This window comes from Mauremys mutica, chromosome 1 (genome assembly GCF_020497125.1).
Source record: "Mauremys mutica isolate MM-2020 ecotype Southern chromosome 1, ASM2049712v1, whole genome shotgun sequence".
NCBI classification, from domain to species: domain Eukaryota; kingdom Metazoa; phylum Chordata; order Testudines; family Geoemydidae; genus Mauremys; species Mauremys mutica.
In genome coordinates this window covers 50,218,824-50,290,912 of record NC_059072.1, presented here as the reverse complement: position 1 = coordinate 50,290,912, position 72,089 = coordinate 50,218,824, and the positions used below count along the sequence as shown (strand labels likewise).

Genomic DNA, 72,089 nt, shown 5'->3' with positions numbered 1-72,089 from the left:
AGGTCACACTGAAAAAACTAGTCTAATTCATTTTGTTTCAACAACAAAGAGCATTATACACTGGGGATATATCTATTGGCCCAATTCAGACCTGGTGTAAGAGGATGCAACTCCACTGACATGTGTAGACTTCCTCCAGCTCTAATTATGAGTCACTAATTTATACTATTGCTGTTATTTATTTGTAAAATGCTGACAGTTCTGGAGGATCTGTACAAGACACAGATAAAGACAAAATGTCTGCCCTGAAGAGCTCACAATCTAAGGCCTGGTCTACACTGGGGGGTGGGGGGGGTCGAACTAAGGTACGCAAGTTCAGCTACGCGAATAGCATAGCTGAACTCGAACTACCTTAGTTCGAACTACTCATCCGTCCAGACGCCGTGGGATCGAAGTCCGCGGCTCCCCCGTCGACTCCGCCACCGCCATTCGCGGTGGTGGAGTTCCGGAGTCAACGGGAGCACGTTCGGAGTTCAAACTATCACGTCTAGATTAGACGCGATAGGTCGAACTCTATGCGTCGACCCGGCAGGTAAGTATAGACCTACCCTAAAAGAGAGGCAAATATTACCCAAATCTAGAGCTGTTTGTAAACCAGAATTTCCATTCCATGGGAAATTCTGATATGCTGTGGAACACACTACAGTAAAACATAAAGGCTAGATTATCTGAGACCCTTACATGGGAATGTGAGATAAGGTACAAAAAGAGTCCCCCAGCTGATGCATCCCATATAATGGCCTATCATCACTGCAGTTCTGGTGCTTTTTTATATTTTTATGTTTCAATTTTTTTTATATTTATATATATATATTTCAAATATTTTTATATTTATATTTTATATTTATATATATATATTTCAGTCCCAATGCTGTATGTATAGATTCATAGGACTGGAAGGGACTTTGAAGGGTCATCTAGTCCAGTCCCCTGCACTCATGGCAAGACTAAGTATTATCTAGACCAGCAGTTGTTAAACGTTAGCAATCTGAGGACCCTCATTTCCATTTAAAAATGTTCACAGACCTCCAAGCCCTCCATCCCTTCCCCCAAGGCCCCACCCCACCTCTTCCCATCCCCACTCCACCCCGCACGTCCTCTTCCCTACCTCTTTCCCCTCCCCTAAGCATGCCCCATCCCCACTCATCCCCCTCCCTCCCTCCCTCCCTTCCAGCACCTCCTGTACGTTGCTGAGGAGCTGCTCCCTGGCATGTAGAAGGAACTGGGAGGGAGCGGGAGGAGTTGATCAGCAGGGCCCACAGACCCCCTGGAGTACCCTCATGGACCTCCCAGGGGTCTGCAGACCCCAATTTGAGAAACGCTGATCTAGATCATCCCTCACAGATGTTTGTCTAACTTACTCTTAAAAATCTCCAATGATGGAGGTTCCATAACCTCCCTAGCAATTTATTCCAGTGCTTAACCACCCTCACAGTTAGGAAGTTTTTCCTAATGTCTAATCTAAACCTCCCTTGCTGCAATTTAAGCCCATTGCTTCTTGTCCTATTCTCAGAGGTTAAGAAGAACAATTCTTCTTCCTCTTCCTTGTACCTTTTATGTACAATTACCTTTTATGTAATTGAAAACTGTTATCATGTCCTCTCTCAGTCTTCTCTTCTCCAGAATAAACAAACCCAATTTTTTCAATCTTCCTTCATAGGCCATGTGTTCCAGACCTTTAATCATTTTTGTTGCTCTTCTCTGGACTTTCTCCAATTTGTCCACATCCCTCCTGAAATGTGGCACCCAAAACTGGACACAATACTCCAGTTGAGGCCTAATCAGTGTGGAGTAGAGCAGAAGAATTACTTCTCATGTATTGCTTACAACACTCCTGCTAAAACATCCCAGAATGATGTTCACTTTTTTTGCAACAGTCTTACACTGTTTACTCATATTTAGCTTATGGTCCACTATGACCCCCAAATCCCTTTCTGCAGTACTCCTTCCTAGGCAGTCATTTCCCATTTTGTATGAGTGCAACTGATTGTTCCTTCCTAAGTGGAGTACTTTGCTTTTGTTCTTATTAAATTTCATCCTATTTACTTCATACCATTTCTCCAGTTTGTCCAGATCATTTTGAATTTTAATCCTATCCTCCAAAGCACTTGCAACCCCTCCCAGCTTGGTATCATCCAGAAATGTTATAAGTGTACTCTCTATGTCATAATCTAAATCATTGATGAAGATATTGAACAGAACCAGACCCAGAACTGATCCCTGTGGGAGTCCACTCATTATGCCTATCCAGCATGACTGTGAACCACTAATAACTACTCTCTTGGAATGGTTTTCCAACTAGTTTTGCACCCACCTTATAGTAGCTCCATCTAGATTTCATTTCCCTAGTTTGCTTATGAGAAGATCATGGGAGACAGTATCAAAAGGTTTACTAAAGTCAAGATATACCATGTCTACCACTTCCCCCCTATCCTGAGCTTCCCAGAGACATGTCTCTGGAGTGTCCAGCCCTCTCCTGGAACACTTGCAGAAGTTGTTTGTTACTCCTTTAAAGAGTCAATGCACGGCAGCTCATTAGCTCAACTGGGGTTTAACACACTTACTTCAATTACAGCGCTGAATTGGTTTATAGTAAAACAAGTTTCCTTACCAAAGGACATAGGATTAAGTGATATCAAGTATAAGAAATAAAGATAGAAAGGGTTACAAACAAAAGTAAAAATAGACTTCTAAGACTAAACCTTAATTTCAACAAGTTACAATCTTTACCTAAACACATTTCTTACCTAAACTCAGTTCCTGGAAACTTCAACACCCTTGGCTGAAGGATCCAACATTGAGTGATTTCAAGAGCTCTAGCCCCTTGAATCCCTCAAGTGATGGATTCCAAAAACTGGCTGTCTGTTACTGCTTATACCTCCCAAAGTTCATTGACCCCATTAAGAGGCAAGAAGACTTCCTGTGGTTCTTCCCTTCCTGCTGACTTCCCATTCCCCTGCTGATTTTTTTCTAAATGGGGCTTCCATTGTTTTGGTTCCAGAATGCTTAATTTACACTGGGGACAGGTAGATAGTCACTTTCCCTCCTGTCTGGGAGAGTACCTGTTTCTCCCTGTGTTTTGTCAGACTTTAAGCATAATATCAGTGAGTATCCATAATTCCTCATAGTGTTGATACAGACAATTCACAATGATATTAATCACCACTGTGTCACAGCATTTCATAAAAGATTTTACTCAATATGCTTTTATAGAACAGTAATATTATATACAATCAGTTGATTCAACTGCTTATCATTTGAGTTTCAGATTCCCTGTCTTTATAGCCCAGTAAACCATTGAAGTGTATTCTCAGATAAAATTCCTGTTCTCCTGCTGGGAAGAGATGCCATGCTCCATGCTGGCTCCTCTGCTGCTGGTGATAGTTGAGTTATTTCCTCCTGCCTTTGTTAGCTTTGTTTACCTTTTATGCAAATGCACCTTCATTGTCTCTGCCTGACTCAGACAAGCAAGTACATTCCTTTGTTTAAGACAGAATGTGATTCGCATTCCTTGCTAAACAAATTTTCAGAACATAATTTTAGCACATATTTATAATTCTTTGTACACATGCCATATATACATTATGCAACAATATTAATGATCAGTGAGTTATCATTTCTCCAATGATATTATTTCTCCATGCCACATTTTGGGTATCTGTTGTAACTATGTTCAGCACAGTGAGTATGTCATGCCTGACCAGAGTTGCTGATGGAGGGGGATAGCTCAGTGGTTTGTGCATTGGCCTATTAAACCCAGGGTTATGAATTCAATCCTTGAGGGGGACTATTTAGGGATCTGGGGCAAAAATCTGTCTGGGGATTGGTCCTGCTTTGAGCAGGGGGTTGGCCTAGATGACCTCCTGAGGTCCCTTCCACCCTGACATTCTATGATTCTGTGCTGTGCAGGAGGTTGGGCTAGATGATCAGAATGCTCCTTTCTGGCCTTAAAATCTATGGACAATCTCCATGCAAGAGCTGAACACAATAGCAGTCTCTGGCAGCAGGGGCTGCTTGGTTCTATGAAAGAAAAGGGAAAAAAAAAGTTGCTGCCAGTAGTGACCAATGGAACACTTTCACACTGGAGCTGAAGACTTTTTGAGGAGGATGAGATCTTCTGAATTTGTCCCTCCTGTTTCTTATATTAAACATGGCATGAACTGTGATATCTGTCACTTGGTAGAATATATGTATAGAGGACCAATCATAGTATCTTGGTGCTGAATTTACAGGAGCATCTCATTATTATCTGTTGTCATGGACAATGTGCACAATGTTGTACAAGATGTAAAGAAAGCTCTGGCTGCTGCTCAGTAGGGCTTACATTTTAAAAAAGTCTTTCAAAATACATCCAGTTTAAAAATCTGTAGGAACTAATTGGTTTGCTTTAGATTAAGCTATTGACCCTCGCTGCTATGAGCCACACCAGCAACACTTCCATGGAGGCTGCTATTAAGTAACTATTTGGTCTCATCCACAGCTGCATTTCTATGATTGCATTTCTGCATCTGCCCACAATATGAACTCTTTAAACTGTGCCAGAACCAATTTACTGAAATATGCTTGAACCCTACCAAGGCATGAGTCTTAAACAAGATTCTGAAGTTCCTATGCTGTTTAAGTCCCAGTCCTGCTCTAGTCGAAGTCCCAGTGACTTCAGTGGAGCAGGACGAGGCCCTCAGTGTACTACTGCCACCATCAGAGACCAGAATATGCTACTATGCACATGCCAAACTGAATCTGAAAACATTTTCATTAACATTGTTTTGAACTCATTGCCAAAACCATTTGAGTTTCAAACCTATTGTCTGTTGGACTTTTAGTTTTGATAGGTTCTTTCCTCTCCACATTTAGAAATGACCCTATGACTAGTGTAAATCGGAAGGAAAGTAAAACTGGAGTAGAAGATAAGAATATGGAATCCTATAGCTATATGGAGTGTGTTGTGAATGCTAACCAATGGTCTTGATGTGTACCAAAAGGAAATGTTTGGCTTCAAATCCATCTGTTATAAAACGTGTTTATACTTATCTCTTACTTTAAAAAGGGAATTTAAAATATTGTTTTGTAGATGACAACAATATTAGCTAAAGCTACATCTCTCTTAGTTATATTCCTTTTTTCTTCTCTGTCTGGATAAACTTTATACAAATCCCATCCCTTGACCAAAACAACAAACAGGAAGGAAAGAGCCTTAAATCGCCTAGACGGTGGAAAAAATATTGGCATTTTACTGTAACTGATTGTGCTACTGAGATTAGAATGTAGAATTCAGAACTGAAGCCTTCATTTATCAGACAAAAAGCTAGTGGGATGGAAAGGAACTAAGTAATTACCTCAGCAACTCATCTGTCAGCCCTCTCACAATTCTTCAGCTAGGATTTACTGAAAGAAGATTCCATTGCACAGCAAAGAGTAATTGTAACATGGGGAAGTGAAGCTCTTTTTGGTGAACCTGCATTTAACAGAACTACATCTTATTAGGCTGTCATTCCATATTTGGTTTTCTCCTTTATTCTGTATTGTCCTGAAACATCTAATCAAAATAGACTTAAATTCTGCATGAATTAGAAGTCCCTGTAACTCCAGTCAGATTATCATCCACAATCAACACTAATACATAACTAGCAATCACCAAAAATTCTGCATCTCTTTATTATAATCTCTTCTTTTCAGAACTTCATTACCATTCTCTCCCTTAAACGTAAAAGGGGGCTATTGCCTTTTGGATGTTCACATGTAACTTCAATTTGTGTGGGAGTTATTCCCATATCTTGGTGAGAGTGAAGAAACCCACAATCTGTATGTTTAGAAACCCAAATTCAAAGCATAAGTGTAAGGGCATAGCAGTTCTTTTCAGGAAGTGTCTGACCTATGTTATCTAAGATGTTGCTATAAGCCTCTTTGCATCACTAATCTTCAAACAGAGTAGAACAAAAAGGGTTTAAGTCTTGGAGAAGTTAGAGGGTGAAAGTCCTCCCTAATGTAGGTAATGTTTTAATAAGTGCTCTGGAGTCAGGTTTGCCATGAGAAAAGTCATGTTTATTAACTATATATACACATAGGTCATGGCAGGTCAGGTGCCTTGACACATCTAGCTCTCAATAGGGATGCTTTTTATGGACATTTGAACTGTCTCTCCCATACTAACATTACCTCATCTCATTTGCATGGTAACTCCTCTAAATAAAACTTTATTTTATTTATTTAGATTTATAAGTGAAATAAAGGCATTCAGGCTTCGATAGCTGAGTCTTAAATACTATCCTAGACCTTGCAAATAGTGCAGTCGCTGCAACAGTTTCTCTTCCTAATGAAAGTTTCCTTTCCAGTAGCTTTTTATCATCCTAGTTCTAATGAGCTACCGGCTGAGGCCTCATCTCATTTTCTCATGGAGGTCCTTCTGCAGTCTTTGCAGTGAGAACAGACATCTATTTCCTCCATTGCTCAGTAAGACTTTTTTAACCATTTCCCTACCAATATCCATTGTAGTCTGTTCAGCTAATCATAATAACCAAAATTCTTATGTAACACTATTTTGAATATGCCTGTTTCATCAAAACTCCACAAATACAGAGAAGAGAGAATAAATTAGGAAGATTAGAGCTGTGCACATAATTCTTTTCCTCCTCCCTCCCCCAATTCACCGGTGGTTCTGGAAAAATGGGATGGGGACAGAGGAGCAGAATCATTTCTGGGTGACCTAAAACACTTTTTAAAAAATCAGTGAATTGAAGGGTTAAAAATAGTTTTGTATCAAATGGAATATCTCATTTTATTTTTGAGCTTTTTAAAACATAATTTTATTTTAAAATAAAATTGAAGTAATATTTGAAACAAAGGTGTTTTGAATCAAAATGTTTCAGCTTGAAAACATCAATAAAACATTTGATTTTTTGAATTTTTTTTGTATTTACCAAAACAATTTGAAATCAGTACGAATTTATAAATTGTTAGATAACCCAAGTCTGCATTTTTCAGCAAAAAAAAAAGTCTGAGATGAAAAATTCACCTTCTAGTGAGGATTCCCTTTCAGTTAGGGGAGGAGGAAGATAAACTTCAGTAGGCTTTTGGAGCAATAATCTTTCAGGAAGTCGGGGGGGAGGGGTGTCATTGAGTGGAGATGTTCACATATATATTCTAATGTAAGGTACTTACACCTGGAGGGTTTTCTTTGAAAATAGACAAGACTAACCCTCAAGGATATTGAGTTCTGTTAGAGAAAGCATGTTTTCTTTTAGTTCTTAATTTTTGGAGATAATGGCAAGTAACTAATGTAACAATTCCACACAACATAGTCTAAGCAAAATTAAGGTGTTTGTTTTTACAAGTGACTTTTTTTTTCTTTGAGAGGAACAATAAGTGTCCTTGTTTTGTTTTTTTTCCCTTCTGGCACAACAGCCCAACATGCGGTGAATCTGATTGCAAGACCTGAGCACCTTCTGCTAGCAGGATTTAAGAGCGCTACAGAGGCAATTTTCCCCCCTAAATTGCCTATGAAGAGATTAAGATTATTGGTTTTTGAGATGGGTTTAATGGTGCATCTAGCTCTCTTGCACTGAAAAGCGATGACTGATCTAAAGACATGGGAAATAAAGGGGAGAAAATGAAGGGGTGCTCAAGGATCCCACTGAAAAGAGGGATTTGATTAAACAGGTCAGAATTCAGCAAAGTACTCAAACATGTGCCTTTTAATCAGGGCTGGCTCCAGGCACCAGAGAAGGAAGCAGGTGCTTGGGGAGGCCAATGGAAAGGGGCCGCACGTCTGGGTCTTCGGCGGCAATTTGGCAGCAGGTCTCTCAGTCCCTCTCTTCCTCTTTGAGCTGCCGCCAATGTGCCGCTGAAGTGGAAGAGAGGGAGCAAAGGACTCGCATGATTGAGCTGCCGCCGAAGTGCCACCGATTGGCTTTATCTTTTTTTTTCCCCGCTTCGCCGCTTGGGGGGCAAAAAAGCTGGAGCCGGCCCTGTTTTTAATCAATGGGACTATTAATATGCTTAAAGTTAGACACATTCTCGAGTATCTTGCTGCATCAGGGCCTAACTCTTTCAGAGTATTAGTGGCTAATAATGTGTTTCACTATTGCAATAAGTAAAGTTGTTAAATGGCTGAATAACTGAAGGATGATAGTTTAAAACTGTGAACTAAATCCTACCTGCTAGTAGTCCCAACTGACTTGATTGGGACTATAATCGAATGTATTGGCTATACATGCATGAGTAAGACAAGCTTGCTTTGGCACTGTGGCTCTTGTACTGAAGAAAAGGGTCCAGTTTTTGAGTTATTTATTCATCTACTTGTAGTTAGAGCATGATTTAACATTACTTTCTCATTTTAATTATATTATTTATGGTCATGTTGTTTTTTAAAAATGCAGCACTCTTCCATCTTTGTAGTTGTTTCCATCAACCTAGGGCTAAGCATCATCTAGTTATGAGTGCCACTTACAGAGCAGTTTGAAACTACCAAATTGGAATCCTGAAATGATCACTACTACAACACGGGTGTTTCAAAATGTTTGAAAATTTCAGCTTCTATGAAATTCCTATTTGCTGTTTGAAATTCTTGTGAATTTTGAAAAATCTAGCCATTTTTACTATAAATATGCACTGAAATCTACATTTTTCACCTCTCTTTGAACTGGCTAATGGAATGCTAAGTGGAAAACATGTTCAATTGTCTGTACCAATCTACAGAATGATTCTCTAAAATTGGACAAATCATAATAGATGGATTGCATGCCATGAATTAGATGCTTATCTTGGTTCCCACACATTCCGGAATCTATTAGTCTATTTCCTACAATCTTACTGAAATTGTTACTGTCGATCTATGATGCTGAGAAGAGCAAAACTGGTGGTTAAACTGTGTTCTTCCACATGCCCTGATGAGTATCCCCTGGAATGCATTGCGATTAGTATCAATGGCTAGAGTAGTAAGAAAGGCTAGACTTGTTCTAAAGGCTGGAGGCCAGTTATTTCGGAAGTTCCTCCTCCACTGTCTCAATCAGATGTCTCTGAATAATCTCTGTAGTTTTCTCAGTGTTCCAATTCTGGGCGAATATCATCAAAGTTCTTAACTCCGACATCTGGAGTCTTCAGGTCTCTTTGACTCAAGTCAGTATCGGTTATGGGTACAGTGTAAAATCAGATAATTATCTGCTTTTGGCAAGGGATGAAGATCACTTATCATTTGCTTTGATACCTTTGATTACAAAGTGTTGCTGATTATGTCTGAAGGTCCCTGCCAGAGATTGACAGATCATCCGTTTGAATGGCTCCTCTCCTTTCTGCAACACTCTCTGCATGGAGCTACACCTTACACCAGTTGGAAATTAAGACTAGTGTGTATTCAGTGGCCCATTGAATGCCGGGTGTTTCTTACTAGAATCTCCTCACAGACATGCTACACAGTACCACAAATATCCTCCATACACCTCAGTTCAGCCTTCCTTTTGTATTTTGTTCATGCTTCTCCAGATAGACCAACAGGTGTCTTGAGTAACAAAAATGAGAACTACCCTTCTTCATTATGGAGTCTTAGTCCAGGATCTAAACTGGAAACATAAACTATGTTTTCCTAGTACATTTTTTACTTACCTCTCTTTTTCTAAGTCATAAATAATATTAGCCCAGATTTTTGGAAGTCTTAGGGTACATCTACGCTGCAGCTGGTAGCGTACTTCCTTGCTCAGCTAGACAGATGGGCACTAGCTCTGCTCAAGCAAGCATGCTAAAAATAGCAGTTTAGCCAGGGATAGCATGGTTGGCAACTTGAGCTAAGTATAATCCCACCTGGACTTCTTGGGTATGTACATGAACAGCCAACCTGAGCTACTGCCAATGCTACCCCGAGCTGTACTGCTATTTTTAACACGTTTTGTCAAGAAGCATGTTGCTACAGCATGTATCTATCTACCCAAGCTGGGACACATGCTCCCAGCTGTGGTGTAGACACACCCTTAGTGTAAAGACCAATGACTGAGTGGATATCGAAGCTGAATGACTCTCTCCCCCATAGACATGGTCTATCTGCAGCACAGTATAGTGGGGAGAAAGTGAGGACTTAATAGGCAATAGAGAATGAACGCCCATCTCCAACAGAGATGGTCCAGCTTTGCACAGGATAACATATAGCAACAGTTTTTTCTTTCAGAATGTCTGAGAGCCTTAAGGTATTTGTTTAGATCTATTTCATATGTTTAAATAAACAGCAAGAGGGGAAAACATACAAAGCTGCTTCCTGTACTGTGCAGATACTCTCTGAATAACAAGTAGGATGTCAATCTAGAGCTGTGAGTTCAACAACTTTCTTCACTTAACAAAATTTCAACATTTTCTAGTCAAAAAGACTTTTACTCACCCATGCAGGTGGATAGCTTGGAAAAAATGTGAATCTTGATAAATTCCTAAAATTATTCTAAAGATCTAGAGTAAGTAACACATTACTGAAACTGATGGAATGACGCTGGATTTAAAACCAGCATAAGAAAAACTTGGCCCATCAAGTTTAAGAAAGTTCTTTTTTTTTTCCTGAGCCATCTCTGGCTGCAAAACTTACAGCTTTTTTTGCATTGTTGAACAGAATGAGGAATAAGTGGAGCCACTGTAGCAACTTTGTCCATGTCATAGTTCTGTCTTCCTGGATCAGATTTCCTCCAATAGGTTGGATATTCCTTGAAATTATTTACATGACCAATAGCGTGAGATGCTTCTTGCTTATGAGTGGTTCACCTACAGGCATTTTTTGGATGCAGAGAAAGGTTACATGGTCTTTGTTACACTGATTCCCTTTAATGGAAGTCAATGAAGTACCAGGCATATAATATTTAGTATTAGCCAAATAATATTTATACAAATGTCATGATATTTTAAAAATAAATCAGTAAATATTTGGATGATTATTAGATCCAGAACTGAATGCAATTTTTTGAAAGGCTTTCAACTCTTGAACAAGACTCTTTCTGTCAAATCCAAGTTCTCCATCTTTGATCTTTAACACCTCTCCTCCCCCCCCCATTCCTCTTGTACTCTTTTACCAGTTGGGCCCAAAGATTTGATGTCTTCACTAGAGAACTAGGTGGTGCTTTGAAATGCAGTGAGGAGCTAGATGTCTCTTCTAGTTGTGCAGAAGGAGCTCAGTTCTGCCACTGTAGTGCATTTGCTAGGACTAGACTGTGACATAAGAGTAGGAGTACTTTTGGCACCTTAGAGACTAACAAATTTATTTGAGCATAAGCTTTTGTGGGCTACAGCACACTTCTTCAGATGCATAGAATGGAACATATATTGAGGAGATATATATACACATACAGAGAGCATGAAAAGGTGGGAGTTGTCTTACCAACTCTGAGAGGCCAATTAAGTAAGAGAAAAAAACTTCTGAAGTGATAATCAAGATAGCCCGGTACAGACAGTTTGATAAGAAGTGTGAGAATACTTACAAGGGGAGATAGATTCAATGTTTGTAATAAGAGTTAATAAAGAAGATGAGATTGCTAAAGCACAAACAAAGACTTCAAGTTGTATTTAGTACTGGGAAGTATAGTTGAAATCATGGAAAAAACAAGATAGAGCACACTAAGTAAAACAGAATGACTCCCTGGATCATGCATACCTACAGCCTCATGACTGGTGCAGGAGAGAACAGTCATCAGTGTTGACATACCTACAACATTATAGAGACTGGCAACAGGAAAGATGGAAGAAAATGTGGAGCTCATCACAACAGGAAGTCACTATTTGAGCTGCTGCCTACTCTTGTCATTCCCCAAATCCCATTTGTGAACATTCATACATCAGTCTTTATATCCCCTTTTCACACATTTACATTGTGTGACCATAAATACTTAGGGCTTGGCCCTTTTTCCACGTGTGGCTTCCCGGTTACCCGTAATCGGGATTGCTGACATCAGCTATTTGCGTCAATAGTGCACGAATACATTTCCCAATGTTTCCAAAATGTTAATGCGGTTAACCCCACACATGCTAGAAATCTGCTAGTTCAAGTATAAATTGTTCTTTTGTGGTGACCTTGTCTTTCACAAAGCACTTGTTGCGAAATCTTAGACCCTTAGGTTAAGCTACTTATGCAACCCTTTATACCAAACACTTCTAAATATTGAACTACTATAGACTGCACTGGCCCTTAACTTATTGCCAAGCCTACCTAACATCAGTATCCAAATTGTATGTTCTCCTACTTGCATTTCAGCTGTATTGGCTTCACTCATAACTATTACAAAGCAATTTTACATGCACTATGAATTATGCTTGTCTTATGTCCTCGCCAGGACTAGGTCCTGTGTTACAGATCAATGATACGCAGTCCTGCTCTTCTCCAAACTCCACAGAATTGCCCAGTTACCTTAGTTTGAGGCTTGGGGGCAGGGGGATGGAAATGATTTTGCCTTTCCGATAAATGGCTGTCACGAGGAATCTGATCACCTTGCTACCCAGTGCTAAGTGGAGGAATGTGCACACATCCAGCATCAGCCAGGCATGCATCCATTGCCTGGCAACATGCTCTACCTTCACCCAGTTCCCAAGGCCCCCATAGTGTCATTCACTGTATTATATCTTACAACATCTGGTCCATATAGGTCAACATGAGACTTAAATAATTTATATTTTTAGGCACAATATATGTCTTTTCCTGCTGTAAAATACCCAGTCAAACGGAAAACACAACAAATAACCCCCTACAGTGAAATAACTGCAGTAAAGTTAATTTCACCAGTTTTAAAGAAAATAGTGATTGCCACATTTTATAGCTGCTGTAGAGTTGTACTGCATTTCGGTTTTATAATACGGTGCTGCTTTCTGGCTATTGAAAATATATTGTCAATGATAAATGCTGTGATTTCCCACTAGGCTGACCAGATGTCCCAATGTTATGGGCTTTTTCTTATATAGGCACCTATTGCCCCCCACCCCCGTCCTGATTTTTTACACTTGCTATCTGGTCACCCTATTTCCCACCTCCTCTGTGTAGGCCATGTGCTCTTCCTTTCCTGGGTTTTTTCCCCTGCATAGCCAAGAATTGGGGGTGTCAGCTGTGGGATAGCCAGTTTTTAAAGTAGATGAGGGGCAGGAGACTGTGGTCTATCTTCCATTTTATTAGATAATTAAATAATTGCATAACAGCAGGATGGCTGTAGTGGGACTGTCCACTTAACCTACCCATGTTTTGGACTTCCTTCTTTTTCCTGCTACTGTTTTCCTTTCCACCCTTGTCCGTCAGCTTACACTGATGAGGCATTCTGTTGCAAAATTAATGGGAGTTTAGACTACTAGGCTACTTACACTTGATAACTAAACGACATCCCCAAATTGGTCACTCATGAATGTTGATCCCAGCAAATAAAATAATCTGTGATCACGGTATATTAATCCTTGGTCTGAGCTCTTATTTCCAGCTATGCAACATAATAGGGCCCGATTCTGCTCTCAGTGACACTGATATCAATGTGAGCAAAATCTGGCCAAGTGACTCCAAACTACTTCTGATTATCCCGAGGCTATGGTCATGCTAATCCAACGTTGTTAGTGTTAAAGAAGAGTAAAATTCACTCCTGTGCAGAGACGTTAAGTAGGGCATAGGTCTTTTGGCGGATAATTCCCATTTAAATCCTCAAAATAGGGCTTAAGTGGCATATCGGCCTAAGTGCAAATAGAAAATGACCTGATATTAATTCATTCACTCTGTCTCATGCTCACAGAGTTTGTTTAGTCTCTGATACAGTCACTGTTTTCTTCCCTGGGCTAATTCTTTTGAAGCCATAATAACGCTTATCAATTAATGGTAGGGCATTCCAAATTTTTTATAAAGTCTCTCATGTACATTGTCCCTTCCTTGATCTGAAAGAAAAGCTGTGATACAAAATTGTCTCTTGCCTCAAGAGCAGTTTAACAACAATCAGCTTAAGGGAGGGGGGAGGGGGAATCTATTTCCCAAATCTCTTTGTTTGGAACCTGCAGCATTTACACTAGTTAAAAAAAAAAAGTAGTTCTACATGTTCTACATGTTTTCAATTAATTTTCCATGAGTGCCTGAAGGAAGTCTCTTGCAAGATACATATGGATAGCAAAATGGAAAAAATTCTGTTGAAATCCTCAGCATTCAAAATATTTATTTTCTAATTGAGTGTCAACAGATTATTAAGAAAACAATTTTTTAGCACAACTCATTTTTACAATTATTTCTCTTAGGATTGTTTCTTTGACATATGCCGAAAGTAATTCAGGTTCCTATTGTGTGGTACCACACCCCCACTATTCCATTCCTAACAGCATCCAGACAACTACAGAATGTTGACACTTTTTTCATCTTAAAGAGATGTCTTGTTGATGTCCAACAGATGCATTCCATTTTCTCTCAGGATGATTGTGGGACTACTATTATTTATTTAAAAGGATGAACAGCAGGGAGAAGAAACCAATTTGGGGGCCTGATATAACTGTTGATTTCAGTGGAGTTATGCTGGCATAAAACTGGAGCAACACCACAGTGAATCAAGTCACTTAATGCTGAATTCAGTTCTGACTCAGCAAATATTAATAGAAAATATTAATTTATAACAATGTCTGGTTTTCTGCCATGGTAGATGGGATTAGAATGGGCATCTTCCTAGTCTCACTGAAGTAAAGTCCAAAATCTTCATTGGGAGTAGGGCTCAAGGGAGCCCCTGAATTTGAAATATATATGGAGATATACCTATCTCCTAGAACTGGAAGGGACCTTGAAAGGTCATTGAGTCCAGCCCCTGCCTTCACTAGCAGGACCAAGTACTGATTGTGCCCTACATCCCTAAGCAGCCCCCTCAAGGATTGAGTTTACAACTCTGGGTTTAACAAGCCAGTGCTCAAACCACTGAGCTATCCCTCCCGCACTAATTATTTTAGGTCAATGAGGGTTGGGAGTTCTGTGTAGGCTGCATACAGGAAGAAGTGTTCACATCTTGCAACAGCCACTGTCCTCTCCAGTTGACTAGAGGAGATTCTAATGGACCGAAAGGGCCTCATCTGATGCAGATTGATGATAATGGTAATTACTATTTGAAGTTCCTATTGCTGCAGCACATAAGAACCCCATTGAAGGAGCAGAGCCCCACTGTACAAACATCACAAGGATAGTGCCTACCCCAGAGAAATCCTCCTTTGAGTGAGAAGGTGGCTGCACAACCAAGGCTTTGAGGGAGGTCATAAACAGAGCAAAATAGGGATCCTACTGTCGTAGAGAAACATGATACATCTCATTTTTGCTTGTCAGGACAATCCCACCCTCCTGCCTCAGAAAGTGGAAAATTTGATGGGGCCTGCAGTAATTGGAGACAGCCCCAGTTGAATGGGGTATGAGAGCAGTTGATTGATAGGGGGGAATGAAGGGGTGGTTCCTCCCACTCCAGAGTCTCTAGCTACTCCCTTGCCAGATGGGGGAGGAAGGCAGATGATTGGTCCCTTGCCCTCTGTTCTCATTTAAACTTTAGCCCGTGCCCCATGGAGCTTCTTTTTGCTTTGTTTCAGCAAAACTTTAGGTTCCCTGATCCAGGATTCCTTACGTCATTTTGTTTCCCAGGATTAATTTAGGTTCCCTGATCCAGGATGCCAGGACAAGGAAAAATTTAGGTGGCTTTTACATCCAGGAGATGCAGTGCCCAGAAGAAAGGTAGGAGCTCTGGGACACTTTCCCTGCTTGTGGGAGGTGCACTCTGGCAGAGGGATCTTAGTCCTGCTGCAGGGATTGCACAACTGTTTCCCAGTCTAGTGGCACAGCCACTTGAGCTGCAGGAGTCCTGTTGAGGGAGGGTTTGATGCAGTTGGTTTCCAGAACTGCAAAAATTCAAACCTGGGGGATGTTGCAGGGCCTAAGTGAGGTGCTCCTGCCCTCCCTTGTAGGGGTGGGAGTTGAGGGACATGAGGAGCTGCCACTGCAGCTATAGGAGCATCTGGCTTCCTGGTTCCCACTGCCTGGACCAGCTACAGTTCTGCTACCACTCCCTGCATTCCCGCTTCCTGCTCTTGTGAGGGAGGGGGACAAGGGACATGTGGAGCTGCTGTTGGTGTAGCCTCAGGTAACGAGACTAGTGAGGGCTTTTGTATTGCACTGCCTCTCGTTTAACATATGTTTTTGTGCAGTGCATGTCCCAGTAGTAGACAATGGCTCATTGGTGATGCTCTGTTTCAATTTCAGGATGACAGATTCTGGGAGCTCACCCCATTTGCCAAGAGAGGTCTATGATGATGCCCCACCAACTGTGGAGCCTTGGCTCTGGACAGCCATAGGGCTAGTTGAGAATGCAGCTGCCCTGACGATGTTCAAAGCTGATAGGTCCTGCCTTATTGAGCTCACAGAATTTAGAGCTCAGGAAGGGCTCCAGCATCTGTGGCCCATCCCTAAGCACTGGATGGAGAGATATACAGTGTAGTTTATGCATCACGAGTTAGCCAGTGGTGAGCTGGAGCAGGTTCCCACAGGTTCCCAAGAACCGGTTGCTAAAATTAGACCTCCGTGGAGAACCGGTTGTTAAAGGGCCAGGGAGTGGGCAAAGAACTCCAGTCCGCGGGCCGGACCATCCTGTTGCTCCCAGGATTCCCAGCTGGGGAGGCTGAGGCTCCCCCGGCCCTTCCCCCGTTTACCCCCAGCTGCAGCGTGGCCAGCCGCCGGCATCAGCTGGGCAGCTCAGCTGAGCTCTGGAGTCGTCCTCCTGATTTGCTGGCAAGGTAAGGGGGGAGGGGGCTGCAAGCTCTAGGCTTGCCGGGGGGGAAGGCAAGTGGGGCAATTTGCCCCAGGCCCTGCAGGGGCCCCTGGCCCCACAAGTATGTCTCCCCCTGCCCCAGCCCCTCCCCCGCTCCCCTCCTTAAATCAGAACTTTTTATAGGGAACCGGTTGTTAAGATTTTGGCAGCTCATCACTGGAGTTAGCTCCTTCCACTGTAAAAGGTAGACTAGCTGGCCTATCTTTTTGGTGTAAGCTAGCAGGTTTCCCAGACCTTTGCATTGATTTTATAGTGCAGAAGCTCTTGGAGGGATGCTCCAGAGGTGACGAGCACAGGAGCGATGACAGGCAACCCATAACCCATACAGGGTTGTTAAATGCTCTACTCAGGATATGCAGTTGTGGGAGGGAGGCCATTTCATTTAAGGCAAAATTCATTGTGGTCTTCTTTGGCACTTTCAGGGTAAGTGAGCTAGTGCCTCAGGCAACCACAGACAGGTCCCGGCAGGCACTGGAATTACCAGATGTACAGTTGTCACCCAGTGCAATGTTGCTGTCCCTCGGATACCCTAAAACAGACTAGAATGGGGAAGGGGCCTTGTTGGTAGGGTGCTGGAAATCATATTGTTACAGAATGTATGTCTGCCCCAGTGGAAATGTTGCTGGGGCTGGCAAGAAGTGTAACTAACCCTGTCTGTTTCTGATTCCAGCAGACATCCAGGAGATATCTGGATTTGTGGGAACTCGGTAGTGCATTAAGCCAACAAGAAGACAGCCAGATACGCAGGTGGGTCACACCTGGGCTTCATGGCCGAAGCTACACGCATTCAGTGGTTCAACAGGAGACGCATGCTGTGGGATCAGCTTATGTCTCTTCTGCACTCACTGATGAACAAACATAGACCCACCTAAAGCCCTGGTTATTCATCCTGGGGGTGGGGGAAAATGATCTTGGGCCTGCACTGGAGTCAGTTTGAGGGATAGAATTCACAGGGATATTGGATTGATGAAGCAATTGTGGCCTGGCATTTAGGTTGGTCAGTTCAGAAATAAGCACAAGGTGGACTTGACGGGGAGCTGTGAACCCAGCCCATGTGGATAAGGCTCAGAAGAAGGTAAACTATGAGGTTGCCAGGATGTTCTTGGAGACTGGTGTTCTGTGGTCCAGCACAGGGACCTCTGGGATAATCAGTCTGGGTTTTTCATGGATGAGAGAGTACTTTTGTCAGACGGAGGGGCTGACATCTGGCTCTGGAAAGTGAGGGAATAGATCGGGGAGAAGTTCTGATGCCAGGTAGGGCAGGTGAGAGGTGCAACCAAGCTAGTCCCTGGTGCCCCCTCAATGACCAACTTCTAATGCAGTTAACAGGATAAAAGGAACAGTCCCCAGAAGTAAAAGACCTGGGATTTTGCTGATAGGCCTTGTGCTTATGGGAAAGGGGGAGACCTTGTGCCCTTCATGTGCCATGGTGCCCCAATTAGTACCATGTGTTCCCCCAGGGGTGCCAGGAGAGTAGGACTCAAAAGAGCAAGCTGAGTCCTAGGGGTAGGCTGAAGAGCGTTTACTCCAAGTTATGGGTTACATGGTAGGAGTCCTTCAACTCTGTACTGGAATCACTTAAAATGCCTGGGAGGTGAGAGTGTGAGTGATAGAGTGGGTAACCTTTTCCCCCTGTGTTACCTTTAATACGGTTGTGGCCTGACACTAAAAATCCACGCCAGTGTTTGTCCTCATTCAAGGTCAAAACTAAAATGTGGAGATTTGTAGCCATGTCTTTCAAGTTAGATATGGAACTGGTGGAAACTGATAAGAATTGAGATTTTTACACTTTGATCATTTATGTTTAATCTTAGAGTGTAGTTCAGGAATCTTAATTCCATTCTGGTTGAGAAAAATGCTTTGATTTGCATCTGATTTACAGTAGCATATAATACTATCATGAATCCTTTTGTGTCTTATAAAACACTAAAAATAAAATTACAAGCAAACACAACAAAAACAAACCCTGCCATTCAAATTACTGACGACTGTGTTCTGCTCATCATTCTTCAAAACAGAAAAAGACTGACTGATGGAATTAGCAATTTTCTTCCTCAATAGGAAATAATGTCAGGGTAAATCTTATATATGTTTGGTGATACGATTTGACTAGAGTCCTCTTCCGAGGACATTTTTCTCAGTGGCTTTAGTGATAGCAAGAAATATTGAATAACAAGTTGCTGTTTGCAAATGGATGAGCCTTGCTGTTAAGCCTAGTTTAACGGTTCAGGTAGTTTAAACCAGTTCCTGCCCTTAAAAGCCTAGGAAACTAGTAGGAATGCAATCCCTCCCTCCCCCAGCTCCTGTTGACTGCATAATATCCACTGGATTATAGTTCTCCTCCTAAAATCAGCAGGAAGTGGGCAAATGTAGTTAATAGATGTCTTAGGGGTCACAGAACTGGTATGGAAAAACTTTCCTGCTGTCGTTTCTACTGCTCTCTAACCCTCCTGAACAGGATCAAGATACATAAAGAACCCTTTCCTTGCTCTCTCTGCTGCCTCCTGTTGTTCCCCAGGATTTGGAGAGGAATTCCTGGGAACTGAATACTTATTCTCTCTCCCACTCCCCAGGCCCAGCATAGCTCAGGATTAGGGCTATAGTTGGTATGACAGGTTAGAGTTGTGTGCAGAGCTCAAAGGGATGAGCTAAGGAGATATGCCTGCCTGTAGGAGGTGAGGAAGAAGCTGAACGTCGCAGTAGGGCTTGCAGTACAGCAATCACAGGGATACAACCTGACAGAAGTACTGCAACCATCCGATTGTACCATACTGCAATAGGGTTAGAAAATAAAGTGAACTATCCTCCCCCAGAAATAATAACTTTTCCATCTAGAAAGAGCATGGATGATTTCAGAGAACTCCGAATATTCTCCTTGGAAATCTGTGAAAATGTAATACATATTGGTACTCTAAACTAGGTTCCATGGCGGTGACTTACCTTGGATACTTACCATTTTGAGCAATACGACATATGCTGAAAATATCAGTGCTTAAAATATTTCCTATCATTTAGTATTCCTGCTGGGCTAGAAGATGTGTATTTGTGTCACTTTCCTCTTTTTTTCTTTCATCTGTGTAATGTGTGTGTCACACTTCATATTGTAGGATTTTTTTAAACTTTAAGCATATAAAAATGTACAACATCAATTTATATTGTTCTTCATGAAACTCAAACTTCACCTAGTTCTTAAATCTTCTTCCTGGATCATGCAAGAATTTACACCTAACTTCCCTAAGCAATCAGCATTACATCAGCTATGATGCTTTTGTGGGGTGCCCAAGACTGAGAATCCTCGTTACCCTCCTGCCTCCACAGAGAGAAACTTGTTGGGTTTAACTGGGTATTGGCTTCCTGACAACACCAGCATCTTAGTCACCCAAACAATCTCTTTAGGGGAATGCTAGTCCTTGCTTTGCTTTGCAGGTGAACAATCATAGAATCATAGAATCTCAGGGTTGGAAGGGACCTCAGGAGGTCATCTAGTCCAACCCCCTGCTCAAGGCAGGACCAATTCCCAACTAAATCATCCCACCCAGGGCTTTGTCAAGCCTGATCTTAAAAACCTCTAAGGAAGAAGATTCCACCACCTCCCTAGGTAACCCATTCCAGTTCTTCACCACCCTACTAGTGAAAAAGTTTTTCCTAATGTCCAACCTAAACCTCCCCCTCTGCAACTTGAGACCATTACTCCTTGTTCTGTCATCTTCTACCACTGAGAACAGTCTAGATCCATCCTCTTTGGAACCCCTTTTCAGGTAGTTGAAAGCAGCTATCAAATCCCCCCTCATTCTTCTCTTCTGCAGGCTAAACAATCTCAGTTCCCTCAGCTTCTCCTCATAAGTCATGTGCTCCAGCCCCCTAATCATTTTTGTTGCCCTCTGCTGGACTCTCTCCAATTTATCCACATCCTTCTTGTAGTGTGGGGCCCAAAACTGGACACAGTACTCCAGATGAGGCCTCACCAGTGCTGAATAGAGGGGAATGATCACATCCCTCGATCTGCTGGAAATGCCCCTACTTATACAACCCAAAATGCCATTAGCCTTCTTGGCAACAAGGGCACACTGTTGACTCAACAATAGGTGCACCCTAATCCCTGAGCCCCTTTGAAGCATTCCCCTGTGATATCCAAGTCCTGTCACTGGCTATTCACAGAAATACCAGGTTTGCTGTCCCCGTTAGGACAACATACACACTAGCTTGTTTGAGGATCAGCTCCCATATAACCCCACAGCACTGTGATATTTATAGTGAAAAGAATCATAAGTTTATTATCAAAGGCTAAGCTGTAAGAGATAGTGAGTAAGGATAATAATGGAAAAAGAGGTTGCATATAAAACAAAATCATAACATGCTTTCTAGAGATTAAACTTAACTTTAACAGGCTAACTTCCTGTCTAAAGCAGTCTATTCTCATCTAAATGGCCTTGCAGCCTTTCCAACCAGGGCAAGTTGTGATTCCATTTTCATGGATGTAATTGCACTGCCTGATTACTTCCTCCAGTGCAGGATAAAAAGGTATCCTTTCACCTTCTTCTTATATCCCCCAAAATTCATTGCTGTTCCCCAGAGACAGAGTTTTTGGTGTGCTGATTTCATGTTGACTTTGTATGCAAATAGGGCTTCTATTGTGTTGGCTTACAATGCTTAACTTACATGGGAACTGATGCAGATAGGTGAACATTCATCTTTTATCGTAGAGAAATCTGTCAACACTGCATTGGACACCAGCTTTAAAACATATTGTCAGTGTATATATACAACTCCTTAAATATCATCCATCTGTACATCGTGCAATGATTGAGGATCAGAGACCTCACATGACCGTCTTTGGATAAACAGGAAGATAGCAGAGTTTGTCAGGAGTTACTGTTACAGAACCCTTTGTCAGCTGGCATTGAGGAGTTCTTAGGGTGTCACATCCCTTTTAAAACAGATCTATTTATAAGCACCATGGCTATCACTGAACGTTTAGACTTCCAAATGGTGCTCGATATGCCAGCACTGCAGGTACCAGTGCAACCTCTAATGAAGACTTCACTTACAGCTAGACAGAAGTGAATTTTGAAAAAATAGATTAGCCACAATATTAAAAAGATATTGTCCATTTAAGTGTAGCCTTAGAAAAATGATAGCTCTTTGGGGAGTGGGGGACGTGAAGTGCTTTACCTAAAGTAGTGTATACTAGAGAGTGACTTAAATCTGGATTATAAGCATATGACCACTGGCATCCTAACTGCAGATATGACCTTCCTAAATGTTATCCTTCAAAATACCTTGTCTTAAAAGTTACAGTGCACCTCATTACTCTGCAACAAATAAACTGCCTATGGCTTATAATGAGATTACTGTCACCAGTAAAAATTAAGCACAGGGAAAGCCATAAGATGATGCCATACAGTTGATGCTTTGGGACCTCCCATACCTGGCACGCATGGGCTAGAGAAGGGACTAGACCAGTGGTACTCAAACTTGTGTACTGGTGACCCCTTTCACATAGCAAGCCACTGAGTGTGACCCCCCCAAATAAATTAAAAACATGTTTTTAGATATTTAACACTATTATAAATGCTGGAGGCAAAGCAGGGTTTGGGGTGGAGGCTGACAGCTCGCAACCCCCCATGTAATAGCCTTGTGACCCCCTGAGGGGTCATGACCCCCAGTTTGAGAACCCCTGGACTAGATAAAGTTTTACTCCTCTTTAGCAATGGGACTGATAGGGGAAGATCAGGCAGTGATTTCTCTCCAGCCTCATGTCAATCTCACCCACTGGTAATGGAGGCGAATATAGGAAACAACCCTGCACTGGCAGAGATATGGACTAGATGGCCTGCAAACTATTTTCCACCTCTATTTTCTATGCTTCTGTCATTCTATTTAAGTTCCGTAATACTACAGATGTATTTTATAAATAGGAAGAACATCTTCCTAATTGTCAAAGTATCTTTTGGGCACAGATGGAAATACAATTTGTCCCTATTTCTCTTTTTTAAATAAAGATTATTTTGGGCATCCGACAGGTGTGTGGTAGGTACACTTTAGTTTCTAATGAGGTCAATGAAATACCTAAATGCAAAATTGGCAAACAGACTCCCAAGATATTTAGAATTGCCAGTTTCTTCTTCCTGCCATCTGAACATCTGAAACCATGTATCAGCTGCTAAATATTACATACTAGCATCCTCCAGCAATACGAATGTGGCATCTTGGTAGGCGAAGCTGGTAACCTATTAACACCTGTACATTGCATTTCAGTTGAGGGGCTTCTGACTGAAGACAGTGAGACTGTAGCCTTGTCCCTATATAGAAAGTAGGAATCTAATATACAATTTTAAGTGGGCATAATTTTAACACAGCGATGCAGCATCATTCAGCTTGTTGTCATTCTGTGGTCAGTGCCCCAATAAAGCAAAACTGGGAAGGAAAGTTAATTTTGCTGCAATGAGATTTTCACAAAATGATTCATTTTAATATGCATGTCAGCATAGATTTTAGAAGTCTGCTCAAGGCTAAATCCCTTTGATACACTTAATGCTATCTCTTTTGAGACCTGAAGATAATTTTCTAGGGCACCAAGCTTATGTTTCTTCCAGAGGTGATTTCAGTAGTGATGTCATGACAAAAACCACTTAAATCCACAGCATCTGCTTAAAAGTGTCATCAGTGGATGTTCTGAGTCAGATGGTGACCCAAAGCAGCACAGCTCACATATGAATCCTGCAAACATTTGTTATGTTTTAACAGCCAGACAGGAAGAGAGAAAGGGTTCCGATATTTCAGCTTAAAATCAAAAGGATAATTTAATTTTCAGTAAATGTCAGACGTACATCAGAAAATATCCCTCTTACCTCTCAGTTTGTACACATGTTCGTCTCACCAGTGACAAATCTAATTTAATTTATCATTGGTTCTTTTAAACCCACTTACTAACTGGCACTAGAAATGAGTTAAGGAATTAGCAAGTAAGAGAACAAATGCAAGGAATCAAGGAAACTGTATTGCAAATTGTACTTTGTTAATTTATGACATGTATAGCATAATTGTAATCATTTAGGATAATACATCACAGTATGCTAGAAAATGTACTGTACTATGTTTTATAAGCGTAATGAAGTGTTTGGAACGTGAGACCTTGCTACAAAGTAACATGAAACCTCACTTGGCAGAAAGCTGGGGTGCAACTTGTTACTTTGGTGTGAGAATTAGATTTAGGGGCCACATTCTGGTCTCCGTTACACTGCCTTTAATCTGGAGAAGTTTCATGTCAGCCAATTGAATTAGTCTTGACTTACACCAGCGTAAATTACATCATAATTTGGCCCTGGGAGTTTAAAATGCAATCACATTGAAATAGAAAACTATAGAAAGATGAGGGATCCCTTTTGACCTGATGAAATGCATGTTGCTACAGTGCTATTATAATATTTTTTCCTTCCTTTATAAGCCCCATGCTTCCTTGTGCAATTTGCGCTTTACTCTTCTTTTGCTCCTTCTGAAAGCAAGGCTGAGCAGCTGGTGCCTTTTCATACCTGTTGGCAACTCCTCGGTGACATTTAGGAGCAGGTAGTGACATTGAAAACCCGTCAGAGCTTGGCTTGTGTTTAGTTGCAGCTGACTCCAGCTTCCATATCTGAAACCAGTTTTTAAAGTGTCTAGGGACACTTGATGATAATAAGGTCTGATTTCCCATTAATCACTGCTGTTGTTGTAAACACTCGTCAATTATTATTTCTCTATTAGTTAAGAAAACTCGGCAACATTTGCAGTTTTAGTTGTTTATATTTAGGTCCATCTAATTTTAGAAGGTATTTTTCTGGCTGTGCTTATTGACAAATATGTTATGCTGTCAGTTTCTACTCTCTCCTTCACAAATGTCACCTTAGCAAATAAATTGTCAGCTTGTCATATTGAAATAGAAAATTCCTTCAAGTGCCCTCTGCCTTCCATGCAGCACCATCAGAGAAAAGCCATTTTAGTGCTTTATGGCCGTGCTTACTCCAGGGAACTACGCCCAAAAAACAAACTGACTTCAAAACCAGTTGGGCTGGACCTCTTGGAGCTGCAGCATAAGCAAGTTCCAGCCGTCAGAATTGTTTTTGTAATGGCTAAAACTGCTTCAAAGAGGTTTTTCTAAATTAGTTAGAAGAGTGATTCTTGCTGCTAGAGACTTATTCACAGTGTGGTTCTGATAGGTTTTAAAAACTGGTTCAGAGAAACAGGCTTTTAGAAAGAGTCCTAGCACAACAGCCTTGATTGGTGTTTGTAGTCACCACCATAATACTACTGCTAATAGGAACACAGGAATTGCCATACTGGATCAGACCATTGGTTCTTCTAGTCCATTATCCTGTTTCTGACAGTAGCCAGCAAGAGGCACTTCAAGGAAAAGTCCAAGAATTAAAGAGTAAATCGATGTAGGATAATTTAATCCAAACAGCCGTCATCCTAATCCTAATAAGTGGTTTAAGACACTCCTGTGAGGAGTGCACCTTTCCTATTTCCTAAGGCTCTCTTTGAAGCATGGATCCGAGAAACACTGCAGGGTCTGTGGTTACCACTGGTTCACAGTGACCTGTGAAGTTCTGTAGTTCCACTGTTTAAGAAGCTCCCACTAGCTCATGTGTATTGCAAGTTCTGTGTTCCTAGCTTCCTTTTTTTTTAACCTTATGGAGCTTTGGCATTCCACAGCTGACTCCCACCCAAAATAGCAACGCAGCCACCGCTGCATGTTTCTTGGACTCCTAAAGCCAGCCCTTGGCGGCTACTAATCATAAACAACTCATCATGTTTTAAAAATTAGTTTGTTTTTGAAAACGTGGCTCACTGCCAGTTAGTCCCCCAAAACTGGGACCCAGGACCACAGGTTTTGCAGGCTCCAAAGACTGGCCCAGGTGTGGGATAGTTAGGAAAAGAAGGAGGGAAAAGAGGTCAAAGAAAAAGGAAAGTGAAGTAGGAGAAAAAGTTAGAAACAGGTTAGCAGCAACACACCAAAGGGATTAAACTTGCAATAAGTTTAAACTATTAAAAAAGTTGTAAAAGAAACATATTTTCTGCTTCAAGTGATTTATCCTTAGCCTTCAGTCTAAATTGCTTTTAAATCATCTTCATCATCATAAAGATTCATATTACCTTAGAACTAAGCCCCTCTATATATTTTAAGGCATGCTTTAGGAAGAGGTCATAAAATAGATAGCAGATTGTGACATACCAGGATACAGTCTAGAGACTAATAAGCAGCTACATCAACCCTGTCCTGCAACTTTGGGTGCCTTACAATGCTTTGCTAAGGTAGCTCCCACCGGGGTTGCTCACAAACAAGCTGCCAGGGTGCAAGCCTCACTCTGAGTGTCTGTAAATAACTGCAGCCTGCCAGCAGCACTTGGGTCACACTCGGGCTCTCACCAGCCCTGGTTATATTGCAAAGTGACCCCAACACACTTCCTAGAAATGTATGTCCTGTACTGTCCAGCCCTTTCCTGGACAATACAGGTTATATAAAGTACAATATTTCTTTAATGAAATGATGTGCACACAACTTGCCACCCCAAATGGAGTTTCCCAGACACTTCAGTTTATAAAACACTGGATTAGATAAAACAAGTTAGATTTTACATGAGTACAAGTACTGAGCCATAAAGGGTTACAAGAAAAATAAAGATAAAATGCTACTGATACCTAACTTAACACTTAAATTCAAAGTAAAGTTTTCTTACCACATGCTTTCAGTAGTCTTACTGACTAAACTTCTTATGTCAGGATCCCTCCCCTAGTCCAACAGCTGCTTCCTTTGTCCCTTCAGCAGCAGTGAATGGACGGGCAGAAAGAAGGGGGGGAGGTGCCTTGAGGTGTTTGTCTCTCCTTTTTATAGGTTCAGTCCCCCTGTTGAAAAACATTTCCAGCTGGGTACCAGGAAACAAAAACTCTGTGTGGAAGAATGTTCCCTGCTTCTTTTTTCTTACCTGTTTGAGCTTCCTTTGTTTCCCTCCTGCCTGATGACTCTTTACTGCTTATAAGCAAATTAAGCAGAGCACCTATTCCTTTAAGATCAGTTTACCAACTTCAATTTGGAACCTGTGCTAATAACACCATACAGAGGAATATTATAACGTCACATATCATGTTGCCACACATTTTACCAGGACAATAATGATCAGCAAATTATGAGTTTTCAAATGATACCTCACAAGGCATACTTTGTACAAAAATTATTACAATCATGCATAGGGTGTGAACACGGATATATTCTGTCATGCAGCTGTATTAGGAGACCACTAAAACACACTGTCACTTTTAATATTGCATTAATTTATTGTACAGCAAGCATTTTTTTCCCATATGCTCAGGCTGATGCTTATTTACAATACTTTGCATTTTTTTCAGTAGCACGGTTAAAGCAATTCAGCATGTAGCAGGTGGTTACGTCACTCCTGCCCTGAAGGGCTTGAAACAGCCCTGGGAGAGGGCTGTGGCAGGGGAAAGGCTGGGCTGATTGGAAAGCAGCCACAGCTGTGGCTGGCTTAATGAGGGCCCAGCTGGCTCTTATAAGAAGGCTGTGAGCCTGAGGCCCAAAAGAAGTCTTTCTCCAGGCTGGAAGAGAGCAGGGTCTGGCTGCCTGCAGAAAGGGTACTGGAAGTAAAGCAGGGCTGGGGAAAGGCCAGAGGAGCAGGGGAGCTCCAGGCTGCAGGGCCTGGTCCAAGGCCCATAGAGGTACTGGGAGGCAGAGGAAGGCAGCAGGTCCAAACCTTCTTGCCTATGATGAGTGGCTTTTACACCTCAGTCTGCCCCAGGGAGTGGGGGCTCAGTGATGACTGGCAGTAGCCCAGACTGAGGCAAGGTGGGGATTAGAGGGTTGGGGGCTCCCCTGAGACGGGAGACCCATAGAGACTGCTGGGGTATTGCCAGGGGCAGCCCCAGGGTAAAGGGGCACTGGGGTCTGGGAGGGACATGGAGCCAGCTACAAGTGGGACACTGGCCTGCAGAGGGCGCCCAGGCTGGAAAAGAGCTAATTCCCTCTGATGACCAGCAGGAGGCACTGCAGTGGTGAGTCGCACACCGTTACACAGCACAATTGTAGAAGGAAACAAAAATTAAAATACACAGTATTCCCAGGCTGCTAATAAGAGCAGACACAACACACTGTATGAGAAATTCAGTGCAAAGGATTGAATATCTCTCACGGTGCTGTGGTTGTGCTCTGTGGTGCATTCCTAGCTACTAAGAAAACAGCATTTAGCGCTAAATGTAGATAGCACTGATGGGGAGGGTGGCTTGTGAGGACCCCTTACTTAATAGAGCCAGACATTGGGCCCTATCAAGGTGAACAGAAGCTTTCACTTTGGGAAATTAGTCTCTTTGTAAAGATTACCTGGAAAATGCAAGCCAACTGATTGAAAAGAATATGGAACAGGGCACCACTTCTACAGCAGAAGGGGGAGTCCTAGAGATTCCCTCCTGCCCTCTCTTTTATGCAAAGGAGTCAGTTTTGAATGTATTGCATATTCCTAAAGGATCATCTCATTTAACCCCATTTGAAAATGATGGCCATAATTTTTAATTGTTAGGGGCCAGAGTATGCCACAGGGAGAGGATTGGGGATATATGAAATTGCCCCACCCCAGAGGGTGCAGCATGCCTGCTAGATGAATTGGCTGGTTAGCAGGGGAGGAAGGTGGCCCCGTGGCTCTGCTGTCCATTGCTCAGGAGTGTGCAAAACCCGAGGGAGACAATGGAGAAGAGACTGTTCCCTTGTGCACTTGTTCTGATGCTGGCCACGCTCTGGCCTTATCCTGTATCCTGCAGGAAACTATAATCACATTTAGTTGTCTTCTTAGGTTCTTACATAATTTAATGTTATGGGTTAAGGAGATTATTAGATAGAATAAAAAGGAAAAATATCAATTTATTTTAATCCTGTACATTTTGCATCAGCATCCTCAAATGACCTATGCTGCTACTGAGTCACGTCTATACAGGGATCAAAATCCCATGGCTGGCCCGGGTCAGCTAAGTCGGGCTCATGGGGCTTGGACTCTGGGGCTAAAAATTGCTGGGTAGACCAGAGGTAGCCAGCCTGAGAAGGAGCCAGAATTTACCAATGTACATTGCCAAACAGCCACAGTAATACATCAGAAGCCCCCCATCAGCTCCCCCCCAGTCCCCGTGCCTCCTGCCCACCAGCAGCCCCGCCAATCAGCGCCTCCCCCTCCCTCCCCGCAGCTCCCGATCAGCTGTTTCATGGCATGCAGGAGGCTTGGGGAAGGGAGGGGAGCGAGGTCATGGAAGGCTCAAAGGTGGAGGTGGGAAGGGGTGGAGTGGTGGCAGGGCCTGTGGCAGAGCCAGGGGTTGAGCAGTGAGCACCCCCCAGCACATAGGAAAGTTGGCACCTGTAGCTCCAGCTCCGGAGTTTGTGCCTATACAAGGAGCTGCATATTAACTTCTGAAGAGACACATGTGAGTAGACATTTGGGATTGAGTTGGAGCCGAGCTCTGGGACCCTGCGAGTGTGGCTCCATCCCAAGCCCAAATATCTACACCAGGGCTGGCTCCAGGCACCAGCCCAGCAAGCAGCCAACGGAGAGGGGCGGCACGTCCGGCTCTTCAGCGGCAATTCGGCGGCAGGTCCCTCACTCCCTCTCGGAGCGAAAGACCAGCCACCAAATTGCTGCCGAAGACTGAAGCGGCAGTGGTAGAGCTGATCGCGATCACAGCTTTTTTTTTTTTTCCTGCTTGGGGCGGCAAAAACCCTGGAGCCTGCCCTGATCTACACAGCAATTTTCTAGCTCTGTAGCCTAAGCTCTGCAAGCCCAAGTCAACTGACACAGGCCAGCCGTGCTGTGGGTCTTTTATCCCCATGTAGACGTACCCTGTTTCCTGAGGAGGGCCAAACAAGAGTTGTCATTAAGCTTCTGTCATTAAGACTTCCATGCTGAATCACTAGCCCAAGAGCTTTTTTTTTATAATTACTCAGCTGTGGTCCGAGACACACATCCCTTTGTTGAGAAAGACAAAACTCAGACCACAACACAGCTGATTAAAATGTCACTTGACAATTTACTGTCCAAATGAGTGACCCATAACTCTGAACTTTTCATATTCATACACAAAAAGTACACTTTTTTTGAGTATGAATTGTGTTGTCCTCACCTGTTTTAAAATATTCCCAAATGAATGTTTAGCTTCAGCTCACTTTTCCCATCAGAGCCAATAAGAAAATATGTGACTTGGTGAATCTTAACCAGTTTTGCAGAGAGGAAAAGGAAGTGTAGAGCAGACTGGGGCTCCTGGGCTCTGTTATTTAGTCTCTGAATGACCTCACGTAAATTGCTTAGGCCAAGATTTTCAGATGTGAAAAATTAACTCTCCTACTTCCAATTGCTCACTCCGTGACATCACATGAAGCAAAGTCATTTCAAAAGCTTTCTTCTCAATGGGTAGGAAACAGACTACCAGTCATAAAGAGTCAATACAAAAACACTGGCTTATCAGGCCACATTAGTTTGATGAGAATTTAAGGTCACTATTTATAGTAATAGCAACTTTGGATCCAAATACAAACGTGTCCATTGTAGTCACTGTACTGTGTTTGATTGCTCACATGTTAGTGTGTTACACTGTGTGATGCAATGTAAATGTGGAATGTCCATGACCTGATACACCATGATGATTTAAATTCAAATATAAGCACTTGTTCTTTTTAGGTTAGATAGCAAACTATTGAATGTTGAGTGCTATAGGCGTAGCAGGGCATACTAAAGCTAGTGGAACCTAAATACCTTTGAGGGTCTGGAACTTATTGTTTTCCCTTTCTATTGCATTCTCACCCTGAGTGTGCACTTGGAGGTTACAGCTTTAGCTCAACATAGAACAGATGTAGAAATAAGTAAACATTGAAGAATTTTGGAGGTTATTTTTTTCCAACCTAGATAAGAGATGGACTTCCCCTTCCTGCTGTAGGAGATCAACCTTCAGAAACCAGGTTTTGTCTAGCAGTAACTGATACCTAGACCAGGTAGGACTTAATCTGGGGAACCATAGGCATCATCTTTATGAGTTGCCGGGAGGTGCTCGACCCCCGCTCCACCCCAGCCCATGCCCCCACTCCACCTCTTCCCCCAAACCCATGCCCTGTCTCTTTTTGCCCCACCCCAACCCATTATGTCCTCTCCCCCGAGCGTGCTCCGCTCTTGCTCCTCCCCCAGTGCCTCCTGCACACCCCTGAACTGCTGATCCATGGCAGGCAGGAGGAACTGTGATGGAGAAGGGGGAGCTATTTTTTCATGGAGTTGGCACCTATATAGGGAACCAGCTGGAGTATCACTGGACTACAGCACTCAGAAATCCATGTTTAAAAACTGCATTGGAGGAAGCTCTGACTTCCATACAATAAAGGCACTGGAAGATATCTATGGAGAGCCAAGAGGTCACTCTGCAGATTGCCTATATTGAAGCAGTTTCTCTCTCTGTCCAGAAGGAGACTGTGTTATGAAAGGGAGCGTGTGATGTTGCACCCCATTATGCTTTATGGAAATATGCTTATGAATGTATATATGACATAACTGCAATATGTTTTATGCTACATATGCCATGTAACATATCTCTGTAAAATATGCTTTACTCATACACAAATTTAATTAGCAATAGCCAGTCAGGAAGTGGACTGACCTTTTTTGAGGCCATAATATAGTATAAACAAGGCATCTGAGATCTTGATTTCCTCAACTCTGTGTAGGTAAGCCTTTAGGGCCCTAAAAAAATGCCAAAATGCAAACTTTTTTTCTATCTGAAGCTATCCAATGTGAAAAGGAAGCGAGATTAATGTCCAGATTCCTTTGGAAGTTGGAATTAGTCTTCAGGATAAAACTTGGAACCAGACCACAAACTGTTTTATTACTGTGGAAAGCCAGGAAGAACTGGCAGGAGATGGCTTCTAGATAATCTGCTCTCCGTATGAAGGGAATGGCCCCCCAAAAGCCACTTCTATTCATACCTCAAATAAGGATTGCAATGCCAGGGCCTCAGAAGGGACAAGTAGAGAGCCTATGAAGCACCACATTTTGATATCAGTGACTGATAATCAATCAATTTAGATGTTACTGAAATCTGATCTACTGCCCTAAATATTCTGGTTCTCGAGGGATGACTATGGAGCTCCCTGATTAAATAAAGATGTTGGAGTAAACACAATTTTGAGATTATTGGAGCACCAAAAGCAGAAAACAATTTTTCCTTACTAACTTTTGAGAATTTTCTGGCACAGCTCTACTACCAATCATATACCCAGAAGTCCATTTCACTACTGATTAGACTGGGCTTGGAGACTCAGCCAGATCTGAGAATCAGGGTCTATATGATGACATCTTTTCAGCCTTCCTTTCTGCTTCACCTTCATTGTTTTGTGCTGTTCACCTCCTTCTCCTCTACATTCTTGATCTCTCCATTGCAAGACTCCTTCAGAGATCGGGTATTTGCCCAGTAAGTTTCTCTGTCTTACCAGGTCCCAGAATGCAGCAGAGACCTGCTCAACCAGGGCATCAGAAGAGACTGATCAAAAAAATATTGTTTGTGCATGTCATATAGCTGCCCGCTTTGAGCTCTGAATGAACCGACTCCTACTCCTTCTGTTAATTTCAATGAATCCAAGAGCTGGATCCCAAGGTAACATAATGGCAAAAAACAATAACCTGCATCTGGCTTTGCATGCTGAATTACATTAAGAACAACTTAAGCCCTGATATTGAATTTTGATTAAATACATGGCTAAATTCAGTTCTAAAGTGACTCTATAGAAAACTTTGGATGTATTAAAATCCCACTTTTTGTTATAAAAAGAAGCAAAAGCTTGCGGAATAATGTAATGCACTAAGTAATGCTAAGCTAAATAATGCACTCTGCCTAACATATGTCCTCAAATACTTAAGTACAATAGGGTGCAGGCATAATATTAGTCTACTGATCTGTGTATTGTAGACCATATGTTGTATCTGCAGACCACTTGGAAGCTACGGCTGGCACAGAATGAGGTTCCCAGCTTGCTTAGCAGCGTTGGTAGTAAGGGAGCACATTTTATGAGCACTTCAAAGCCTGTTCTTCTTTTCTGTGTGCTTCCAGGTGCAATTCAAGCTGTTTCGATTGATCACTAAAGTTCTATATGGTTTTGGTCTTTACTACCCGAGCAGCCACTTCTTTCTCTGTGCACTGCTAAAGCATCTGAGAAAGCTGATGTCATCAAGTAAATAATCCCTATATATGATTGCTGAAAAGCAGGTGGCAGGGTGTTGTCAGTGGTGGGCTATTGACTCAGACATTCACTTTTGTATTAGTCTGACAAAGGTAGACATAGTCTTCTGGGTATAGTATGAAGCCCATTTACTCTCAGTCACTGGTATAACCCCAGATACCAATGTTATATCTAGTACTGTGTCTGATTTGTTGGGTAGAGTGCACCATTGGATTAACATTAGTTAACAAATTGACCTAATTGTGTACTGCCTCTTTTCAAATACATAAATGCACTTATTTGTGATAGTGCATTGTCAAAAAAATTAAAATTAATAAAATAAAGAAAAAGAACATGTTTTAATTGCACTCCCTGGCCTGTTTCATAATGTTAATGTAATTTAAATGTGTTTTCTTTATGTGATGGTATCTTTGATTTCATGCACAGAAAGTGAATTTTCTAATATGTTTATTTTATTTACTGGGTTTTCATTGAAGTGTATGCATTAGCGGATTTGATGTAATTTTTCACAGGCTACAATTCCACAGAAAATCCTTTAACTCCTACATCATTACCTTCTCAGAGTCAATGATCTGGTTTTTTTTTTAAAAAAATCTTTATTTGAGAACATCATTCATAGCTACACATGCATATAAGGCCAGAAAATATGCCATTAGGCTTCAAAATGATAAAATGAAATAAAAAAATTCTTATGTATTTTTAGCATTTCTGATGCTGAAAACAGCATTCAAACTACATGTGAAAATTTATGTGTGAAAAGTGCCAGTTATATGCAGTTAGATTTAGTGATTTTAATCAACCATAACAACAAAGAATGAGGTTAATACTCAGTCTTGCTCATCTCTTTCATTGTTATCTTTCTTTAAATTCCTGTGCTTTGCAAAATTGCATATACAGATGAATAGAGTCAAGAGTTCTTTGTTCTTTGTCCAGTTTAAAAGCGAGGCACTTAAAACATATGGAAAACATTAACTTATTACATGGCAAATTATTCAGAATGCAATAACATGCTACACAGCAAATTAAATCAATTGTTTTACTTCATGTGGTAAGTAAAAAAGTAATAATGAATAAAGTTGACTCAGAATCCTCTCATCTAATCAAATCTACTTGGGTTTGATATTTATGCCTGGCACGACACGTGATCCTCACAAGCAGGGGCGGCTCCAGGCCCCAGCAGGCCAAGCGCGTGCTTGGGGCGGCATGCCACGGGGGGCGCTCTGCCGGTCGCCAGGAGGGCAGCAGGCGGCTCCGGTGGACCTCCCGCAGGCGTCCCTGCGGAGGGTCCGCTGGTCCTGCGGCTTCGGTGGAGCATCCGCAGGCATGCCTGCGGGAGGTCCGCCAGAGCCGCGGGACCAGCGGACCCTCCGCAGGCACGTCTGCGGGAGGTTCACCAGAGCCACGGGACTGGCGACTGGCAGAGCGCCCCCCGCAGTGTGTCGCCGTGCTTGGGGCAGTGAAATGGCTAGAGCTGCCCCTGCTCACAAGTAACTCAGGAGTTATCTTCCCTATGCTGTTTCTGTAGGTCTCTTCTCATTGTGTCGAATTCTGCAAGGATCTCTCACAGTGTTTGTTTAGGTCTATCCCTCTTGATATTTGGACAGCGCTTCCTTTAGTGTCAGGATCTCTCCTCATCTCATTGACACTTATTGCCAGACTCCACTTCTCATCAACTTGACCCCTTATTCTTAGAAGAGCTTTTTGAAAAAAAGACCTCACATTTTTGATTGAAGTTTGTCACTGAAAAATTTCAGGGAGTTTTGCCCAAAATCTATTTTTGATGAAAAATTTCATTAAAAATGAGAAATTTGGAAAATTTTGATAAGCACTACTTCTCAGTTACTAAGGCTACAGAGCTTACAGCGGTGCAGTAAGAGTTCTCCCATCGACTTAATAACTCCAGGCCCAGCAAGTAGCAGTAGCTATGTTGGTGGGAGAAACTCTCGTGACAACATAGCACTGGTGCTTAGGTTGGTGTAACTTACGTCCCTCGGGGGTGACTTATTTATACCCCTGCGTGACATAAGTTATACCGCAGTAAGTGGTAGTGTGTACAAGCCTTCAGTGTCCTATCTTTGCTCCTCATCTTTTTAATTAGCATATTCTTCCCTTCAATTTGTAAGCTCTTTTCTATCCAGGACTCTTTCTCATCTTCCCCCCACTGAAGCATGGAGGAGTTCTCCATCACAACCCCAGCCCCCACCAAAACATTCAGAAAGAGAGAATGATATCCATCCAATGTTACTGGTGTCTTCAACCTGTCTCCTTACTAACATGTCCAGTCACAGAAGAGTACTGCTGTGAGGCAGTAGCATAGTTAAAATGCTTCATTAATATACACTAGTATCTCGGTTTTTACAAAAGCCAGTCTTAAGAATGACCAGATATATGAACCTGACCAGGGAGAGGGCTGGAAATCACATAACAAAAGTAATGTCCCTGAAGACCAGGACACCTATCCCTTCACATTCTGAAGCCTTCAGTGCATTGCTCTGTAGTGGTTTGAAGGACAAGAAGATAGTGATGTAGTGCACCATTATGCAATGTATGTACCATATCTACTGTGATGTGTTGATTTACATCAGTTGAGCATCAAGTTAATTCTCTCTCTCTGTCCTCTGATGCTTTCTGAAATCACTGTTGATTTTTAAAAAGGGTTTCCCTTATTTCAGAAAAATGGGATAATGCTGAAATTTTGTGACACACATCTCTTACAGTAATTTGATACAGAAAGCTCAACTCAAAGAGCTGCCGGTTACCCACTATCCACCATAATGACCAACCATAGAGAAAATCAATAATGATCAACCACAAAGACAAAACATTTTAAGATACAGTTTCACTCTCAAGGATTAGGCAGAAGATTCAGGCTTTCTTGATGTCATTATTTTCATATTGTGATACCGTATTTAAAGTTATAGTTATGCAATTTTGAATGAGCAAGGAATAAATCCTATTCTTATATTATACATATATTTTGTTATAGAATATTTTATCTGTGATATTAAAGTAGTACTTCTAGATAAGCCCTCAAACTACATGGCGTACACATAGTGTACTAGTGCAAACACGGCTTGCTTATATTGCATACTTTCTATAAAGTATGGCTCAGTTGGTAGCACACTTACCTTTGGGCCAGAAGGCCAGGGTTCAAGTTCCACATCAAGATTTGGGCTCTTTTATGTACATTGAAACTGACAGTAGATATAGTACTGTCTATGCTGACACTTCAGTGCAGTATTAGGCCCTGTTTCAGCAAAGCACTTGCACACATATTTAACTTTAAGCATGTGCTTAAGTCCATCTGATTCGAAAAAGTGCATAAGCACTTTGCTGTCTCAGGGCCCAGGTGGGACATTGTTAAGCCGAAGGGGTTCACACATGCTGTAGGAGACCACTTAAAAATGAAGTTGGCATTCAAGGGTTAACATGCAGTAGCATGTGTTACAATTTGTTGTAATGAGCCTTAAAACCAGTGTTCTCTTTAGTCCATGGTTTTTAGTGTCCGACAGTGTTATGAATTTAAGTTCCCAGGCTTGTCTTTTGAACAAGTTGTGGAGATTTCCTTTGACTGAGAGGTCAGATATGAAGTGATCTTTGGTGAAAAGTGTTCACCCACCAACAAGATGGTGTTTTTGTCTTTTATCATTTTTTTGTGTGAGTTCATTCAATAGCCTAGTGATTGCCTGGTCTCAGCCATATAGTTGTTCTTGGGACATCTGATGCACTGGATGAGGTATAGCCAGGGCCGGCTTTAGGAAGCGCGGGGCCCGATTCGAACAGTTTTGACCGGGCCCGGCAGGGATGACTAAAAAAAAAAAAACCACGTTAAAAAAACAAAACAAAACACGTGGCGCTTGTACTCACCGGGCGGTGCTCCTAGTCTTCGGCAGCGGGTCCTTCACTCGCTCCAGGTCTTCGGTGGCACTGAAGGACCTGCCGCTGAAGTGCTGCTGAAGACCCGGAGCGAGTGAAGGACCTGCCGCTGAGGACCCGGAGCGCTGCCAGGTGAGTAAAAATTTAAAAGGAGCCTCTAGCCAGGGAAGGGATTTTGGCCACTTGCCCCACCCCCCGGTGGCTCTGCCACTGGGCACGGGGCCCTCTTAGGTGCGGGGCCCGATTCGGGGGAATTGGTGGAATTGGCCTAAAGCCGGCCCTGGGTATAGCACATATGTGATAGGCATGTGCATGACCTATGGATCTTGAAAGGAGTGTGGGAGGGGGTGGTATTGATCATTGTAGCAGTGGAGCTATGTCTGCAGGTTTTGCATCTGTTCTTCAGGCAGAGTTTAGTACCACTTTGCGGTGGTGTGTCCTGGACTGTAGGAAACTTGCTTTTCACAGTATGATTACTCCATATCTGACCTCTCAGTACAACAGAAGTTAGTCCGATAAAAGATACCACCTCACCTCCCATGTCTCTCTCACGTTCTGGGACCAACATAACTACAACAACACTGCAAACAGAGTTTAACATGTGTTCACACCAGTTTTATTTTTTCAATAGTTCCGATACCCAAGGATATAAAGACACTTTTGCTGAATGCATAACAGTTATGGCATCTGCCTATGCATTCACAGTTCTACCAAAATTGAATTGCTTTGTGAAGGTTTTTGAGGTGCCTTGAGTAGCAAAAGCCTGATATAAAATCAAATTCTATTCTATTACACTCTCTGTTTACAAGGGACTCCGTGCATTACCCTTTATTTTAATATTCAGCCCTCAATTTTCAAAAGCAGTCTTTGTGATTGCCACTACAACTGTATCCCTGCATTTTGATATGTCCTTTTTTACAACACAAAGACTGAGCTGTGTGCAGGATAACTATCAAAATACTCAATGTATATGTTTCTGTACAGATTTTGACTGCACAACAATGTAGGATTGAAAAAATGTAGGTGCAATTTGAAATGCCACATTTTAGTACTCTTTCAAATTTCACCTGAGGTATTCAAGTTCTGAAATACAGGTTTTCCAAAGCCACCTTGGTTAAAACTTTCTGTTCATTTAGTGCTATGTTATGCAAACAGCACACAAATACTTCATAAATTCCCTTATGTACATTGAAACCGACAGGCGATATGGTACCGTGCTGTATTTTTATGCACTCTGCTCACTCTGAATTTGTATTCCACTGCCCTCTGCAGGAAAGAACACAGAGCAGCACAATGGTTATTTGCAAACAGAAGGCTTCTAAAGCCTGATATTGGCCCTTGCTGCACCTTATTTGCTATGTGCTATTTTACATTTAACTCCTACCAATAATTCATGTAATTTCAATATTATTTTAGAAAGATGCATATTCAACTGAAAAGTAACATTGCAGGATTTAGCAATTGTTATGCAAGTGTTTTTCATACTTAAAATAACAGGGATGCATCTTTAGGAGGCTCCAGGAGTTTTAGTTGCACAATTTCTGTAGGCATTACTACAATTTGTGCAGTTAAAACCTCCCTGCAATGCCATTCTTTGAAAATGTCCCCCTACACAATATCATTTTTCTGGCTGGGGAAATGTATTTTCTTATGCTTCTTGGGGTCCAGAGCCTTGTCTCCTTATTTACTTCTAAAGCACCTAGTGCACTTTGAGCCTTATATAAATGATATAATATTATATAATGCAAAGGATGCTGTGGTCAGATGAAAACTTGCTTTCTCTGGTTTTGGCTGTGTAGATTTACTCAGATTGCAAGCTCTTTGGGGCAGGGCCTGTTTCTTTGTTCTGTGTTTGTACAGTGCCTAGCGCAATAGGATCCTTCTCCATGGCCGGGGCTCCAAGGTGCTAGGGAAATGCAAATAGTAATAATAGAGCCTCTCGTGATAACTTCTTTCATTTTATTCCTGCACAGCCTTACTTATTTCTTATATCAGGCTATCTGAAATGGTTATGGCATAAATTCAGGGCATTGGCATTACTCGCTAGGTAGTGTACAGCACCAGGTTGAGTCTATACAAAAATCTCTATATAAAAGTTAATCGCGTTGATGGTAGAGTGAATTAAAACAGCATGCGTTTGGGAACACTGAAGGGCAGTAGAAACAGCTTCACGATAGGTAACAGGTAAACAATTTAGTTTAAGAACCAACAGTAATATCAAGTACATCACAGTATAGAACCCTACTTTTATTGCGAAGCCTTACCTTTGATTGTCTCGTATTTAACATGCACCTCTTGTCTCATTTGTCACATTAATGATGTTCATTCAATTCAGCTAAACTGCATTCATTCCCTTGGATGTGTTCACTGACCACACACAGAAGAGAGGGCTTTCAGGGTCTGAAAGAGAAACTAGAGGCACCAGACAGTAGACTGACCTCACTTGTTTCTTCCTTCTGCTTTCTTACATTCCCACATGTTGCATAGTTATAGCTGAAACCTGCTACATGCTATGTGAAATTGCTCCTTTGCAAAGGCTCACTGCTGTAGCTAGATGAATGACCTTTTCGCTCACTCACCCACACATAATATAGATCATATTTCTCAGGCAGAAACAAGATGGGCATCATTTCTTTCTCTTTTAGTCCACATGAAAGAGCACCACATATTGTTGACTAACCAGTGTTCTGAACTTTAGGCCAGTTTGCTACGGTGCCTGGCATTCTGCACAGGTTTGTTCTTTTGTGGTTATTTGTCCCCTGGTGTAATTGTCTGCCACTGGAATTCCTGTATACAAAATTCATGCAGGCAGTTCTTTCCTTTCATCCCTAGCATTTTTTTTCTTTTGGCTTAGTTTCTACCTACTGCAATACAATTTATTTTGTTGGCAGTCAGAATGGTCCCTGCTGTGACGTCCGTGTGTTCTTCCTTCCAGTCCTCATGTTTTGTTTTTGTAACATAGTCTCAACAGACGTGATGAAGAATAAGGAGACTTATGATGCTCAGTGATGGTGTGAAAGCAACATAGCACACACCATGTTACACAGGCTGACCATATGAAATGTGAACCACCATTGCCTGGTATGACTCATGCTATAGGACCAGGTTTTTAATGACTTGTGAAAGTATTCTAAGTACAGTAAGCTTGTAATATACCTATCTTGTAGAACTGGAAGGGGCCTTGAAAGGTCATTGAGTCCAGTTTCCTGCCTTCACAGCAGGGCCAAGTACTACCCCTACAGATTTTTGCCCCACACCTCTAAATGGCCCCCTTAAAGATTGAATTTACAACCCTGGGTTTAAGCAGGCCAATATTCAAACCACTGAGCTATCCCTCCCCCTATAGTTTATCTTCCTTTCACCATTTAACTCTCCTGAATTCCTTTCATAGCAATTCCTAAGTGAGTTTCTGAAAACTGAAAATATTCATGGTTGTGCATTCTGAACATAAGCCTCTAGAAGTAGAAGGATGATGTCACATTATTTACACAGACACTGTAGGGGTGAGAAATGTTTAGATCACTGCTGTATACTGGTCAGTCCCTAACTCATTTGAATTAGCCAGAATGCGGAGAGTAAAGCTGTGAAAAAGTTGTGCATGCATTAAAACATAGTGAATTTTGTTTTAAGAACAAATCTTTTGTTTTTGTAAAATGGCGAAAAATATTTCACATTGCAAGAAACCATACATTTAATGAAAAATGGCTTTATTAATCACATGTAGGTGGCAAATATCATAAAAGGGAGCAAAATGTAACCATTCAAATGACTGGTGATTGTTTTATTGTGGTAATTTAGCTGTGACAATTTCACAAGGTGAAAGCCAGAGTTTCCTCCTCCCCCCGCTTTTCCTTCCAGCATGAGGAGAAGAAACCATCTAATTCAGACCACAGGAGGCCCCCACAGAGCAGGCAAAAAGCAAACTTCCAAAGCCTCTCTAGATTTCAAATTAATAGGTCCACAGAATGTATCAGTTCTATAGTCTCAGCATTCAGAAGAGACACAAGACTGAAAATATGAATGGAACATTAGCAGTTTCTGTCTAGGTCTCTCAATGAGCAGTCAAAGATTTCACACCTAGATGTGCTGATAAATAACAAAACAATAAAAAATTAGATAGTCTCTTTAACTTTGTTGTTAGAACTCCAACTATGGTACCTTTATCACATTGGAATTTTTTCTACAGTAAGAAAAGTCACTGGGACAATATTGTTCTATTGTTGCATATTTCATCTATTCCTCCCTTGTTTATAAGCCCCACTGTAATAAAAGAATACTTTGCCCACCAGAGCTCATTGAAATGCATTTCATTTTCTCAATCAGCCCCCTGAGTCAAAGCTTTATTGTATTGCATTCCCTTCCTACTGTATTTGAACTTTCTTCTAATACTGAAGCTGATGTGAGCCCATTACAACCAGTTGCAAATTAGCTTTTGTTCCACTCAGACTAGTGAAGTGTATTTTAATACATTCATGCCAATAATTATATAGCCTAATATTCATGCACTTTATCTTTTAATTACTGTATCCTAAATTAATCTAGTTATGTATCTGATTTATTTCATACTGTTCCCTAGTCCCAGGATGGTTTTAGCATATTTCTTGTTCTTGTCAGTATTGGCAGATTGTAATATTTTATTCTTCTTAGTTTGAGGACAAGAATTTTGCCTGATGTGTCTATGTTTTCAAAAGCTAATATAAACATACTTATTGTGAATGCTATTTGTGAAGTAAATCAGGGAAACTTTACAAGTTGGCATACGCTAATATATAATCATGGAAGTGTACATATACTCATTGAAAGCTCAGTGATTCAGAATTCTGTCTTCTGTTGGCACTGTCATACCACAGCTTTCTTTTAAATAGACTCACAGGGTCAAAGGAAGATCATAAAATACTGCTTCATCCATGTAATTAGAATAGTTTAATTCTGTGATATTTTCCAGCCCTGATATAATGTTTGTCAGAAGAATAGATTCATTTTGTGACATTCCTCTTCTGATTATTAGCCTTGTTATAGGATAAAAATATCAGAATGATAATGCCAGATATGTCCTATGACCGTTGATGGTGTGCCAATGTACAAAGAACTATCTGTATATCTGCTTCTAGCTAGAGAAGTCTATTATAGAGGGAGCTGTTTAGCAACCCTATATTTAGCTTTCCTAACACTTTCAATTAAAAAAGATTCTTGCAACCTTTTCTTTGAGAAGGACTCACACCTCTATTGTTAGTGGCAGCCCTTTGACTGTTAAGAAGCCGGGCACACACCCCGAACTGGTTATGAATTCTATACTTAGGTTTCACCAACCAACTATTGTGAACTCCTCAAGTATTATAACAGCCTTAACATGGAGTCACAGACAGTCCCCTTGGGTATTCCAGTCTATCTTGCCGCCCAGGCATGCTCGCCTTTGGGATAGATGGTCCCTTACACCAAAAATCACAACAATATTCAGGTTACTCCAAGTCCCAGTCACTTACACCAGGTCAACTGCATGTTAGCTCTTACACCAAAGATAACACTTGCAGCCAATCATATAATAAATGAACTAAAGATGTATTAACTTAGAAAAATAAATTAGAATTATTTACAAGGTTATAGCAGGTAACATAGACATACAAAAGACTTACAGTCTTAGGTTCCAAAAGGTGATAGAAGCTGTTGTAATATGCCAGCTCTACATGTCCAGGGTTAACCCAAACCAAACACTGGGGATCATTTTGCTTATGTTTGGCAGTCGTTGCCCCTCACAGTTCAAGTAGCATAAAGATACAGTTTCTTCTTGTCAGGTATTTTTATTCCCTCCCTTCAGAGTTCAAGCTGATGGGACAAGTCCACCTGCATGTTGTCTCTTCATGGGTGTCAGGGGAGCAATCAACAAAGTCTTTTGTCCATTGATGTTTCACAATGCCTTGTCTGGTGTCTATGGGCCTTCTCTTGTTGGGCAGGAGATACTCCCTGTGGCAAATTAGTATTTCACACTTGGTAATGCTTCTCTCCTGACTGGGTGTTTCCAGTTTTAGAACAAACACGTTTACAGTAACAGAGCAAACACTTACATTTTACCTTATAACATAGGATATAGCTATTGAAGAGTATGCTTGTGTTCATTTTAAACAAAATGTGATTTTAAAGTTACTTATGCATAGAAAAGCATGCTTTGGCTCACCACCCTAGGAACATTCTAGAAAAGGCCAAGGGGAGGGGAGTGAGCTCAACATGTGGAGTGGAAAAGTATAAGCATGTGATGAACTAATCCATATCATTAAATATGATTGGTTAGAGGTTTGTGTTATGTAACTTGTTATGTAAACTGCCATGTGCTATAAAATAGCAATGGGAGGGGCTCCTTGCTGGAGGGACTCTGGCTGATTTTTGTACTAGGGCTCTCCCTTTGCGCACATTGAATAAAGTCTTGTTGTATTGAATTGAATTGAATCAAATTGAAGACCCTTGATTCTGCCTGGCATCTGACTCATTTGGGAACCACAAAATCCCAACACTATTATAAGTGAGATTAATGTATGCAGTAACTTACAAGCATTTCATAAAATCTAAACACTAAACGCATTTTTATAAATCTAATACCCATTTTAACAATACGAACACACAGGTGAGCCATTTGTCAGTGTTCAGTTGAGGCCTAAGGGCCTTGGCATGAGCTGGTACCTGGTCAGCCACTGTCACATGCTGTTTGGTCACTAGAAACTGAAATAGCTCCTTAGCATACAGAAATGGCTATCCTCTGCTGGCCTAGAACAGAAGTTCCCACTTTCACTCAGCTACTTCCAGAATATCAATGATCTCCAGAGCTTGCCTTGCCTGACAGATTGAACAACCATAGCTTTTAACCACACCACTTAAGTCTCCCCCTGCAGGCAGCCCTCCCCTCTTCCCCCACCCCCAAGACCCAAGAAAGGGATATAGAAATAATTAGATTTAAATTTTGTAGGTGTGTCTTACCATGGTATCTGCTGGTTTTCAGTGCTTCTCCAAAGGACATGTGAAGTGGTAGTGGGTTTTGTGTGACTATAATAAAATACAGCCCATTGATAAAAGTATAATCTTTTGACCTTGAATTAAAGTAACCCTTTTCATAAACTGGGAAATGTATTTTTTACCAGGCTTAAACAATAATTTTACCTGTCTCTCTCCTTTCAAGGCCCTTCCGGCTCCACAGGGGTAGCAGCTGACACAAGGAGCCTGGGTGTGAGAACCACCTTACTACAGGGGAAGAGAAAGAGAGTCTGAGATGGGCTCCTGGGAGACCTGCTCAATAAAACAAATCAGCAGATCCAGATCGCCCCGCTGAACTACCAACAGGATAAGGATGCTTTCAGGATGGAAAGAGAGACAGGGGCAGAATGGCATGAGGAGAGATTGGCAGACATATTCCTAGAGCATGATCACTGGTTGAGAAAGGCAGATAGACCGCAGTAGAAAGAGCTGTTTGAGCACTTACTGAAGGTGATGGCCACCACACTGCAGGCTCTGGTGCATCCTTCAGCCTCTGCTTCTGACCCATGGTGACAATCCGCACACCACTTCTGAGTCCTGGAGAGCATCCATCCTTTGTACAATTCAAGGAGTAGCTGGGCAAACACTGGTACATAGAATGGATAAATGTACTATGTGCATTCATCCACTCCTGTCCAGGCACAGCCCATACATGAAAAACATGTCAGAAAGGCCAAAGAGAACCTGGACCTTTGACAGTTTTTTGAACCAAGTTTGGTTACACTATTGTGCTGCACGGCATGATGGCAGCTGGTCTGCATCACTGATTGTTACAGCATGTAAATACCTATGTAAAATAAAACGTCGGATTTGCACCCCAGGCTATAATAATAGGTTTTATTTTGCATAATGATAAAAGTGACACAACGTCTAATGTATGTCATCACATACCCAATGTCAAAGTTTCATAATAAAAATTTACAAATTGTCATCACTAATAATCTATAAACCTCTAGTACCATTTCATTCCCTCTCATGCATGGGAACATGCATACCCATAATGTGGACACACAAAGCATCCCTGATTTCTGTTGCATATCTGGATCCAGCACCCGTCATGACATGTGCATTGGCTCTCTGTGTGTACTGGTTCAGCAATCCAGCAGTGTCCTGAGTCTACTCCTGGTGAAAAGGTTTTCCATCTCCTTTGAAACATTGTGCGGAGCACAGCAAGCCACAATACTGTGGATTTCACTAATGACACCGGCATTCAAATGGTTTTGAAGGCAGCACCAATAGGATTTCAATCTGCCAAATGCACATTCCACCACCACCCTCTAGCTACTGATTGTGTAACTGACTCTTCTTTTGCAGATCCTCTGAAATCAGAGTACAGTTTAATAAGCCATGGCAACAAAGGGTAAGCGAGGTCCCTAGAATGACAGTGAAGACAATAATGTCATGTCATCCAGTATCAGAGGGGTAGCCGTGTTAGTCTGGTTCTGTAGAAGCAGCAAAGAATCCTGTGGCACCTTATAGACTAACAGACGTTTTGCAGCATGAGCTTTCGTGGGTGAATACCCACTTCTTCGGATGCATCCGAAGAAGTGGGTATTCACCCACGAAAGCTCATGCTGCAAAACGTCTGTTAGTCTATAAGGTGCCACAGGATTCTTTGCATGTCATCCAGTGGGAATAACGTCCCAGTGTCTCTGGAATTCCCTGGTATCATGCACCCTGCCAGTGCATCCCACATTAGTGTTTATGAATCGGCCCCTGTGATCAAGCAGGGCCTTTGCAGTTTATGTCCAAATGATCCTTGCAGTAGGCCAGCTATAGGCACATAAGTCCCATCACTGGTGCCGGCACAATTTGGAATTCTCTGAAAACCAGCAATTATTTCAGGAAAATTTGTAATGCCTACCACCTTTGGATAAATTGTAATCCTGATTGCCTCACAAATCTCTGCTACAAAAACTCCCACAGGTGTTTTGCCAACTCCAAACTGGATAGCCTGTAGCAGCATGGGGTGTGCAGCTTCCAGGTGGCTATAATAGCACACTGCTGGACCCGGAGAGCCAGCCTCATCAGCGTGTCCTGGCGCTGAAGGGTAAGGGCAAGCTGATCATAAACCGCAAGGAACAGCTGCTTCTTCAACAAAAAGTTCTGGACCCACTGCTGGTCATCCCAGGTCCGCATGGCAATGTGATCCCACTGGTCTGTGCCTAGTGTCCCATTCTAGAAGTGCTGGTCTGGAACTGTGGCTAAGGCAACAACAGACATGAGCAGCATCAGCTGGCTCACAGCCGGCATCTCAGTAAGAGATGCCTTTGGCAGTTCATAAACTGCAGCCAAGATGTCCACCAGCATCTAGCAGATGCTCCAGCTGTGTCCCAAAATAGGACTGACAGCTTGAGGGAGAGAAGTTCTTCCACCAGGGCAGGATCCATGTTGTCTCTGGCTCCAGAGAGCATACAAACACAAAATGGCTTGGCTAGATGTGTTGGCGGGCTAAAACCACCCAAAACACTTCCGATCAACTCCCATGAAACAGACAGACACACAACCCACTCTGGAGAAAGCTCCAGCACTGCTTCAGTTGATGAGGGTGCTAGGAACCCTGGGATATGACAGCACCCCCCCCCACAGAAGCTGAAGTTCTGACTCAGGTCTGCGGAGTGCAGTATGGATTCGCAGGTGTGGGCTTGGAAACATGAGTCCACAAGCCCAGGGCCACAGATCCAGGCTTAGTGTGCTGTGTAGATATACCCTAAGTAATGTGTGTTTTCCTCTATCATATAAAAATATCAAAGCACTCGAATGAGAAACTCAAACTGAAAGACAGCAAGAATAGATCTACACTGTATTGTAAACCTGGGCTCAAACTCTGGGTTGAGCCCACCATTCACACACAAATTTGTCTGACTTGGGTCAGCAACCATTCCAGATCCAACCCTAGGACCACCTAGGAGGGTGGGTCTGAGGCTGAGTCCTGCTGAGATTCGGGTCCAAGTTGTCATTTTGCAATGTGAACTCAGCTCAACCAGCAGACTTGAGTCAGAAGGTCTGTATAATGTATTGTGGATGCGTTAGCACAGGTGTGAGATGCAAATCCAGCAACTGTAAACCCAGATTTTTAATGCAGTCTGGATGCTTAAGACTGGGCTTAGAAGTCCACAAGTGCAGGTCCCACAGACTCAGGTTTCCAATGCATTGACACACCCAGGAGGGGGAAGGCTGGAGGAGAACAAAGGCAGAACCCCCAGTGGTAAGAAGGGAAGTTTCTGATGCGGGTGTTGCCAGCACAGAGTGCCCGAGGTCAGCAACAGTGGTTCGTTGCCCGGTGTGCTTCGCTCCAATAAACACACCAAGGTGGAGAAGCAGACAAAGTTTATTTGAGATCTCAAAGCGTGATGCTAGGAGACAGACACATCTCAAATCAAGCACACAGCTACAAGCAGCTTTTCTCTTTTTATACATAACTTTAACTAAGCCTCTTCTATCCCCCCCCCACTCTCCCTCTCTCCCCACCTTTCATTCCCATGTAGCAGATACACTTTGCGGTAGCAATTACATTAAGCAGTTAAGTCATACTTGGCAACAACCAATCTAGCTCGTTAGTAACTCTTCTGTGAACCGTTATCTTGTCTTACTTTCTTTGATCTGTTATTTTGCCCCTTAGCCAGGAGCAAGCAGGCCTCATTATAGCAGGCATCATTATTACCTTCTGGTACAGGTGTTGCAACTGATAACCATTCTCTGTTGCTGGCCTGTTAGGTCGATTAAAGTTCAAACATGGAAGCGCTTTGGTTTATTCAGGCCTACTACAGAAAGGCTTCATTGACACTGTGGTTTTCCACCGTCCTGAGTTACCTAGAGTCATGCCTAATGACACCAACACGGGGAAGAGTAAAAGGGAACCATAACGCAAGGAATCTAATACCGCAGTCATGGGCATGGCATAAGAATCTGAAAAGAAGCAGATTAGAAGAGGGGCAGGGTGTGGAGAGAAACAACGAGCTAGTTTGTGTGTGTGACTATGTGTTCCTAGCCACGAACATCAGAACACTCTCAAAACACTCCTGTACAAGATATATGCACCTTGGATCCAGGCATGTGTGAGTATGTGAAGCAGGTTGGTAGGGGACATGCAGAGCTTTGGCTCCACCTCCCTAACACACTAGTATTGAGGCCAGAGTGGGGAGTGTGTCATAATTCACTCTCGGTATAAACCAGTGGCAAATTACTGCCCACAGAGCTTGGGGACAGCACAAATGGAACTGTGTTTAAGAGGGTATCTCTGAGGCCCAATGTCTCCAGGGTCAACTCCAAGGGTGGTGCAGCTTAACCACTGCCCTGTTCGCAAAGCCAGGCCTACAATCACAATCTAGCCCTAGGTTAGGAGAGAACAAGGGGATGAGCAGCAGCATTGAAAGCTGGAACAAAGAGTAATGGGAAAGGAGAAACAAAAGAGGAGGACAAAAACTATTCTACAGGAACAACAAAAGAGAAAATGGTGTAGAGACAATAAAGTAGGAGAGAGAGAGAAATGGATGAAGGAAAAGAAACAAGAAACTACTGTAAGCAGGGTCTGAATGAGTTCTCCCCTGACAGCTAGTTGGGGATGGGGAGAGACTTCAGGAGCAAACTGTATTTACATGAACACACCTAGGCCTGGCTACACTGGAGAGTTGCAGTACTGGTGGAGGCTTTACAGCGCTGTAACTTAGTCACCGTCCACACTTGCAAGGCACATACAGCGCTGCATCTCCCTGGCTGCAGCGCTGGCTGTACTCCTCCTCTGCCTCAGGTATAAGGATTGCAGCACTGGTGATGCAGCTCTGCTCCGCAAGTGTGGCCACCAAAAGCGCTGTAATTGGCCTCCAGGGTATTCGGAGGTATCCCAGAATGCCTGTTCAGCCACTCTGCTCATCAGTTCGGACTCTACTGCCCTGGCCTCAGGTGACCCGCCCTTTAAATGCCCCGGGAATTTTAAAAATCCCCTTCCTGTTTGCTCAGCCAGGTGTGGAGTGCAATCAGTGAATCTTTCCAGGTGACCATGGTTCCACGTAGCAAACGAGCTCCAGCATGGAGCAATGGCGAGTTGCTGGACCTCATCAGTGTTTGGGGGGAGGAAGCTGTGCAGTCCCAGCTACGCTCCAGCCATAGGAATTATGATACCTTTGGCCAGGTATCAAAGGCCATGCTGGAAAGGGGCCATGACCGGGACACGCTGCAGTGCAGGGTTAAAGTGAAGGAGCTGCGGAGTGCCTATTACAAAGCCCGCGAGGGAAACCGCCGCTCCGGCGCTTCCCCCGTTTTTTCAAAGGAGCTGGACACGATACTTGGGGGTGACCCCACCGCCAATCCGAGGACCACAATGGACACTTCTGAGTGGGGAGGGGAGGGTGGGGGAGAGGAGAAGGAGGAGGGGGAGGGGGGAGGAAACCGAGAGTGAGGGTACTGGGGTGGGGGGAGACACCCCGGAGTCCCTGGAGGGATGCAGCCAGGAGCTCTTCTCAAGCCAGGAGGAAGGTAGCCAGTCACAGCAGCCAGTACTTGATGAAGGACAAGCAGAGGAGCGGGTTACCAGTAAGTGGCTTCTATTTTCAGGATGGAAATGTTTCGGGAGAGGAGCGGGGGTTAAGGCTGCATGCATGCATGCCTAAATGTGGAATAGCCCATTGATGTGGTCTATCACGTCGCGGTAATCGGCCTCGGTAATCTTTTCAAAAGTTTCAGCCAGAGCCTGGGCAATGCGCCTGCGCAAGTTTATAGGGAGAGCCACTGTGGTCCTTGTCCCAGTCAGGCTAATGCGTCCGCACCACTGTGCCGCAAGGGGTGGGGGGACCATTGCTGCACACAGGCAAGCTGCATAGGGGCCAGGGCGGAATCCGCATTGCTGTAGAAGACCCTCCCGCGCTTCCCTGGTGACCCGCAGCAGCAAGATATCTTCCAGGAAAATGTTGGGAGACTGTTCAGTGCAGATGCCCCCTGTAGCTGTTTGCTGTCCCCAATGCACAGAAACCCCCGCACAACCCTGAAGCCCTGAAGCAATCAGTCCCCCTTACTCACCATTTCGTGGCTCCTGTTGGGTTCTGTGTGCTCTGTTTGGTATGGGAAAAGTATGCTAAAGTGAAGACTGTAAACTCCTTCAGTGTGTGGGAATTACTGTCTGGATGAGATGATGAACAATGCTACCCCTGTTAACTGTTGCCATTTTTGCCTTTCGAAAAGTGTCCTTGACTGCTGGACTGCCCGTCTCTTCGAAACCTCAGGAAGAAGCCGCGAAAAAGCAAAGAAGACATGCTGCAAGCAGTTATGCAGCACTCTGTCACAGAGAATCAAAAAGTGCAGGACTGGAGGGAAAAGGAAAGCAGGATCCGCCGGAAAAACGCAGCAGACAGGAAGAAAAGCACAAAGCAGCTGATAAGCATCCTGGCGCGCCAAGCGGACTCTATCCAGGCGCTCGTAGCCATGCAGGCAGAGCACTACCATGCCTGCCGCCCCCCCCCACCATCCCAAAGCTCTTTCCCTTGTGCCCCAATGTCAGCTCAAAACCCCCTTCCCCAGCATCCAGGTTCTTACCTCCACCAGCTGCCTCCAACACCTGTACGTTCACCAACCAGCCCTGAGAACTACGACCCTTACCCTCTGCACTCAACCCCCATCACCATGCAGTATAGGCACCCTGAAGTGCAGCAGTCATTGCACAGCACTCTAGACAGGACATATTCAAACCTGTACAGTTCACCAACCCACCCCCCTGCCCTTTTAGGTTCCCAAAATGTTGTGTGTCTGTCAAGGAAGTTATTTTCTTTTCAATAAAAGAATTCTTGGCTTTGAAAACAGTCTTTATTATTGCAGAAAGTGAAAGATACCGTAGCCCAGTAAAGAAACAGGCACTGCAAATCATTTTAGGACAAACAGATTCCTACTAACATTGTAACCACTGCACTTCACTCCCGTGCAAGGCAACAAACATTACTGTTGGCTTTCAGCCTCAAATTCCTCCCTCAAGGCATCCCTAATCCTTGTAGCCCACTGCTGGGCCTCTCTAGTAGCCCTGCTCTCTGGCTGTGCAAATTCAGCCTCCAGGACTTGAACCTCGGTTGTCCATGCCTGACTGAATGTTTCACCCTTCCCTTCACAAATATTATGGAGGGTACAGCAAGCGAATATAACCGCAGGGATGCTGCTTTCCCCCAAGTCTAGCTTCCCATACAGAGATCTCCAGCGCGCTTTTAAACGGTCAAAAGCACACTCCACAGTCATTCGGCACCGGCTCAGCCTGTAGTTGAACCAGTCCTTGCGCCTGTCAAGCTTCCCTGTATAGGGTTTCATGAGCCAAGGCAGTAACGGGTAAGCGGGGTCTCCAAGGATCACAATGGGCATTTCAACATCCCCTACTGTGATCTTCCTGTCTGGGAAAAAAGTCCCGGCCTGCATCTTCCTGAACAGGCCACTGTTCCGAAAGATGCGTGCATCATGCACCTTTCCAGGCCAGCCTGTGTTAATGTCAATGAAATGCCCACGGTGATCCACAAGCGCCTGGAGAACCATAGAGAAATACCCCTTCCGATTAACGTACTCGGATGTTAGGTGGGGTGGTGCCAGAATAGGAATATGCGTCCCATCTATCGCCCCTCCACAGTTAGGGAAACCCATTTGTGCAAAGCCATCCACAATGTCCTGCACGTTCCCCAGAGTCACGGTTCTTCTTAGCAGGATGCGATTAATGGCCCTGCAAACTTGCATCAAAACGATTCCAATGGTCGACTTTCCCACTCCAAACTGGTTCCCGACTGATTGGTAGCTGTCTGGAGTTGCCAGCTTCCAGACTGCAATAGCCACCCGCTTCTCCACCGTCAGGGCAGCTCTCAATCTCGTGTCCTTGCGCTGCAGGGTGGGGGCGAGCTCAGCCCACAGTCCCATGAAAGTGGCTTTTCTCATCCGAAAGTTCTGCAGCCACTGCTCGTCATCCCAGACTTCCATGACGATGTGATCCCACCACTCAGTGCTTGTTTCCCGAGCCCAAAAGCGGCGTTCCACGGTGCTGAGCATTTCCATGAATGCCACAAGCAATTTAGTGTCATATGCGATATCATCATCATCATCATCGGACTCCTCACTGTCACTTTGGAGCTGAAGGAATAGCTCAACTGCCAAACATGATGTGCTGGCGAGACTCAGCAGCATATTCCTCAGCAGCTCGGGCTCCATTTCCCACAGAAATCGCGCTGCACAGAAACCGTTGGGAGAGTCACAATGGCGCAAAACGTGGATGGAAAAACAGTGACTGCTGGGATGTGAAGCGATGCATCACGGGGCTTTGGGACAGGAAGCGAAATGACCCGCACTCTTCCGTCCCCTTCCCACAACCCACGGTGCCAAAATGGGATGAGGTGCTCTGTGGGATAGCTGCCCATAATGCACCACTCCCAACAGTGCTGCAAATGCTGCAAATGTGGCCACACTGCAGCGCTGGTAGCTGTCAGTGTAGCCACACACCAGCGCTTTCCCTAAACAGCTGTATGAACACAGCTGTAACTCCCAGCGCTGCACATCTGCAAGTGTAGCCAAGCCCTTACTCTGTGTAGGTAGCCAGCAGACAGGAGCTGTGTTGCTCAAAAGTGATCAACTGTGGCTGGTGTTGGGTTACACAACATTGTAGTACTGAATGCAAGGGTAGTGAAATGCTGTTATCCATGTTGCTCTCTCTATTGAATGAGTAAAGTGGAGCAGAACTCACTAAGGCAGGGGCTCGAATAACAGACCTCTGTGAAAGTAAGAGAAGTGGGAACAGGTATTTTAGCCAGACGCTTCCCTAAAAGTCCCTGGTCTGGTTTAACCTGTTTCTCCCCACTGTTCAAAGATAGAACTAAATAAGCTTAATTAAGATCCTTTTGTTATTTTAAGTGCTGAAATCACTTTTGTGGGGACAATGTTTCCGGCCAGCCTGCTGAGAGCTAAAAATCACTAGGAACTGACAGTCACTAAGGGGCTGACTTACAGAGGTCACAGCAGGGAGGCTGGTGGCAGGAGAAGGTGACTGACGGGAGTGGCCAGCAATAGTGGCGAGCTGGTGGGAGCGGCAGGCGGCAAGGAACAGCAGCTGGCGGGGCGGCCAGCCAGAGCAGTTATTGAGATGGTGGAGCAAGCAAGGTGCCTTCTTCCTCTGGTGGGGGGTGAAGTCACACAAATGTATCTCTGACCCCTGGGTCCTCACTGACCAAGGACAACCACTGTGAGTGGGGTATGGTGAGGGGCCGAGCAGGGCACAGTAAATGAACTTTCGGTTGTAGAACTCAAGAACATGAGGCAGAAGACAATGCCCCACACACTCTGGGGTGGGCATCCTGCTCACAGGTTTATGTTTATGAATCCCTAATTAAAGTCGGATGACTTCCATCCTTTCATTAAAAGCTTATTTTCTACACTCAGACTCTGTGCTTGAGAGAGGGGAAGCATTGCCTCTCAGAGGTGCCTAGGAGTGGTATGGAATTTTCCGAGGTTACTGGGTGGGGTCTTGAGCCGCTTCTGTGTTGTATTGTTGAGGAGGAACCCCTAGATATTGAACCCAGCCCTGATTGCTGCCGGCTCCACCTGGCAGAAGGGTTACACTACATACACTGATTAAATTGTAAATTTAATTGACTTTGTTACTGGTGTTTGCATTTTATTTTCTTTCCCTGATAGACACCTTACATGTCTGCATATAAAAGAAAGGGACAGTAGTGACCAAGATCTACTGATGTCAGTGGTAAGACCCCCGTTAACATCAGTACAAACAGGATTTAGCCCAGTATGTCTAACTCCAGAGGGGTAATAGAACCTAGTTTTGTTTTGAGAAATCTCTTGGGATACTTTTACTTCCAGAACTTAAGATTTGGGTTACACAAAAGTCTGAGTTTACCAAATCATTTTCTATTCTTTTTAAAGAAGGGAAAATGTGATTTTTAAATATACTTATTCTAACTAAATGAAAGCCTGTGCTGTGCAAACAGCACGTCTTGTAAGCCTGAAATGTTTACCCTGCTTTTAGGGCTGTCACCCTAAATTTACATAAACGCAGCAGCCTGAATTTATATTTTTGACAGGGGAAAATCCAAACTTCAACTCTGGCCTTTGTCTCTAAGTCACTCATGTTCTTTGTGCGCCATGGCATAGGCAGTGGGGCTATTGGATCCTAACTTAAAACGTATGTAATATTTATATCAGGAATATTCATTTTAAGAGAATTGGGCCCTATATGTTTTTAAAATAAGGGGCAAAATCCTCATCTAGTTTAAATAAGGGGCAAAATCCTCATGACTTCAATGGTGTTACACCAGCTACAAAATCTGGCCCAAGGAGTAAGGCATTCAAGAAGTTCACTTTATGTAAATTTGTTTTGTGTTAGCTCCCTACTTGGATATGCAAGGAGATAAAATTGCGTTTAATTTGAATATGTCCCTTGTTCCTATGTTCCAGTTCCTCACCCAGCCCATCTGTCTGCAAACCTCTAATGAACAGATTTTATTGCCAAACAAATTTGTCATTTCAGTGTAAAAATATTGGTCAAGCAGTCTGCAGGCAAAGATGACACGAACACATTCAGGCCTCTATAGTAAAAAAAAAAAAAAATGTTAAACCAGCCATTTTCATGAGTGAAAATGAATCACCAAACTGGTTCATCATATCTCATTGAAATTGGTCTGAAATAAAATAATCTGCTTTTTTTTGTTCCTCTGTTATATATCAAATCCGGCTTCTCTGGTGATAACTACTCCCCCAGAGGCACTGCAGCCACTCTGGACAAACCAGAATTTGTATTTCCACTTCATGCGGCTGGTGAGCTGGCTTGGCAGCAGCCTTTGTCCACACTGAGCAAGAGCAGATGCAGACATTCAGGCCCAAGTGTCAGGATCATCACAGTCTGCCAGGTGTGTGAACCTGGAAGGTAGAACTTCTGCGTGAGTTTCAAACACATGACTCATTTGTGGACCTCTAAAATCATCCCTGTAGGAGGCCCCTTGTTGTTCAAGCAGCTCAGATTAAATTTGGATCAGACCAAATATAGCAGCTCCTATCTTTCATTCCTCCTTCCAGGCTGCAGTGGAATTACTGATAGCTGGGCAGCCATCCAAACCAGAAGCCCCATGACCAGATTCCACAGGGACCATGACACTTACCCAGGACTTCCAGTCTGACATTTTCCTCACATGAAAAAGAGATTTGCACTGAAGCGCCTCCATGCAATGGCTGCAATCATGCAACATTTGTTGCCACTGGAGAGATTTACAACTCTTATTGTCCTGCAGTGATTGTTTTATTTTATTTACTATTGCACCCACCATTGTGATATTTAATTATTTTACAGAAATCAAGAAATTAGATCATTGCCAAAACTGTCACAGATCAAACCACACATGCTTCTCCTCCCTTACTCTCTGATGAGATGCATCTCTTCCAGCTGTAGGCCCAAACTAAGAGAAAGGTAGAGTCAATAAGTGTGACTTGTCCTGTTTCCTGTAAATTGCCAAACCTGTGCACTTCAGGAGAGAACCAATTCCAAAGCCAAGGACCCTCCGACCTAAATGTCCAGCTACTCATTCCCTGAAGAAAGTGAGTGCTGCAAGTGGTCTTACAGATACCTAGATTCCAGGCCATTCAGCTCTTTACACTGTTGGTTATTACCTACACCACTAAATTGCACTTGGAAATGGATAGTTATGGCACAGAAGTTGTTTGTGTGTTCATATCAGCTTTTTCTGATAAAAGGTGGGGAGCTGTATTCTATAGTAATTACGATTCATGAATGGTCTTTAAAGTTCATCCGAAGGAGAGCCCACTGCAACTGCCCAGTTTGGAAGTAAGTCTGGTCATTGGTGAGGTCCACCTTAGAAAGGAAAGCTCTTAATATGGCATTATTCAAAGATCAAAGGGACACTTCTGGTCACAGCTGCAGTATGGGAATCCAGGAACAGCAATGGAGATATCAAGAACCCAAGATTACGAATAACTTGGGGGGAGGGGAAGTGTGGAAGGAGGGAGTTATCATAACCCCTCCAGGTCCTTAAAATCCTTTCCTATAACATCACTTCTGTCTTGTTCGGAATCAGTGAAAGTCAGTTAGTTTTCCTCCAGAACCCTAACTTGGCCTTCAGTGGGAAATCAAGGAGACAACAGAATCAGAATTCAGTGAAAAGAAGATGTAGATCTCAGTATAGTCAGCAGTCCATGATGTTTCCATATCTTCCCTAAGGTCCTAAAATACATGTTGAATGGGAGAGGGTAACAGAATGAAACCTCAAAGAACCTCACATGCGAATCCTTGAAGAGGCAAATGCTTATCCTACCACCATCTTCTGTGTCCTCTCTGAAAGGGATGAACTAAACCACTGTAAAACAATCCCATCCACCTCTGCCAGGTCCTGAAGATGAATTAGCTACAGTTCAGGATCAGCTGCATGAGTCATTGCCAAAAGGTCCAATGAAATCAGCATGAACACCTAGCCATAGTCCACTGCCAGAAGGAAAACTTGATCTAAAGAAATAAATTCAGTCTCCACACCATGAGTAGATTGAAGGCTGTGTTGATAATAATACCCAGCTCTTTAATAGCACTTTTCTTCCCTAGATCTCAAAGTGCTTTACACAGGAGGTCAGTATCATTTATCCCCATTGTACAGATGGGGAAACTGAGGCATGGTGATCTCTAATACAGATCCAGGGAGCCAGAAGAACCTGTAGATTGTTGGAACTGAATTTCTGCAACTCCTGTCTCAGTAAGACGTCTCCACCAAAAAAATTGAGATGTTAGAAATTGATGAGATTATTAATATCAGGGGAATCTAGATCTAAACACCATTTGTGACTTATCTGGCATATAATTAATAATCCTCAAAACAGTGTGGCATTTCCTAGCCATGAGGCACAAGAGTACATTTTGCAGATGGTCGAGCACTGCTTACTCTATAAAACCAGAATCTCCATTTGTGGGGCTGCATGAAACCTGACCTGAGAAGAAGATATTTTATTTATATCCCCTACTGCTCCATCACCATGGCTGTGGTGCTGGGCTAATTGCAGTGTCATAGATTTGATTGATGTTCTTTTTGAAGAAGATGGAAAATCCTTCATGGTGAGAAATACCAGACTTTATTTCTAAGCGTAGGCTGCTCATCACTCTTCCCATGATCTAGGCTTCACAGATGCTCAGAGCTAAAAGTTCCTTGACAAAATGATTCATTCATTGCTATATGGCAAATATTGACCATGTCCTGTGATTTGTTAAAAAGGTCCGTTAAATGCTCATGAAGTCCCATGTGTGTTTGGAGCAAGCAAGGCCAATTGTTTTCAGACTCTTTGTTTCTAGGTAGCCTGGCTTTGTGGAAGCAGTCACTCATTTTCTGCCTGCCATTTACTTCCATTCTGAGGAGGTGCCGCTAGCAATGTTGCTCTCAAACAGCCAGAGTGGAGATTTTTTCTTCAAGGGTTTACATGGCGTGTGTAGTCAGCCACTGATGTGTGAATTTATGCGCCCTATCCATTATAGGAACATTATTCTAAGAAATGCTGCAGACCAGGAATAAGATGATTACGAAATACAGGAAGTGTAAACAGTTTCTGTATGGAGAAAGCAGTATTTTACCAGCAAGGTGTCTCTTCTTGTTTTAAATAGATATACATATATTTTTGCTTGTTAAATTATCTAGATTTACTATTTAGATGTACTTTTTCATTTAAATTATTTAGAATGCTTACAGGATTCCACTGTACAGATTTCCTTTGTATTGTCTTGATTTCCCCCTACCCCACATTTGCTTTTTAATTAAATTAATAAGAGTATAAGAAAGGCCATACTGGGTCAGACCAATGGTCCATCAAGCCCAGAATCCTGTCCTCCAACAGTGGCCAATGTCAGGTGCTTCAGAGAGAATTAACAGAACAGGCAATCATCAAGTGATCCATTCCCTGTCACCTATTCCCAGCTTCTGGCAAACGGAGGCTATGGACAATTTAGAGGATGGTTTTGCATCCCTGCCAATCGTGATTAATAGCCATTAATGGACCTATCCTCCATGAAGTTATTTAGTTCTTTTTTGAACCCTGTTATAGTCTTGATCTTCACAACACCCCTGGCAAAGAGTTCCACAGGTTGATTGTGCATTGTGTGAAGAAATACATCCTTTTGTTTGTTTTAAACCTTCTGCCTATTATTTCATTTGGTGACCCCTGGTTCTTGAGTTATGAGAAGTAGTAAACAACACTTCCTTATTTACTTTCTTCACACCAGTCATGATTTTATAGACCTCTATCATATCCCCCTTAGTCGTCTCTTTTCCAAGCTGAAAAGTCCAGGCCTTATTAATCTCTCTTCATATGGTAGCTGTTCCATACTCCTAATCATTTTTGTTGTCCTTTTCTGTACCTTTTCCAATTCCAATATATCTGTTTTGAGATGGGGCGACTAGATCTGCACGCAGTATTCAAAAGGTGGGTGTACCAGGGATTTATATAGAGGCAATATGATATTTTCTGTCTTATCTATCCCTTTCAGGGCTGCTCTAAATTACAACCACCTGCTTTTGGCCCCCTGGCTTCATTCCAGCAGCAAAGAATAATCAGAGCTCAGCAACAATTCAGTTCTTCCAGGGGAGGCAGAGAGCCAGTGTAGTGGGAATTCCCAACTGGCCAGGTCTGCTGGCTTAAAAGCCCCTTTGCACCATCAGAGCATCCCAAAGAGCTCATAGCACAGAAGAGAATCAGGCTCATCATTGTTTTTATCTTGTTTTTATCTAAAGTTTTTATATTTTCCCATGGCTGCTAGAACTTCAGATTTTAGGTTTAGGGGTTCCCTTAAAAAAATGAGTAATTTTTCCCCAGCATTCTTGAATCTGACCATATTTCAAAGGGATTATTTAACCTTTTTATCACGAAGTAACTACTTGGGGTAAATTATTTTGTACTTTTATGTGGTTCGTGTTTTTAAATATATTATCAATAAGTTGTAATATATACTTTACCTTCTGGGAGAAATTGTCCAGGTAACCCTTGAGAATTGCGGTTGTCCAAGCTTTTTAAACATTGCTTTAAAACAATTAAATAAACTTTCCAGATATCTGTTTTCATTTTGTTTTGCAAGAAACTACCAATCCCATTAGAACACTTCCTCCAGCGTGGCAGTGAATCCCAGAACAACGGTTTCCTGTGAAGGAGCAGTAGCAGCTGTACGGCAATAACTATTGTCATATACGTTACATTGCATTATGGAAATGTTACTGCTTGTTTGCAATAGTGCTCACTGAAGATACAGTCCCCAGGCAACACCAAGCATATCACTGTATATCTGCTGTTGCTTCCTTAGAGGTTTGATCATGCAGTCTGCATGGAGGTAAATTTCCCACTGAAGACAGAGGGAGTTTTGCCTATGTCAGCTCTGTAGGATTTCATAGTTCTAAGATGTCACAGTTTCCACACTCAATCACCAGATGAGATAATCATAATTATCTTTTCTCCCAAATTATTTGCCACATTGCTTACAGTCTGCTCCTGCAAGAACCATCCAGAAAACAAAGTTGCAGACTTCTGCCAATGAACATATTACTTACCCAACTGCAATTATAGCTTCCTGATACTAAAACAATAAAAAACTACACAACACATTAACATCATATTAAACAGCAACCAAAATTTTATAACATATATATAAAATGCTAGAACCTTTGGTTAATTCCACTCCAGCACAGGCATGAAAAGTGGAACTCACAGAGGAAAGTAGTGATGAATGGTCCTACTTCCCTTGGTTTCCGATATTGTTGGCTGGCCCAGCCCTTCTAGCCAATAAGGGAGCATCTTAAGGTCTTGTGGTGACCATTCAAATGACTTGATATAAATTAAGGCTGTATTTGACTGGCTTGGCAAAATTCTCTCTGGATGACCCTAGCAAGAGATGGCTGGCCCCCACTGCATGAGATCAGTGAGGTCTTATCTCCTCCTCTCCACATTCTAGGCTTACAGCCTATGAATCTGGCTTATGTCTCCAATGTTTACACATCACTGAGTGAGCAGAGAAATCAGAACATAGGTCTTCAGAAAAATTGGATTCTATGAAATAACACTTGAGTGCTCATTGTGAGGAACATCCAGAGGAATGCAGTAAAGATCTTGAATAGTATCTAGTGGGCACATAGCACATGAAGGAAGCATGGCCTGCACTTTGAGACCAGTGATGGAAATTTAAGGGGATGTTATTCACAAAATGTGAGAGTACTAAAAATGTTTCTATTTTCAAATCAATGCATATAACCATTTTACTGAACATTGAATTGTCTATTCTGGAGGATACCAGTGATCTAGATCACTGGTTCTTAACCTTTTCCATATGGGGACCTCTCAGAATTACCCTCCTGTCTCGAGGGGAATCTAGCTGGAACCACCCTCTCAATTAGCAATATAAGAAGGACAGGGTAGTAGGGAGCCCCTGACATCTGTTTTCAACCCCAAGGTTCCATATCCAGGCTGAAATTCAATCATTTCTCCCCTTGAAGGGAAAGCTGGAGGTAACAGCAAGCTGGTCACAGAAAGGCAGGGAAATTGAAATAATAGTCAGATGCCTTGCTGTAGCATAATGGTAAATTAGGTTGTAAAAATGCTGAATTCCATTCCATATTGGAAAAATGCCAACTTCCATGCCTAAGAAATCACAGGGCCTTGTTTGAAATGAATGGGGCAGTTTATATATTTGAGCCATTTTCACAGGCTCTCTGCAAATTCAGGCAGACATTGCTACAACAGTTCGGATTCACTTGGCATTTCCAAGGTTGTCTCTGGCACAATAAGGGCTAGACATGTAAATGCTTTAAATGAAGGGAAAAGACAAGGTGATTGTGACGCTACTGAAGCCTCTGGGGAGTCATGACCCCCCCAGGTTGAGAAACCCTGGTCTAGAGCCAATAACAAATTAGGGGAAATGATTTGGGGCTATGATTACTGCCAAATAATTACAATGTGGCAAATATGTATCACACCAGACATAATACATTGGAATAGGAGTTCAGTAGAAATGGTAACGTTTGAAAAGACATCATGCACAAAGCTGACTATCCCTGATCACTGTGATTCTTGTGACCTCCCCTCTCAGATCAAGAGGCAAAGACTCGAATCTGCACACTCTGAAATCAATGGACGGTCTGTACGTGCCAGTTTTACAGGATCGGGCCATATGTCTAACATGATGAAAAGTTGTAACATGATGAAGCCACAAGGGTCAAATCCTAAGTGCCATGTTAGTGGCATAGACTGGCTTCGACATGGCTTACAGGATTGTTGCCGATGTTAATTCCATTTCTTCTCTTACATTTAGCATATTTTGTCAGGTCTCCTTTTTTTCTTTCTTTGGAAGTGGGTGGAGTGTCTTAGGAAAAGGGATAGATTATGTGAGCATGACGTTGCTAAATATTAAGGGGGGGTCATTTTTTGGAAGTAGCTGTATATTTTGTTTGGCTATGGAGGCAGTTGTATTGGTGGAATTTATGTTGTCAATTTGTCGTTACTAAATAAATAAATAAATGTCAAATAATTCTGAAGAATCAAAACAAGGTGCATACTGTTTTTATTTATAGGCCCACACCTAAGTAGACAAACTCATGATTGGAAACTTCAATCTTGTAACAGTTGAAAATTTAGGTGCATATAGCAATAAAACAAATCTCTGTGTATTTTATTTCCTTTGTAAAAAATTAGACATTCGGCACATTACCCTACATTTTCATGGTGGTGCATACGATTTTAGCTGCATTTCTCCATGGACGCTGTTTTAAAAACTTATAAGCTAATAGCATTTTTCATTTACAGACATATATCATGAGAAAAGGTTGCAGTAGAAAGTTGTAAAATTATTGGCTAATCTCAGACAGGTGGCGGTCAAATAGATTATATATTATAGATTCAGCACTGGGAAGAACACAATGATAAATAAAGCTTTTTGTTTCCATTCCATACAAATACACAGTGTAGTATACTGTTACCTTATTTGCAAGGCAATGTCGTCCTTTCTACTCAATTATATGTGCCTGCCATAAATTTCTGAAAAAACTTTCTACATTGCTTGTAGGGTTTACCTTCTTCTGCCTTTTGGATATAGATGTTTGGGTGCACATACTGACAGATATATTTATATAAGCATTTGACCACTTTGTCTTTATACGGTGGTTACCATTAAAAAAGTAAACATGATTCCTGCCAAATTCTATGTGTAATATGTGTAAAGAAACATTGTGGCATTTCAGATACTGCTCTCTGTTAATTCTAGATAAATGTTGAGCTTGTAATGGTTGACAGAATTTATCTTCAATTCAATTATTGGTCAGCTATGGTAATAATAATAATAATAATTAATAATAAATATCTCATTATGGGATTCATTACAAAGAGCTTAATCAAATCATCTCAGTCAGAAAGGAAACAACTATGTAAAATGTTAAATCTTACGAAATGTCAGTACAACTGGCACAAACTGACACTACACAATATGTACACTGCATCTTAATGGAAAAGGTTGCATAAATTGTAGTATCAAGCTTTCGCATATTGTTACCCAGGATTTTCAGAACTCAAAGCAGTGATATCTTAACTGTTTCTCTCCAGGCAGTGTCAGGAATAAATCAATGGGAACACAGCACTTCCATCTGATAAATGATTGATACAAGCAAGCATGCTCTTATTTAAAACTACTATTTATTAGATTTTTAAGCGCACACACACACACACACACACACACACACACACACACACACACACACACACACACACACACACACAGAGTTTAGGACATCCCAAATAATTACCTAAAATCTGAGATGATGTTAAGTAATTAGCTGCAGGTCAATAATGGCCAGTTGCTTATCCTCCGGGGAGTAGGGTGTCAAGAAAAGGTCTCTCAGGATAGCTTTAGAGATCTGCTCCAAGTACACACTATTATTTAGTCTTTTTAAAATTAATTTTTACAAAACACATAACTCATAGTGACCCCTACTGGGTCATCACCTCTCCTAACTGCAATAAACTACTTATCACCAAAACATTCCTAACAATGTTAGCCATAATAAGCTTCTATATTAAAGGCACCCAAACTCAAGATCTCCATCCACTTATTTTCTTTCAGTCTCATAATTTGTAGATTCTTTTCTCCTCTCCTCTCATTCTGATTAGCAGAAACTGCATGCCTCCAGCTAGTATTTGACCTTGCCTCCAAATGCCCTGCTGGTCCAAATTAACTCTTGACTATTTGGTGGTCTATTTTATTAATTAATGGTGGCTGAATGCACCCAACAAGGCTGAAATTAGCTTGGTCAAGTTCTGGGGTAACATTCCCCTTAATTCCAGGGTATCAATATGCCTTTATTAGGAGACAACATATTTATACTTCTTTACCCAGTCAGGGCGTGATCCATAGATTCCTGGATTCCAAGGCCAGAAGGGACCACTGTGATTAGCGATTCTGCTCTCCTGTATAGCACAGGCTGTAGAATTTCCCCTAAATAATGCCTAGAGCAGATCTTTTAGAAAAATATCCAATCTTGATTTAAAAATTGTCAGTGATGGAGAATCCATCACGACCCTTGATAAACTGTTAATTACTCTCACAATTAAAAATGTATGCCATATTTCCAATATGAATTTGTCTAGCTTAAACTTCCACCAGACAAAGGTATAACATGATCCAATGGCTGAAAGTTTAAGCTAGACAAAACTTCTGGCCTTGGAATCCAGGAATCTATGGATCAGGCCCTTACTGGATAAAGAAGGATGTAAACATTTACATTTAGCTTTATTAAAACAGATATTATTTGCTTGCACCCAGTTTCCTAAGCAATCTAGATTACTCTGAATCAGTGATCTGTCCTCTTAAAATCAGCACCTCTTAAAATCCGGACTCAAATTTTTCACATCTCCACTGTTAAATGGTTGTTTCAGAGCTCCTTGCCTCTGGCCAAAAAAAGTGGCTTCATAAACTCATATACTTTATAAATTAAATAGCAAAAAGTGTTAGTGTAGTGAACAGCAGTCGTCTATCCTTCCCTTTCTTCCTCCAATCTCAAGAGTATCACTTTATACATATATCTCATATCCACTAGCCCAAGGATCAAAACCACAATCTGGCTTAAGTGAAGAAGCACAGTTGTGCCTTTCAGCTTTCTGAACAACTTTTTGCTATTCATGGAAAAATCAGCAAGAACGGAACCAGATCTATATATCCATCTGCTGTGCTGATAGCCATGTTATCTGAGTGCCTGAACTACCAGATCTATGAAATGAACAAATGAATGAATGAATAAAAAGCCTTGTGCTTTCTCTTGCATTTTTCTACTATGCCATTCTGAATTGGAAATACATCTTTAACAATGAGCTTATTTCATTTTGTAAAGATATTTCTTTAACAAATACAAAATATGAAGGAGCAATTTCTTAATTTTTTTAGAATTAATTTCCCAGCTAGTGTGAAAGTTATTCCTTGAAGCTTATTATAATCATATGCATCTGTAAAGGTTGGTCAATTACAAGTTACCCATAAGTCCTTTTTTTTGTTATTTTAGCATCATAAATAGTAATCTGGCATTAAATATTTGTGATCTGGGCCAGTAACCTTTTTTGAGTCTCACAGGACTTTTTTTAATTAAACTACATCTTTGTCCCATGTCTATAATCTTCTCTCTGACATTTTATATACAAGACACCTTGCTGCAAAAAGGTCAAGCAGTACAGTTATAAATGGAAAAAAGATTAAAAGTATTCTCAAGCCACAGTGATCTAAAAGTGAGTTAAATATGGAGTGTTCTTCATAGTTTTTCTTAGATGAGTTAAAAGAAATGCTCTTGGCAGATTTTTATTACAAGACCAGCAAAGCAAATGAAAATTACTTTATTTGACAAAAAATGAATAATGCACAATTTTCATTTGCATGTTGGAATAATTATCTATGAAAGAACCCTAAAGGGTTTAGTCTCCAAAACTTTCATGCAGACCATTGCTAAATGCATCCTGTGTGTTTCTATAATTTTTCTTTCTAAGACAGTTTTGTTGTAAAAATAAAACCTTAAACAGCTAGAGTAACACATTGTTACAGTTAATTACTTTTTTTTTCCAAAAGAAACATGCTGGAAATAAAATATGCATCACTGAAAAGTAAGAAGGAAATTCAAAAATGGAAAGTTACAAGAGATATTACTAAATCCAGCATAAGTAAAGAGAATGGTAGTTATAAAGTACTGTAGGTGAACATAATCACAGTACAAGTGACTGGCTGCTTTATTTTCATCAGAACATTAAGCAGAAATTGAAGGAGCATTTTTTCCCTAATATTCTCCAGCTGGCATGTTATGACCTCAACTTGCTGAATCTATGCCACACTGCAATAGTTTTAATGGTGTACATGGGTACAACTAAATAATACATTACTTGTAATGTCTTAAGTAACCTAGTAAAGCATGGTGCCCAAGCGCTGAAATGCTGTTGTGTGTCTTTCAGAGTCTGCTTTGTTATTCCCAAGAGGCCAAACCCTGATCTGAAAGTCTTTACTGCTAATTTCTTTCTGTCAATTTTATATAGTCCAGTGATAAAAGGATATTTCTTCTAGCACTATGTCATCAGAATGGCTGTGGTTTAGATGCAAATGGCGGAGGCAGCACAGTTTACAAAAAAAGTCTTAATTGTCTGTTTTACTCTTCTGATGATCTGTTAGTATTTGTGTTTTTTAAATGGTCCACTGACTTAGACAGAAAGAGCCAAATGCAGTGTTGGCATAAGCAGGTACGACTCCAGCAGAGTAAATGAAGTTGAATCTGCTACACCAGGGCTGAATTTGTCTCAAAGTCTCAACTACCACAATCTTAAATTCTGAGCTCAAGTCCTAGTGATCTCCTCCTCCTCCCTTTCTGTCTTCTGAATCTTTGTCTCTGCTAAATCAAAAGTTACATACAGTTCCCATCTTCTTTCAGCTGTTAGGAGATTGCATAAAACTGTTGGTGTCCAAAGAAACTAGATATCCTGTTTGTAGAATGTCATATCTGACAGACCAAGATTAGCAGCCTTGAGTATGTTGACTCAGTCTTATTATATCTGTGTACTAATGAAATAAACATTCAAAAGAGGCTCCATAGTAATTTATGAGGTAAAAACTATGCCAGCAGCACAAAATACAAGTGTAATGATATGTGAAATCCAAATGTTCTATAGTATGAAAGCATTAGTAAAGTGTTTGTAAGCGGATAAATGGGAAAAAATATATAGTCATTATTCCAAATATAAGAGCCTATTTGATTATTTACATGTACATTTCTTTTTTTCACTTGTTCAGAATATGGGATACATTCTGTTGAGTGAGTAGGCCATGCACCAGGTCAGACTGCAAGGATCTATGAGGGGAAAGAAACCTTCTCCCACTCCTATGGCTGCTGTAGCAACCTGTATGGAACTTGGCGAGAGAAGAACAGGTAGCAGGAGAAAAGTATTTGGAGGATGCAGGCACCAGGAAGCCAGTCTGTGCACACATGGTTGGAATGATGCAATGCTAGCTACAGTTACAGCATCTTTGTAAATAGTCTCCTTAATTAAGAACAAGTTTTGTTTTTAGAAACGTAGAGTCCTCTCATGTTATTATCCAGCACATGGTACACAAAACATGGTGCAGCAGTCAGTCGGGTGAAACCCCCAGCAAGGAAGAAAATGTGATTAGTAGGAGAAAAAAAAAGCAGCATCTAGAAACAGATTAAACAGGTAGCATGAAGGGACTCAGACCACTGGGGCTGCTGGATTTCCAGACAAAAACCTCGCATGACCATAAAAGCAGTGAAAGCAGAGATGACCAGGGGGGATAAAGATGAAAAAATGAAGGTAAAAATATTTTACTGTTGTGATGTTGCACCCCATAATGCTTTATAGAAATATGTTTATGACTGTAAATATGACATAACTGGAATATGTTTTATGCTAGATATGCCATGTAACATATCTTTGCAAATGTTATGATCTACTGAATATATTCATTCTATTTGTATGCATGTATCATTTTTATATCTGAAGTTATGAGTGTTGGCTCTATGCTTGTATTTAAAGTGTTTGCTGTAGGAAGCACATAAGGCAGATTTGGTCAACATAGTGGGAAGAGGTTATTTAAGTAATTGGGAGTACTTAACTAGCAATGGACTTTGGGAGACGTCAATCCACATCTGAGCTTTCCTCGGAATGTTCAAACTAACGTAAACAATGACATTGGCCTGCAAAAAGCTGAATCATTCATAGACATGTGACTTGCCCAGGTGGCTACAGACTCCATCTTGTTGCTGTGATTTTGCAAAGGAGAACAAAGGGGTTTCTGCCTACAAGAGAAAGAATATGAAAGGCCCTGGAAACCCCTCCATTTGTCTTCATCTGGGTCAGAAGATAGCCTCTCCACCCCAAAGAGATGCCTGAAAGAAACTGAATCAAAGAACAATAACTACGGGGGTGTGAGTGATTGCTGGACCCAGACTAGGAAGGAGTCTAGTCTGTGAAAGAAGCTTATTGGAACATCTCTGAGGGTGAGATTTACCTACATTTAGTTCCCTACTGTATTAGGCTTAGACTTGCATGGTCTTTTTTTGTTTTATTTTGCTTGGTAATTTACTTTGTTCTGTCTGTTATTATTTGGAACCACTTAAATCCTACTTTTTATACTTAATAAAATCACTTTTTGCTTATTAATTGACCCAGAGCAAGAAATTAATACCTGGGGGAGCAAACAGCTATGCATATCTCTCTATCGGTGTTATAGAGGGCAAACAATTTATGAGTTTACCTTGAATATGCTTTATACAGAGTAAAACAGATTTATTTGGGGTTTGGGTGCTAGAGAAAGGAGCACTTCTTAAGCTGTTTTCAGTTAAGTCTGCAGCTTGTGGGGGATGTTGTTCAGACCTGGGTCTGTGTTTTAGCAGGCTAGCATGTCTTCCTCAACAAGACAGGTACTGAAGTCCCAAGCTTCCAGGGAAAACAGGCTCAGAGGTAGTCTCAGCACATCAGGTGGCAATCCCAAGGGGGGTCTCTGTGACCAAACTCGTCACAACTGTCTCTTAGGGGGGAAAGGACAAGAAGTGAGACATTATTGCCAGGAATAATGCCAAAAATACTGGAACAGCTGATATGGTGATAACTTAGCGAGCTACTGAGTGTTTTTTTACCGGAAACCAAGAAAAAGAATCGTGAATATATTTTTGCCTTAAAAAGCTGAGTACTCTGGCATCCATATGTAACTCTGGAGATATTAAAGATTCCCTAATTAAAGACAGGATTGTTCGTGGGACATGCAAACCACCTTACAGGGAGATTGTTGAGGGAAACAGATCTAACCCTAGAGAAATGCCTCCAAATAGCAAAGGCCACTGAACTGTCCAGGAAATGGATAGAAACAATGACAGCCACAAGTGCAGAACAAGTACACAGGCTCAAGCTAAAGGAACCCAGGAAACAGGACAGAGACTGACCGAAAATGCAGGCATTGTGGTCCAGTGTATATACTGATGAAAGCAACATAAAAGGCAGCAAGAAAAATGCCCCGCCTTTGGTCAATGGTCAAGGGGAGTAGGAAACAAAACCACTTTACATGGGCACCATTAATGAAATGATATGAAGAGCTATGATGGACTATGAGGCCTAACACACCATAATGGTTTCATGGTAAAGGTCACATTTCTAGGATGAGTAACCTCTAGCCCCAGCAAGTCAGCAAACATTGGCACAAAAGACAACAACAATTGTTAAAAGGCAATATATAGCAACTTGCATGGGACTTGGATGTAGGAGCACAGATGTTGGTGGAGGCACTAAGAAATCAATCCCTGTGCACATGGTTAGAATGCCAGCTGCAGTTTCAGCATCTGTGTATGTAGCTCTCGGAATAAAGAGGCAGTTTAGCTTTAGAAACATAGAATTATTATCCAGAATGAGGTAAATGAAATAGATGAAATTATTCCCCATCTATCTATGCTTTGTAGCAGTCAGGGTGTACAAATCCCTGTGCGGTCTTCCTGCCTCTTGCCTCCTCTATACTGTAGACTGAAACAAATGGTACCATCTCACTGAGGGCTTTCTGTGTCCCTCACAAAAGCCATATACTTTGACCCTGAATGTGGAAAAAAAGTATTATGTTATTACTGTATCATTCTAGATAATTTTTTTTTGAAAAGAGAATCCTGGTCCACACTACACACATTTTCTGTTACTCCAGCAGTCCTAAACCCTGCAGATCCAACTACTCCAGGTTCTCCCATGCAAAAGAGGATCCTCTTGTGATGTATAGTTGCTATAACAACTTCTAGACCACACTTCTCCTTATTATCACTGGAGTTGGTGTGGCAAGGGAGGAGGTGACATGGTAAGGGTCTTCCTGCACTCTTGATATCCGCAGCTACTGTAATGGCCCCTTGGAGCGCTAGCAGCTGGCAAAGCATGGAACTTGCCCCAGGACTAGTGAGCACAAATGGCATCTTGGCATTTCCCCCTCCACAGCTGTGCCAAACATACCTCAGCTTCACTTGCCAGAAAACATTGGTATAAGAGGTACAGGTATTATTCATGAAGAACAGGCGGGGGAAAAAGGGAGGAAGTGTTGCCTTATATATTAAAAATGTATACATTTGGACCAAGGTTAAGATGGAAATAGGAGGCAGATTTGCTCAAAGTCTATGGATAAGGATAAAAGGGGTAAAAACAAGGGTATGTCATGGTAGGGTGGTACTACAGATCACCTAACTAGGAAGAAGAGGTGGATGAGGATTTTTTTAAACAATTAACAAAATCATCCAAAGCACAAGACTTGGTGAGGATGGGGGACGATTCTATGATTCTCTGATAAAACAGCAGAATAAAGAGAAGGGATTTCAAGAAGGCAGACTTTAGCAACTAAGGGAGTTGGTAGATAAGATCCCATGAGAAGCAAGTCTAAGGGGAAAGATAGTTCAAGAGAGCTGGCAGTTTTTAAAAGAGACATTATTAAGGGCACTAGAACAAACTATCCCACTGCGTCGGAAAGATAGGAAGTATGGCAAAAGACCATCCTGGCTTAACTAGGAGATCTCCAATGATCTGAAACTCAAAAAATGGAAACTAGGTCAAATTACTAAGGATGAATATAAACTAATAATACAAGTGTGCAGGGACAAAATTAGAAAAGCCAAGGCACAAAATGAGATTAAACTAGCTAGAGACATAAAGGGTAACAAGAAAACATTCTACAAATATATTAGAAGCAAGAGGAAGACCAAGGACAGGGTAGGCCCGTTACTCAATGAGGGAGGGGGAACAATAACAGAAAATGTGGAAATGGCAGAAGTGTTAAATGACTTTTTTGTACCAGTTTTCACCAAATAGGTTAGTCTCGATTGGACTGGTGAATGTCAGTGAAAATGGGATAGGATCGGGGCTAAAATTGGGAAAGAGCACGTTAATAATTATTTAGACAAATTAAATGTCTTCAAGTCAGGGCCTGATGAAATACATCCTAGATACTCAAGGAGATGACTGAGGAGATATATGAGCCATTGGTGATTATCTTCAAAAAGTCATGGAAGACAGGAGAAATTCCAGAGGACTGGAAAAGGATGAATATAGTGCCAATCTGTAAAAGGGGAAATAAGGATAACCCAGGGAATTACAGACCATGCAGTTTAACTTCAGTACCCAGACAGATAATGGAGCAAATAATTAAACAATCAATTTGCAAACATCTAGAAGATAATAAGGTGATAAGTAATAGTCAGTATTAGCAATAGTAATAGTCAATAGTAAGTAATGGATTTGTCAAGAACATATCATGTCAAACCAAACAAATAGCTTTCTTTAATGGGGTAACAAGTCTTGTGGATGGGGGAAGTGGAAGGTAAATCTTGACTTTAGTAAGACTTTTGATACTGTCTCACATGACCTTCTCATAAACAAACAAAGGAAGTACAACCTAGATGGAGTTAGAATCATAGAATCCCCAACTAAATCATTCCAGCCAGGGCTTTGTCAAGCCTGACCTTAAAAACCTCTGAGGAAGGAGATTCCACCACCTCCCTAGGTAACCCATTCCAGTGCTTCGCCACCTTCCTAGTGAAAAAGTTTTTCCTAATATCCAACCTAAACCTCCCCCACTCCAACTTGAGACCATTACTCCTTATTCTGTCATCTGGTACCACTGAGAACAGTCTAGATCCATCCTTTTTGGAACCCCCTTTCAGGTAGTTGAAAGCAGCTATCAAATCCCCCCTCATTCTTCTCTTCTGCAGATTAAACAATCCCAATTCCTTCAGCCTCTCCTCATAAGTCATGTGCTCCAGCCCCCTAGTCATTTTTGTTGCCCTCTGCTGGACTCTTTCCAACTTTTCCACATCCTTCTTCTAGTGTGGGGCCAAAAACTGGACCGTATCAAACATGTAAGGTGTCTGGACCGTATCAAAAGCTTTGCTAAAGTCAAGGAATAACACGTCCACTGCTTTCCCCTCATCCACAGAGCGAGTTATCTATTACTATATGGTGAGTGAATAACTGGTTGGAAAACAGTTTCCAGAGATTAGTTACCAGTAGTTCGTTTGTGGACGATACCAAGCTGGGACAGGTTGCAAGTGCTTTGGAGGATAGGGTTAAAATTCAAAATGATCTGGACAAACAAGAGAAATAGTCTGAAATAAATAGGATGAAATTCACTAAGGACAAGTACAAAGTACTTCACTTAGGAAGGAACAATCAGTTGCACACATACAAAATGGGAAATGACTGCTAGGCTAGGAAGGAGTACGGCAATAAAGAGATCTGGGGGTCATAGTGGATCACAAGCTAAATATGAGTGAACAGTGTAACACTGTTGCAAAAAAAGCAAACATCATTCTGGGATGTATTAGCAGTTTTGTAAGCAAGACATGAGAAGTAATTCTTCCTCTCTACTCCACACTGATTAGGCCTCAACTAATATATTGTGTCAATTCTGGGCGCCACATTTCAGAAAAGATGTGGACAAATTGGAGAAAGGAAGATTGAAAAAACTGTGTTTGTTTAGTATGGAGAAGAGAAGACCGAGGGGAGATATTATTAGAGTTTTCAAGTACATAAAATGTTGTTACAAGGAGGAGGAAGAAAAATTGTTCTCCTTATCCTCTGAGGATAGGACAAGAAGCAATAGGCTGCAGCAAGGGCAGTTTAGGTTGGATATTAGGGAAAACTTCCTAACTGTGATGGTGGTTAAGCACTGGAATAAATTG

The 72,089-nt window shown here is 42.0% G+C and overlaps 1 long non-coding RNA gene across 2 annotated transcripts; it reads left to right on the top strand.

The window, feature by feature from the left end:
* Positions 1-15,573: 15,573 nt before the first annotated feature.
* On the top strand, positions 15,574-44,701 carry LOC123351155. Of its 2 annotated transcripts, XR_006573945.1 has the most exons (4): positions 15,574-15,664; positions 17,425-17,501; positions 32,251-32,411; positions 44,036-44,701. It is a non-coding gene; the product is annotated as an uncharacterized LOC123351155 (long non-coding RNA). The 2 variants fall into 2 exon arrangements; XR_006573951.1 differs by lacking the exon at positions 32,251-32,411.
* The last annotated feature ends 27,388 nt before the right edge of the window (positions 44,702-72,089 follow it).